The following is a 68684-nucleotide window of genomic DNA, read 5'->3' as shown; positions in this document are numbered from 1 at the left end:
TGTACCCTTGAAGTGGGAGTGAATTGAATATTCATGAGTGAGCGTGAATAAGTGCTCTGTCAGCCAGTAGTGTCACTGATAGATGAGGGGTGGGCTCGCACAGGGCTCCAATGGCTGCCGGAAGTCTCCGCAGAGAGCCGGGGCGGGGGGGGGGGGTGTCAGGGTACAAGAGGAGGCTTTCTCCGGAAAGCGGATGCAAGGGGTTAACTTCTACCCTTGCATATATTGAATGCTGCCTTTAGGGGGGTGATGTCACAGGCGGATAAAGAGCAAGTGTAGTTTAATTCGAAAACCAGCGCAGCCGATGCGGACTTGCAAGAGAAGGGGTTTGCAGTTCGCCACCGACTTGCTGACTGCTCAGTTTGGAGTGGGCAAGATTGGGGGATCACTCGAGATGAATAAAAAGAAGGGAAAAAGAAAAGCCAGCGGAGAAAGAGGGAGCAACGGGGTCAGGGAGAAATGAGAGCGAGGGAAAGAGGAAAAGCAAGGGAGCTCATGAGATTCACACAGCTGGACGTAAGTCTGGGGTCTCGCTTCTGACTCCTGTGTGCCAGCCAGTCCGTCCATGGTTCAGAGCCCGCTCTACCATCTCTGACAAGTTCTCATACCTGCTTCTCAATCTGCAGTGTCCTCCTCCATCTAACGCCACCAGCTACCACAGAGCTGAAGGCCGACACGCACAAACGGCACATTTCTGCCACCGGCGTGTTGATGTGATCATGTCATTCATGGGCCACTTTCTGGCCCCGGTGCAGCTTGGTCTGTACAAGTGCAAATGAGGGCTGTTCCAAATGTAAAATGTTCTGCTGAGGGGATTCATAGAGTCTCTGGCCAAAACAAAGCAATACAGAGAGAGAGAGAGAGAGAGAGAGAGAGAGAGAGAGAGAGAGAGAGAGAGAGGAGAGAGAGAGAGAGAGAGAGAGAGAGAGCTGTGCGCCATTACAGGCGCCGGCCTGGCCCTGACTGACTCTAGCCGGCACGCCTCGTTCACCAGTACAGGCAGATGGCCTCCTCCTCCGGCAGAGAGAGAGCAGGGAGCGGAGAGAGGGAGAGGGAGAGAGAGAGGGAGAGAGTAGGAGGAGAGAGGGAAGAGAGCGAGGAGAGAGGAGGAGGAGGCGAGGGAGAGAGAGAGAGAGAGAGAGAGAGAGAGAGAGAGAGAGAGAGAGAGAGAGAGAGAGAGAGAGAGAGAGAGAGAGAGAGAGAGAGCTGTGCGCCATTACAGGCGCCGGCCTGGCCCTGACTGACTCTAGCCGGCACGCCTCGTTCACCAGTACAGGCCAGATGGCCTCCTCCTCCAGCAGAGAGAGAGCAAGAGTGAGAGAGGGAGAGAGGGAGAGAGAGGGGAGAGGGAGAGAAAGAGAGAGGGAGAGAGAGGGCGAGAGAGAGAGAGAGAGAGAGAGAGAGAGAGAGAGAGAGAGAGAGAGAGAGAGAGAGAGAGAGAGAGAGAGAGAGAGAGAGAGAGAGAGAGAGAGAGAGTGCACTGGTGCTTAGCATGTCCTTGAGGTAAAGGGCTCAGTCAAAGTTATGGTCAACGCAGTGCAGATGGGTGTGGATTCTTCAAGGTGCTCTAATGTAAAGATTAATTGAATGTGGTTAAATCTGCAAAAACTGTCCATGCCTGGAGTCCGGGTAGCGTAGCGGTCTATTCCGTTGCCTACCAACTGGGATCGCCGGTTCGAATCCCCGTGTTACCTACGGCTTGATAGGGCCGTCCCTATAAACACAATTGGCCGGGTCTGCGGGTGGGAAGCCGGATGTGGGTATGTACCCTGGTCGCTGTACTAGCGCCTCCTCTGGTCGGTCGGGGTGCCGGGACTGGGGGTGGTGGTTGAATAGCAAGATTCTCCCACGCACTACGTCCCCCCTGGTGAAACTCCCCATTGCCAGGTGAAAAGGAGCTGCTGGCGACTCCACATGTATGGGAGGTGGCATGTGGTAGGCTGCATCCCCTCCCCCGGATCGGCAGAGGGGGTGGAGCAGCGACCGGGATGCCTCGGAAGAGTGGGGTGATTGGCCAAGTGCAACTGTGGAGAAAAAGGGGAAAATCCCCCCCCCCCCAACAAACAAAACTGTCCATGCCTTCTTTTTTTTTTTTTTACCTCGCCTTCAACTCCACCAAAACGAAATCTCCACCACAGAAGAAGACCAAATGTCTGCTTATCTCGTGGGCATTGCTTACCTTCTGGTGGTTTAATCAGTTGCATGTTTTCAATATTAAATTTTTTTTTTTTTTAGAAAAAATGGACCAAAAGTCTTCATGCATTACTCACACAGCAGTGTAAATTTAAGAAAGTAAGCAAGGCGTTCTTAGTGCTCAAAGTGCCAGATGAATTTGAGAGTCCTTAAGGGTCTGAGAAATAACGGATCCATTTGTGATGGGAAACGGCGGCGCTCGGCCGTGTTACGGATGGCAGCGGCCCAGTCCTTGTCTCCCACTGCTCTTTGTTTTCATTTCTCTCTTCTGGTGATAATGTATTGTCTACAGGGTGTGTAATGATCCTCAAGAGTAGCCCTGCCCACTAACAGGCACCGCTGTCAAGCACATCACCGTCGCCCATGCTCATTGATTTGTGTTGCCTTTAAAATGGACCGTTTCCTCCACGCCGGGTGCAGACCATAATTGGATCTTGCTTAAATGATTCAAATAAGGTGGTCTGTTGCACCCCCACCTCCACCCCACCAAGCCCCCCCCCCACCCCCCGTCACTGTCACCCTCACTTATTTCACTACAGATTCAGCAGACTTGATAAAACAGCGGGGGTGCCCCATTCCAGAGCGCTTAACCAGCCAGGCCGAGACAAAGAAGTGGTCAAGCGAGGCAACAAATCACACCAAATGGAGCATTTGCTCTTTGTGCAGCCTAGTTATGGAAAAGTGATAGCGGCATCCAGAATACTGAATAGGCGTAATAAATGCTGAAGAAGGGGGAATTCTTCTCCTAATTGGGTAGGGCAGAATGGAAACGCTCGCACTCTCCTTTTCTGTGAAATAGCCTAATAGCCTGTACACAGTTAGGGGAGCAGTGTGATTTCCCCCCTTGGTGCCATCCCATCCTGCCATTGCTTGACAGATAAACATGTTTTCTGTCAGCTAATTACACTACCTGTTCCTGCCCAGTCTGCAGTGACAGGCTCGCTGAGAACCCTCAGATCTGGCGGACTCGCGGCCGCCTGGACCCTCGCGTTATGCAGCGACTGTGAAAATATACGACACCTGAAGTGGAGCTCGGGAACTTCAGAGGAGGAAAGTAGGGGGATTAAGCACCTTCAAGCTCAATGGTAAGTTTTCAAATGAGCCAACAAAAGTTTGTTGGTCGAGAGAGAGAGCTATCAGCTGGGCCCTGATGGATCAACCAACACGACAGGTATGCGAGGAAATGTGACAGAATCTGTCCCTTGGCATCAGCGTCAAACTTAAAGGGAAAAAAATCTTAACGCAGCCGACAGCATTCATATCTCGACATAACATTTCTCCACTATTTTCACAGAAATAAAGATGCGCAAAATCACTACACAGCTCCATCTACCCTGTGGTGAGCTATGCCGTGAACGAACTGATGACCAGAGACGAGCGTCCGTTTCAATGCCAAACACTTACCATGTAGAGAATCAACATCACAATGACCCCCCCCCCCCAAAAAAGGTCACAACAGGTGACATTAATCTAAATCACAGTCCAACAGTAAGTCAGTCAGTAAATGGTCCCCTACTCGGTCTGAGTCAAACCCCCAAAAATCAACGCATCCCAACATGAACAGAACATTTGAATACATAAAAATATGACATAAATCATAAAAAATTCCCACCCCCATAATCCTTTGCACAGAACAAAGCGTTATACTGCAGCTCATCCCCTTTGGGTCACTCACTACATAGCCCACACCTGAGGGGTCTGTTGCCTCAGACAACCCCATCACCCAACACAACGTCCGTGAGGTTACCCGGTTGGCGGCGTTGATGAACTGATGATGTTCACAGGAGATGTTCCTGTGTGCACAGCGGCATGGGGTACTGTTCTAACCCTCGTCCCCAGCAACAGGAAATGTGGGGCTGGTAGGCAGGTAGCGCAATTCTGTCTCTGTGGAGCACTACCGCATGCCCCTGACCCAGCTTACGCACCTTGTACACCACCTCAGTGATCTGACCCAGTATTTTGCCAGGTCCTTGCCAGTCACTGTGCAGCTTGAGCGATATCCCTTTTGTGCGAACAGGACAAAACATCCCCAACTTGTCCCCTGGCACAAATGCATGTCCCCCACAGTGGGTGTCGTAGGCCCTCTTCTGAAGTACCCCCGAATTAGCCTGGGCCTGGCGGATATACTCGTTGCCCACCTGCAGCTGGTCCGTCAGCCGTCGACAGTAGTCCAGTTCTGTGTCTCCGGCAATCTCTGGCTTGGGTGGGGCCCCGAAAACCAGGTGTCCAGAGTTCCTGCCCAATTATGAGTGCTGTAGGCATGCACTGGCTGGACTGCTGCACAGCGGTCAGTGGGTAGCAGTCCTTGGTGGTGACAGCATTCAGGTACCTGTAGTCCACATAGAACCTCCAGTTACCATCCTTCTTCCTCACCAGGACAGCCAGCACTCCCCACGGGCTGTCTGGAGGCTTGATTACTCCCAGCAACAGCCATCTCCCGGATCTTTTCCTCTACCACGCAATGCTTGGCTAAGGCCAGATGATGGGGTCACAGATGGATGGGTGGGGACAAGCTGGTGTCTATGGCATACTGCACCAACCCCATCTGCATGTAGTCATCATCTCTGGTGACAAAGAGGTCGACATTGTTAGCCAACACCCTGCCTCCGCTGATCTACTGTATGAGGCAGCTTGGCTACCCACCAGGCTGGCTCAAAGAAACAGAGTTGGAGAACTCTGGCTTAACGCTTTATGATGGAAAGGTTTTAAATGATGGTGGTGGATTGGATACTGGTAAAGAAAAATCCTCTTTCGATGTTCCAAGCTCGTAGATTTCCTAGGCTTCAATGTACCTGCACCGTCCAAAATGAATGCAATATGGCTCCAGCATGGCTCCATTCCAATGCAGTGAAGCAAAACTTTGCTGTACCTCTCCAACCGTTTCCTTGAGCATGGTGCCACTTCCAAAAAGAGACGGGATGAATCTGATTCGACCCCAGAACAAAGAAAGAAAAGAAGGTCGAGTCCTGATTGGAGCACATATATGGATATTGACTCAGACCCAGGAACTCACAATCATTTTCAAGAATCAAGTGGCTTCCAGTTCCAGCCTCCACTGCCCCCTGGCTCACTCTCCTTTTGATAACCTCCCCCCTTACCCCAGGAAAAACCACCAGCTACTTCAGAACTTCAAGCTGCAGGCTGAAGAGAACACCCTCTTGGTGTCCCGCAACACCCCTGGACAGATGAGGGTGATGATGAATAAAGTGTCCACAAGGGCCTGACAAGCCTGTCCATCGAGTTTACAGTCCATGCAGAGGCCCCTGGTGTGGTCAAGTCCCCGGCCTTGGCGAGGGGCTGGACTTGGAAGCAGTGTCCCCCTCACTGGACTGGTCCCCCGTCTTTCCCTGGTGGCAGATGGGAATGAGGCTTAGATCCTGGTGTTGGCCAATCACAGGTTCTGTGACCAAGCTCATCACAGCAGTAGCAGCATTTGGTGGCCTGTGTTGGTTGTCGCTAGGGCTAAGGTGGTGATGATGGCACCTGGCGAACAGACTCCCTGTCATCATCCTCCAGCTTTCCACCCTCACGGTCTGCTGTTCTGACATGTGGGCAAAATGATGACGCCCTCAGTGGGGTGGTTTGGTTGTAGAGGATTGCCTTGGCTTGCTCTGCCTCCTGTAGTGCCTCACTCAGCGACCGGGGTGCAGCGAAGTGCACATGCTGGCATAGGCTATTCGGTGTGAGTGCCTGCAAGAAGGCATGCAGGGCAAGGTCCTCCAGGTCTTCTGCACTAAACTGTGGATAGCCGCATTGAACGTGCAGCCGCACATCTGCTGCAAGTCTAACCAGGCTTTCTCCTTCCTGCTAACAGCAGCTAGCCAGCTGCTCCTTGCTCTCGTCTGTGAGTGACACTGCTCGAACGTTCTCTCCAGCATTGTGATGAGGGCCTGGAAATTGCTCCGCTCCACTGGCATCAGGTCAAGCAGTACCTGGAAACGCTTTCCATTCCAGCACCAGAGTCAGGTGAATGGCAGCCTTCTCGCTTTCCCATCAGTTATACTTGTGCTGCAAGCCATGCCTTGGTGACATAGGGCTCCCATGGCATCTCACCACCATACCTTGGCAACGTAGCAGGGGTTTGATATCCAGCCATGGCTGACAGAGGATCAGGTGGAGGGGCTGTTGGTAGTATCACTGGGGCAGGGGTCACATTGCCCACATTTGGTCTGGTCAGCAGAAGTTGTTCAGCGGCTGTGGGTAATGACAGGCCCATCTGGATGCTGCTCTGGATGGCTGTTGGATGATCAATGGTGGCTGACAGCATTGCAGTGTCCCATCTGACCACTGGAGGATGACTGGTCTCAGGTCAGCACTTATCTCGTGCTGGAAACTCCCTCTCCATCAGTCGGAGTGCACTGGCGCCATCAGGCTGGACCAGCTGCACCATCGGCTGGTACATGTCCTATATGGCTTCTTCTATCTCATGAAGCTCTTGATCAATTCCCTCTATCCCACTTCTGCCACCAGAGACAAGCTTTCCCCCCCCCCCGGCATGTTCTGCTTTATTCTAACAGTGGCATTAGAGAGAGGCAGGAAAGGAAGGAGAGAGAGAGGAGGGATGACACACAGCAAAGGGCCTGGGCCGGACCCGATCCTAGGCTGCCATAGCAAGGACCCAGCCCCACGCGGCACGTGCTCCACCAGGTGAGCCACGAGGGCGCCCCACAAGCTCCCTTTTTAATGCCAAACCTGTGTCCCATACACTGCATGACCAACAGGAGTAGCTTTTATTTGACAACACTTACCATGCAGTCACAACAGGTGACGTTAGTCTAAGTCACAGTCCTACAATCAGTCAGTCAGTCAGTAAACAGTCTTCTACCGAGTCAAACCCCCAAACAAACAACACATCCCAACATGAACAGAACATTTGAACATGTCAAAACACAACATAAATCATAAAAAAAAATTCCCACCCCCATAATCCTTTGCGCAGAACAAAGCGTTATGCTGCGGCCCATCCCCTTGGGTCGCTACAATATAAATATACATGTGCTGTGGGGTCCCCGAAGTATTCTGTGGAAGTACCTTTGTCTGAATGGCCTGCAAGTGGTCATGAAAGATGCAAGGCCTCAGTTGAACACTGACTGCCTCCAGTCAGATGAATAATTGTACAAAGGGCTGCTAAATCATTGAGGCGGTGGCTCGGCTCTGTCCGGCCCGTGCTGGTCGGCCGCAACATGGCCAACAGATCAATGTGGGGTACACGAGCACGGGCCTCAGTTCTCCACCATCCTCGCTGAAGATGGAGCATCAGTATTTTACTGAGTGGACCGCGGAGGTGGTTTAAAGCCCAGGTGCCTTTGAACCAAGAAGAAGAAAAAGAAAAATCTTTGTTTTTTGGAAGCATTAAAAGTGATTGTGGGTAATAAAGTGGGCAGGCGTTTAAAATCAGTCCGAAGCTCTGGGATTCCTAGAAAATAAAAAAATAATCGTCGACTCAGTTGTAATTTGCCATTGCAGTTGTAAGAGGGTGCAACAGTGGACAAATTGTCCTCTTTTTCGTCCTCGGCCCATGATGTTAATCTTAAGCGGGGAGGGGGGGGAGGGAGGGGTGTCCACTTGTCTTGCGCTCTTGAGGAAATGACACAAATACGGGGCAAGGTCATTCCAAACCCATTTGGATATTAGCTGAGAGAGAGAGCGAGAGAGAGAGAGAGAGAGAGAGAGAGAGAGAGAGAGAGAGAGAGAGAGAGAGAGAGAGAGAGAGAGAGAGAGAGAGAGAGAGAGCATGTTTAAGTAAAACCCTCAAGAACATTATGATTTATTTAAGCGAGGAGAAAATATGAATAATGTATCGGCTATACAGAGCATGAAACTCTTTTGTACTAATTGTCAGGAAGGCTGGTATCCAGCGCGCGAGGGGTGGAGGGGCTGGAGGACCCAGAGATCACAGGGGCGCTGTGGCTCAAAGCCGCCGGTTCTCCAGCAACAGCCATTGACTTGCAAATGAGCTCAAGGAGGCTAATTAATGGGGGGCTAATGAAAGCAGTGTTAGGCTCAATTGAAGAAATAATCTGGGACCCCCATTTCACTTCTCTGCTCTTATTCTGACTCCATCTCTATCATTTCCTTGCCCTTGCTCCCACTCTCTCTCTCTCTCTCTCTCTCTCTCTCTCTCTCTCTCTCTCTCTCTCTCTCTCTCTCTCTCTCTCTCTCTCTCCTCCTGCAAGTTGAGTTGGCTTGAGCAATTGAAGTTGATTGCGAAACGCATCAATATGTGAACAAAGTTGGTGTGTTGTGTGTGTGGGGGGGTTGTTGGTAGAATTAGCATTTATTTGAAGAGCGACCCCCCTGCTATTTATTCTGTAGCTTTTGGCACATTTTTCTGGTTTTCTACTCCCAGGAGGAGACAGGGAGATGGAGCCGGGTGTTTAAGATGTGTGACGGAGCTCTAATGGCAACACTCTCACTTTTTTCGGCCTTCCCTTCCCTTTTTTGCGCTGGAGAGAGAAGCTTAGGAGAGTCGGGCAGCAGTGAACTGAAAATCCCTCCCCCCAAAATCTCTCTCTCTCTCTCTTTCTCTCTCTCTCATGCCACTTCTTTCTCTGTTTTTTGTCTCTTTTCTCTCCATCTCTGCTCTTCTCCCTCTCCTTGGTGTGGCGGTTAAAGGGGTGGAGGGCGCATGGCGAAGAGTAGTGAAGATCAGACGCGCTGCCCCAGATGCTGTGCCCTGCAGTTGTGTCTCCTCTCTTTGAAGCACTACGACTCCACTCACACCCCCACCCCCGCCTCCACCACCACCACCACCACAATCATCCCCCACCCCCCCAGTCATGCCACCGTCTGCAGGGTCCTGGTGCACCAGCTATGCCGTTGTTTGAAGATGGAGCGCTTCAAACCCTGCTGCTACAGGCACGTATATACCACCCGTCCCAAACCCTCGTGTATGAATTGATGCAAACAGTCATGTGCACATGGACGCATATTACACTCATGCATATGTAAAACTGTACAATCACTGTTTCTTTTTCTAAGCTCCTTCTTGTGACTCTGAAATCTGCTGCTGTCCTCACTCCCACCCACTCTCAACTCTAAGTGTAACCGGCTACAGTTATACTTGTCATTTCAATGAGCTACTAACTTACTAGCTCATTGTACTAGCTCATAGTAACTTAGTAGCTCATTGTACTAGCTCATAGTAACTTACTAGCTCATCGTACTAACTCATAGTAACTGACTAGCTCATTGCACTAGCTCATAGTAACTTACTAGCTCATAGTACTAGTTCATAGTAACTTACTAGCTCATTGTACTAGCTCATAGTAACTGACTAGCTCATTGTACTAGCTAATAATAACTTACTAGCTCATAGTAACTGACTAGCTCATTGTACTAGCTCATAGTAACTTACTAGCTAATTGTACTAGCTCATAGTAACTTACTAGGTCATTGTACTAGCTCATAGTAACTTACTAGCCCATTGTACTAGTTCATAGAAACTTACTAGCTCATTGTACTAGCTCATAGTAACTTACTAGCTCATTGTACTAGCTCATAGTAACTTAATAGCTCATTGTACTAGCTCATAGTAACTTACTAGTAGTAAGTAACCGATTGCACTGGGAAGCATTAAGTGACATCTCCACCTATGCATCCATTGGAGGAGAGAGAGGGGAGAGGCAATGCTGACCGAGATACGAGTGAATATAGACACAAGAGAGGCATGAATGGAAGTCATATAGTAGTTGGATTTTTAGGATCAAATCCAATCTCAAAACCACACTAAAATGAAAAGTGTAGCTTGACACAGTATCTTGTGCAGCATCTTTAACTTTTCAGTTGTGTAATCTTGTCATCTAGGACACTTGCTGGGTTTCTCTCTGGTGGTTCTTCCCTTCACAGCTTCTCCTGGCCTCGGGGTTGCTGTATCATTAGGCTGTGAGAGACCCTTGGTCTTTCTCTGCCCCATGCACCTACTCTTACATCCCCTAGGTATGTTGTACCCCGTCCACCCTCTGCTTCCCCACTCCCCCCTCCTCCTCATCCTCCCCATTAGGGACTAGGACTGAGATGAATGGTGAGGCAGAGCCGAGCCCCCAGACGGGCTGATTTATGGCGCCTCCTTTCGTTCCAGGCAGAGCAAGGGCCCCTGGGGGGCTGCCTGGGGTGCGCTGGGGACAGCCGCCGTCTCAGGCCTGACGGCCCCAGGCTTCGCTCTGCCGTGATGCCAAGTACCAAACGGCCACTCCAGAATGCTCCCCATCCGTCATGTGGGCAGCCAGGGATCTGCCTTAAAGAGTGGAAACACAGAGTGCAGGAACAATAAGAAGCCCCCCCACCCCACCTCCCCTTGCATCTCCCCTTGCACCTTCCCAAAGACATTAATGTGAGGGAAGATGGTACATGCTACCTCCATGCTTTTAATTTGTTTATTTAGCTTGTGGAACATAATGCGACACTTTCTTTAAGGTGCCTTGACAATATCATACAAATTTATTGATGCATCAATTCATTAACAAGGATAAGGTCTACACATATATTATTAAATGATAAATAATCCACTCTTTCCTGCTGCCACAGCTGCAGGCCTGGCAGTGTGACATTGCTGTAGGTCCTCCTGGCCCTGGACCTGGCTGCTGTAGGTCCTCCTGGCCCTGGACCTGACTGCTGAAGGTCCTCCTGCCCTGGATCTGGCTGCTGTAGGTCCTCCTGGCCCTGGACTTGGCTGCTGTAGGTCCTCCTGGCCCTGGATCTGGCTGCTGAAGGTCCTCCTGGCCCTGGGTCTGCCTGCCGTAGGTCCTCCTGGCCCCAGACCTGGCTCTGTGCTGGCTCCCTGGGTACCAGTTCACCAAGCAGGCCACTGCAAATGCAAACCGGTGGGGCGGAGCAGCCAGGGGATCAATCAGCCTAACATGAACATAAAAACAGGTCCAGTCAGGGTCTGGAAGGGAAGCAACTCGCTACGTTAGCGGAGGAGGATTGTAAATCACTACAACTGTTAAACTTACTTAGGTAAACGTGGGTCACACAAGCTGAAGGACTATTACAGAACAGCACTTATACTCAGAGTCGCAGTTTTACTTGAAAAAATATATTTGCTGTTACTGCAGTACTGAGTAAAATGATATCACTGCAATAAATATTCATAGTGATATATACTAACAGTACTAGATGTGTATATGGTATGTACTAACAGATAGCAGATAGGTACTAATAGATATGTACTAATACATACAGCGGCATATCAAGCCACTCTGCATGACTTGCCACAGCTGATACTCAGCTTGGCCGAGAAGAGCCGAAAAGGGACAATTTGCAAATAATCACCAATTATTTTCAAGGACCATGCAAAACAGGTAATTGGTCAGTTCTTCGGGGATGGGTTTTGAAAGGGGAGTGAGCAAAGGCCTAATGATTTTTTTTTGCTAAGACGTAACGGCTTGGGCATGTAAATTAGCTAACCTTTCACTGTTCTGCCTGGGTAATTCTCTGGTAGATTACTCTGCCCCGAGTTGAGGAATACCCACACAAAGTAACACTACATCTTACTGAAGTAATGTTTGCAGTCTCGTCACCCCTGGTCGTGAAGGAGGAAGGGGATGGGGGGACGGGGTCGAGCCAGGCAGCTGGGCTCGGGAGGTGGAGGAGCGGTAACAAGCCACGGTTTCTGGGTGGCGGTGCCGCCAGAAGCTACCGCAGACGAAGCCTCGGGCACACGAGGCAGAATGCACAGTTCAGATGGATTATGTAATACTGCAAAATGTACCGCGATGAAATATTTGCTCGCTTTGTCTTAGCAGAAATATCACACACCCCAAATCAGGCCCAGACCCTGTGGTAATGAAAACAAAAAACCAGAGAGTCCTGTAGGCAGACAGACATACCCCCCCCCCGCTCTTATTAGCTCTAACTGCTTCCTGCCACCGTGGTAATGTTCCCTGACTCTCAGCGGACCATTACCGAGCACGCACACCAAACTGACAATAGGCGAGCGGCAATACAAGAAGAATAAGCGGTGCTGTTCGCTGTGTTATTGGTGTTTTTGAAAGTGTTATTTCAATTAAAAAAACTGCTGATTAATTCAGGACACTTCCCAATTACAGATCAAACGGGCCTCGTGGGGACCACGAAGCCCAGAAGATGGCAGATGCTGCGCACACATTCAGGCATATTTCATATGGCTATGAAATATTGAGCTTGTGTGCGGTGCTGCGGTACCGCCGGGTGTCTGTGTTGTTGGGGCTCTATGTAAATCTGGCGATGACATCCCTGTCGGCAGCAGGAGACTGATATCTGGGACACACTGGGAGACACTGTGGGGAAAATGACGAAATGTGATGCTAAGACATACTGGAGGAGTCATCTCAGATTCAACTTTCCACAGCAGGCGGATAGTTGTGCTGCAGAAAGCTGTTTAACAGAATTGAAGTCTCTCTGTTATGGGGGGGGGGCTACGTGATTTTGGACAGTTTATATTGAATGGTACGCGACATGGACTCAAATCCAACGTACACACGTTGTTACATTTCCTGCCACTCTCTTCCGTTTTGCCTTCATGCTTACCAACGAAGCAGCAACGCAACTAGAATGACTTTTCTTCCGCTTCCGGTGTGGGAAGCTGGCGGCCTCACCCAGCGGCCTAACCCAGTATTGTCCATGCAGTGTCTTTGTCCACGTCTGAGTCTAAGTTTGTGTCGTCGTTTGAAGGCTGGGAGAGCTGGCCCTGGATAGGCGGGGAGACCTTGGGCTGCTGCGTCCTGTGGGCCCAGGGACCACGGCCCTGCCTGGAGGTTTGCCCGAAGAGGAAACACCGAGGGCGGTCTGACAGGACGCAGAAGCCGGGCAGGCTAAACTAACTGCTAGCCCATGCAGACTGGCAGGTCTGACGGTCATCCTGGCTGGCGTTCGTTCTCCTGGACAGTGATTTTTTTGTGTTTTGTTTAGTGTAGATCTCTTTGTTGGTTTTGGATATGTGTGTACTTGTAGTTCTTGGATGTATATTTTGTCTTTGTGTTGCACTGCTGTGCGCCGGGGAAACGATGTTTCGTTTCACTGCATCTGCACAAGTGCAGGAAATGACAAGTGAAGTGTGTGTGACTCTGATTTTAAGAATGGGCACACGGGTGGGGTTTCTTTCTTTTACCCCACGGTCAGTGGTCAACAATACAGCGCCCACAGCGCTCGGTCTTGACGCTGCCATCCCACACGGTGCAGCTTAGCGGGGGCGCCGCCGCGCAGCAGCTCCCCACAGTGCGGAACTCACGGCGCGCATTACCCACCTCCCCTCCCGTGCTATGGCCATGACTCATTTGAGCGTAAGAGCGAACAAACTGCTGTAACAGCTCTCTGGACGGTACTTTGGCTGGTCCAGAGGCGGTGGTGCTCTTCTCCCGGCGTGTCGCCTCCCAAATGAGCCTGCGGCACTTTGTAACCACCGCTTCGCGTCCCACAAGGCAGCGGACCAATAGTGCTGAAATCCGGCGTGACCACAGCACATAAATCATCTTTTAAGCACCGGGAGGAGCAGGTGCGGGCATAAACAGTGTCGACACTGCTTTCTCTGTGATGTAAATAATTTATCAAACCTCCGAACCCCGCCGCTGTTTATTCCGTCCTGAGTCAGTGCGCGTAATCCTCAGACGCCATTTTAGTGGAGGGCCTGTCAAGGCACGTGCATGCGCGCATGCGCACACACACGGACACGCGGTCAATGTTTTAGAGGCGGCCCTGTCTGTCGTCGTAATGAATCCCACTGTGATCACTCCGGCCGTTGTGGTCATCACTCTCTGACCAGCGCGCGTGCACACAGACACACACACAGACAGACAGACAGACACACACACACACACATACATAAACATACACACACACATATACAGAAACATACACACAACCCCCAATATTCACAGGCACATATACACACAGGCACCAACACATGCACATGCACATGCACATGCGCACACACACACACACACACACACACACACACAGGTCCTACAGACTGTCTGCTCATTCATCATGCGACTCCTCGTGGAGTTGCCTTTCAAGCCTGGGGAGGTTGCACGAGATGGAAGGACTTGGGAGGACAGGAGAGGAGGGGGGGAACGGGGGGAGACTCCGAGCATCCAGCAGACAGACAGAGAGGGATGTGTCTGTACAAGCAGGGGATGGTGTCAGTGTGATGAGCCCCGCAGTTGTGTGCTGCTCGGGGAGTGGGTGCGGAGGCAGGGCCGGGAGTGGAGGCCCCCGGGAGCGCAGGATCCGCTCTCCACCCTCCATAGACACCCCGGGAAACCCACCGCTCTCTCCTGGTACCCCTCATTTGTTGCACCAAAACCTTTAATCAGGTCTTACTGCACATTTGACACACAATTCTAACCTGCGACGCGCGTCCCAAGGAGGAGGTTTCCTCCTTCCGTGATCTGTTTCCGTTATGTTGATGAGCGCCTCCGCGCCTTCCAGCCGCGAGCTGGGTGTCAGCTTCCCCACGAGCGTTAAGTGCATATCTAAATAGTTGATGAGCGCTAAGCTGTTGGGGGAACGTGCCGCCGCCGGCGCCTCGCAGAAGAGCGCACACGCGTCGCCCTGTGGGACCGCTTTAAACAACCCGGCGTCCCATTGCTAGGCAACCTGGGAGAGGAGACGGGACCGAACGGTTACCAGAGGGACACGTTGCCATGTTTCCGTTCAAACGCAGCGCGCTTTGTGTGGATGAACAGGATGCACGAGAGGAGAACAGGTGGATGAACATTGTTTTTGTTTTTCAAAAGAGGGAGGGAGGGCTGTTGACGGCTCGGCGGGTTTCATTACTGTCCGGCTGAACGGTTTAGACTTCAGTCGCCGGCCCTCACGTAGCTTGTGATAGGCCAGCCCAGCATCACGCCAAAGCGTGTAATACATCCGCCGGTCCAACGTGTCAGTGTCACGGTTTGCCTCGCTCAGGCGGGAAAAAATACATGCGTGTATGAAGCTGCAGTGCCAGCAGGGGGCGATGATTAACTCAATGCCAGCACAGTCTCCCCACGGAGGAAAACAATCATACAGCATTTTTCAAAATCCCTCCCCTAACCCTAACCCTAAACCAACCCTAACCCTAACCCAACCCAAACCCTAACCCAACCCTAACCCCAACTCTAACCCAACCCTAACCCTAAACCAACCCAAACCCTAACCCTAAACCAACCCAAACCCTAACCCAACCCTAACCCCAACTCTAACCCAACCCTAACCCTAAACCAACCCAAACCCTAACCTGCCTTTACTGGCTCAACCTACACAAATTCGGGCCGATTTTGACCGGATTGCGTCGCTGCCGACCATCGTTCAGTGTCGGGCCCGAATATTAACGTCGGGAACGACAAATGCTCTTGTAGTGTGACATAATCCAAGACCAGCATCAGACGCCCCACGACCCCAACTCGACAAGTGTAGCATGTCAGAATTTTTTTTACATTTTCCATCTAGTTTGACACCCCTGACCGACGCTCAAAGACGTGTTCCTGACGCTGACCAATAGGACAACAGAATGCTCTCTGGCGCGCATAGGTGAACAAAGATGGCGAAGAGCGCTTCTTTCATGATTGACACTTCTTGACCGACCCGCCTCCCCGACGACCTTTTCTTCCGGATTTCCCCCCCTCTTTCTCCCCAATTGTACTTGGCCAATTACCCCACTCTTACGAGCCGTCCCGGTCGCTGTCCCACCCCTCTGTCGATCCGGGGAGGGCTGCACACTACCACATGCCTCCCCCCATACATGTGGAGCCGCCAGCTGCTTCTTTTCATCTAACAGTGAGGAGTTTCGCCGGGGGGACGTAACGCATGGAAGGATCACGCTATCCCCCCCCCCCCCCCGAACAGGCGCCCGGACCGACCAGATGAGGGTGCTAGTGCAACGACCAGGACACATAGCCACATCCGGCTTCCCACCCGCAGACAGGGTCAACTGTGTCTATAGGGACGCCCTACCAAGCCGGGGGCAACACGGGGATTCGAACCGGCATTCCACGTGTTGGTAGGCAACGGAATAGACCGCTACGCTACCCGGACGCCAGGCATTTTCCGTCTAGTTTGACACCCCTGGCCGACGCTCAAAGACGTGTTCCTGACGCTGACCAATAGGATAACATAATGCTCTCTGGCGCGCATGGGTGAACAAAGATGGCGAAGAGCGCTTCTTCCATGATTGACACTTCTTGACCCGCCTCCCCGACGACCTATGGACTCGCGTACCGTCTTGATGACAGCAGATGACGTGATGACGACAGTTTACGACGATGGGTCGGAATCGTACTGTAGTGTGGCCAGGCTGGCGGCCAAGACAGGGCACGAATCTATAGCAGCAGTCTGACGCGGTGCCATCGTGAAAGACAAGAAACTATCGTGCAGTCCGATCCGGGCGTAACTGGCTCATCTATTTGTCGCTGTGGAATGATGGTACTCAAAGTCTACACTCTCGCTGCGCGCGCGCGCACACACTCTCGCGCGCGCGCACACACACAAACACACGCGCACGGGCCAGAGTGTGTGTTGTTGCAGTGTGCGTTTCATTCTTCTCCAGAGAACTGCGAGTTGATGTCCGCGCCGTGGCGGTGCCGGGATGGAGTAGCTGGCTTGTCCAGAATTGATGTCTCTTGAAGGCGTTTTGTTGTTGCTCACCCCTGGACCCCGGGGACCATTAAGCTGAAAATAATTGGCTCTGAATCTCCTCCTTTCATCGATCCTTTAGAGTCAGTGAACTCTCCGAGACACAGTGCAAGTGTATACAGAGAGAAATGTACACACCCACACACAGATTCTCTTGTCTACATGTACACACACACACATACACACACACACACACACATACACACAACTATGTACAAAGATAGAAAGATAGAAAAGGACAGGGAAAAGGATGTGAAGGAGATCATGTGATGGAAAAGAGAAAGACGGGCTGGAAGATCAGATGCGGCCCGAGGATGGTAGTCTCGGTTCTTCAGCTGAGGTGGAATCAGATACATTTCTTCATCTCTAAACGGAGATGGTTTATTTGGAACAGAGCTGGCTAGTGGCCTAACACTTCCGGCCTCTCGCCCATCCTTCATGACGGTCACACCACTTCCACCCACCGTCCGTCCCTCATGACGGTCACACCACCTCCCACTGTCTAAACCATGGCCTGCTGACCACAGGCCAGCGGGCTGCCAACAGAGGGCGCCCACGCTATTCCACACACATGCCAGACAACTATACAAGGAACAAAAATGTCAGTTTGTAACAATCTGTTTAAAATGGGATTCAGTTTTGAAATCTTATTGTGGGGAAAAGTATCTGCCAATTTGGCGAAGTACAAGCGTTTGTTCTTAATTAGGAATCAGGAACACTTTGTCATTTCACCCCCAGCCCTCACATATCCCAAAACTACAAGAACACACATACTAACTAACACATATATCTAAACTAACACATTTATCCAAACTACAAAAAAAAAATCACTGTCCAGAGATCGAAGGCCAGCTAGGGTGACTGTTGGAACTGCCGGTCTGCATGGGCAAGCAGTTAGCTTAGCCTGCCCCACTTCCGCGTCCTGTCAGACCGCCCTTGGTCTTTCCTCCTCAGGTGCAGCTCCGGGCAGGGCCGTGGTCCTTGGGCCCACTGGACGCAGCAGACCAAGCTCCCTCTGCTGACCCAGTTAGACTTGTTTTAAGGATGCCAAGAACAAAAAATATCTGCATCTTATGTTAAAAAAAAGGGACATTATTAACCATTATTTTACTTGGCTTGTGAGAGACAGTTGACCTGTAGTGGAAACAACTGGAATGACCTCACCTACCTGACTAATTTTAACAACTTGTTTTGGAGAAGAACCAGGTGTTCAACAGGCCGACCTGTTCAGATGGAGGTTGTGGTTTGTGGCGCGCTGCGGCATGTACAGTGTGAAAAGGGTTCAAAGAACAGGCTGGGGTTTCTCATAGAGGCCATTCATCTTCAATTACCTCCCTAAATCTCCATATAGTCAGCCCCAGATTTAATTAAATCTGTATCCATCTGTCTTCCCCGTTTCTGCAGTTGCTGGAGGAGTCCACGGCGCCGCTCGGCGCTCCTGTCATCAACACGGGCAGATGAAGGCTGCGCTCACCGAAGAACTGATAGCCACGCACAACACAATGGGGGGTGTTCATCTTCGCTATCGCTCACTCCCTCTCTGGCCTTTACCATGTAGAGTAGTTCATCATTTGAATACGGAATATATCTACGTACCCTGTCCATCCTTTACGTGACATCAAGGTAATTAGGCATCCTCACGTTCGTATTTCAGAGATGACGTGAATTATAATCTTCTGTCCCCACAATTGGAAATAGGTCAGGGATAATTGAATTTGTTTATCATATTTTTTCCCATTAAGAGTAATCAGATAAGTAGTGGGCTATGGCCAAGTGACAGAGTCCTCCACCACTGATGAACCATCACATTAATTGAAGTTAATGGGCAGAGGGGAGAGCAACGGGGCGAGAAGGAGCGAAGGAGGGAGGGTGCATGGATGAATGCATCGGCCGAGTGGCCAAGGCCGTGTTAGTCCTGCTCACATCCTCGCCGGCCAAAAAGGGAGGCCTGTATAGGAGGAAGTGCGAGTGGAGTAATTGAAACAACAAAAAAACCTAGATAAAATCCCTACATGAAATGTTCACAAACAACTGTTTACAAGCTCCTTGGTGGGGAAGAGCAGCTGAGATCTGATCACGTTCTCAAAATTAATACTCATACAGGGCATGAGTGAGTGAGCAGAAATAAAGTCAATTCAATTCCCACATCAGTCAAACAATGAAATATGCTCGCCCGTGTACATCGATATGAATTCGCATGTAAAGGACTTTCAATCTCAACTATAAACTCGGCCGGATCTAATGAACCATGGGAGACCTGGGAAATTCCCAGCAGCACTACTTAAAACTAGCTGCCAAAGCCAGGTGTAGGAACAGCTTGACGGAGATCTCTGGAGGTAGCAACACGTACAACAATCGATAGGCCAGGCTTGGCGGATCAGGGGAGTGGGGCAGGGTGGGTGTTGTTGGGGGGGGGGTGCGAGCTTCACAACCCATCTCCTCTGAAAGCATTAGAGTGTGTCACTTCCTCTCTAGCCGTTGTCTCGTGTCCTCTGAGTGAGGGGCATGCTGAAGATGAAGCCCGTGGTGACAGCCAGACAAACGGTGATTAACCACGGAGAGAGGACGGCCTTCGTGCAGCCTGCCTGTAGAGAGCACTGGCTACACTTTTCTATTCTATTTTCTATTCTCTTCATCGGGTTTTGGTAGGTCTGCGACTTCCCCCCAGGCCCTGTGTGTATGTGTGTGTGTCTGTGTGTGTGCAGGAAGTAAAGTGTGTGATGTTCATGTCTGCGGGGACGGGTATGTATGGCTTATTTGTGCTTATTTGTTTCTGTATGGATCAGTATATACTTGCGGGGACCTTGCAGCAGCAGAGCAGCACAGAGGGTGGTGGATTTGCTGTCGGTGACATCAGGGCCAGCGGGCCCCCAGCAGCCATGTCACTCCTGTCAACCCCGGGTGACCTCGCCTAAGTAATTACCCCTGTCACTCTGTCAAGCTAACGTCTCTACCCAAACCATATCAGTGCCATAACGATGGATAGGCTGATGCTATTAATCACTCGCTGCCCTCTGGTCAAGACGCCTTCCCGGTTCTCCTTCATATCACCTCCCTGGCTTTGTAAGCCTCTGTGTTCAGCATGGTCAGAGGAGTCACAATAGTTTACATTTGCATAATTTCCACTAATTGTATTCTGGGATGACTGTATGGGAGATGGTAACGGCTGTTTGAAAGCGATTTTAATGTAGAGACACCAGATAATGGCTGTGCCCTCTCACCCTGTGTTGTGTCCGAGCCTCATTAGGGTGATCAGGGAATGCCAGTCACAGAGGGCCCCAGCTGGGGTGAGAGGGCAGGGAAAAGCAGCTATTTATCCAAGGATTCCTGTCTTGGAAATATTTCATTATGGTTTCCAAGTCTCCCTAAAACACATTTTGCACTAATGATATTTAGAAACAATTTGCGAAGGAAAGCAGTTTTGTTTTCAACACGCAAGTTTGCTCTTGCTTTCGTCCTCCGCCGTCCTCCTCTTTCTCTTGCTCACCCTCCGTCTTTCACATCTACCAAGCCTGATGTTAACAGCGTGGTATTAATAGTGTGCTCTGCAGCATCTTTCTGCTTGTCTATCCCTTGTCTATGCCCCAGACTTAAAATATATTCCTTAATTAATGAATTCATATCTCTAGCATTCCCGCTCATTTTCATTTGCAAGACATGTAGGAAGATATACGATGCCAGATTCCAGACCTGGGTCAGGTGCAGCTACGCCTACCTCCAGTGCTGACACACAGCACTGTGTGTTGTATTCTAGGAACTGTAGAATTCAGATTTAAGAAAACAGTGGGCAGACTTCAGGGCCCGTGGTTTTAGAGGCTGGGGCCGTAAATGCGAAAACCCACAGGCCCAACTGGAAAACCTGCTGCCGGCAAACTAATGTGAAATGAATCCAGCGTGAACAGGGTTTATGATACAAAGCATCAGTTTACAATTCCGAAATTGCAACGCAAGAGCTAATTTCCTTTGGTGAAATGATGACTTCATTTTATTTTATAAATAATCCATTTTAAATGGAATTGGAACATTTTCCATGAATGGCACACCTGGTCAGTTCTCCCGGCACATTAGTGTGCTGCATTATTCAAGTCAGTTTTATTGGTGTAGCCCATTAACACAAATCACATATTTGCCTCACAGGTGGCTTTACAGTAACACAACATCCTTTCCTTAGACCCTTGTATTGGATAAGGAACAACTCCCTACAAGAAAACCTTTAACAGTGAGAAAAAATAGGAAGAAAAAATAGGAAGAAACCTCAGTGAGAACAACAGAGGAGGGATCTCTCTCCCAAGACAGACAATGTGCAATGGATGTTGTGTTTACACAATTCACACAATACAACCCTGAAAGAGGATAACACAATTATAATGGAATTATAGAATATATGAAGAATATGATGTGGAGGATGCCAAGCAGTGTCCAGATGCCACCGGAACAGCCCAGAACCCGAGCCACATGACCACCATCAGCATGTAGACCTGACAGGAGGACAGACGACACATGCACACGGGGGAGACTCACATCACACCATTCACATACGTGGGGGGAAGAGACTAGGAAAAACAGTCACACCTCGGAATGAGAGAAGGATATAACATTGAAACAGGACATGGATTCATAAGATATATGAAAAAGAATGATGAGGAGGATGTCAAGCAGTGTCCAGTTGGCGACCACCATCACCATGGAGACCTGGGAGGAAGACAGAATACACAAGCACATAGGGGAGACTCACGTCACACCATTCACATACAAAGAATCAGACATCATTCAGAGAGACAGAGAGAAGAGACACGTGAGAGAAGAGAACAGTTTGCAATAGTCAATAACCTATACTCTATAATCTCATCGGTAGAACAGTGGTTGGTAAATTCATTGAGGCAGGAACTGACCCGCAATACAGTACAGGTTGTGAAGCACTCAACTTAAAGGCAACTAATTGTAGGTTAAAGCTAAAACACGAGTTTAAAGACTCAACAGACTGATTGTTTGACGGCAGCAGGAAGGTTATTCCAGAAGAACGGGGCCCGAGGGGCACAAGCGCGTACCACGTAAGACTGAGTCCTTACCGCAGCGGCCTGAGTCTGGCTGGGCCCTTTGCTGCATGTCACCGCTCCCCCCTTTCATGTCTGCCTGTCTCTCAACTATCGCTATCAAATAAAGGTGGAAAATGGCAAAAAAAAAAAAAACTCTTAAAAGAACGGGGCCCGATAGGAAAAGGCCCTGCCACCAGCTGACTTCTTTTTTAACTTTGGGTACATACAGGAGCCCTGTATTTTACAGCAGCGAGCTTGAGATGGAATATAATAAATAATAATAAATTTTACTTGTATAGCACTTTTCGAAACAGAGGTAAAAGTGATTCATAGAACAGGATAAAAAAGTTAAAATGACATTTCAGTTAAAATGAAAAAAAAAACATTGTAAAGAGAATAAAATAAAAAGCAAGAACAAATACCACCATAAAATAAGAGCAAATGGGAAGACTGCAATTTGTTAATTGAAACAATTGCCAAAATAAGAGTAAAAATAAAAACAGTATAAATAAATAAAAACAGATATCAAACATTTGTAAAAGCTTTCATAATAAGAAAAGTTTTAAGACGAAGCTAGAGTCTTGATTAGTCTTAGTTGGACAGGAAGAGAGTGCCATAGTGTGGGGATCTAACAGCAAAAGCCCGATCACCCTTTGTGACAAATCGAGACCTGGGAATAACCAGCAACGCTCCAGCTGCAGATCTTAATGGTCGAGAGGGCGTATACCAGGTCATTATGGAAATGTATTTAGGAGCAAGACCGTTTAAGGCCTTAAAAGTGAGCAATACAATTTTAAAATCAATTCGAAATAAAACAGGGAGCCAGTGTAGGGAGGCAAGCACAGGAGTGTTATGGTCATGCCTCTTTGTCTCGGTAATGAGCCGAGCAGCAGCGTTTTGTACCAACTGCAGACGGTGGAGGGAGTCCTTGCTGATACCTGAGTAAAGTGCGTTGCAATATTCAAGCCGAGAATAAATAAGAGCATGTACAACTTTTTGTAGATCAGCATTTGATAAAAATGACCTAATTTTGGAGATTACATTGAGCTGGAGAAAGGATGACTGAACAACATGTTTGATTTGATAATAAAAACTGAAGTTAGCATCGAATATTACCGCAAGATTCATAGCAGCCTGCTTAACACTACCTGACAGACCACCAAGATTAGTACCAAGAGGGCTGATGGAATTTAGGGGACTGAACAGAATGACCTCAGACTTATCATCATTAAATTTAAGAACATTTTCAGACATCCAGGATTTAACGTCAGAGAGGCAAGTTCTGAGGTTTTCTAGGCCGCTAGGATCTGTGAATTTTAGTGGCATGTATAACTAAGTATCGTCACCATAAAAATGGTAAAATACATCATGATTTTGAATAACCAGGCCAAGAACCAGCATGTCTATAGAAAAGAGAAGGAGGCCAAGAACTGAGCCTTGAGGGATACCACAACTCAAATGAGCCATCAAGGAAGTAGTTACCCAGAACAACAGAAAAAGTTCTGTTGGAGAGGTAAGAGTTTAATAAACTAATGCCCCTTTTCCACTGAGATGTATGTAGGAATGGTGCAGGATATGTATGAGGGCAGTGTGACAGTGGTGAGGTGTGCGGTTGAAATGACAGATGGGTTCAAGGTGGAGGAGGGATTACATCAAGGATCGGCTCTGAGCCCTTTCTTGTTGGAATGGTGACATACAGGTTGATGGACGAGATCAGACAGGAGTCTCCGTGGATTATGATGTTCGTTGATGACATTGTGACCTGTAGCGACAGTAGGGTGCAGGTTGAGGCGAGCCTGGAGAAGTGGAGGTACCCACTGGAGAGAAGAGGAATGAAAGTCAGTAGGACTAAGATGGAATACATATGCATGATAGGGAGGGAGGACAGCGGAATTAGGGTGACGTAGGCATATGAGTTTAAATACTTTGGGTCAACTGTTCAAAGTCTCGGGGAGTGCAGAAGAGAGGTGAAGAAGAGAGTGCAGGCAGGGTGGAGTGGGTGGACAAGAGTGTCAGGAGTGATTTGTGGCAGAAGGGGTCCAGCAAGAGTTAAACGGAAGGTTCACAAGATGGTAGTGAGACCAGCTATGTTATGTGGTTTGGAGACAGTTTCAAGATTCAAGATTCAAGAGTTTTATTTGTCACATACACACGAGTACAAGTTTCGAGTGCAGTGAAATGAAAATGGCACTGATGAAAAGACAGGAGGAGGAGCTGGAGGTGGCAGACTTGAAGATGCTAAGATTTTCATTGGCAGTGACGAAGAAGGACAGGATTAGGAATGATATATATAGAAGGACAGCTCAGGTTGGACAGCTTGGAGACAAAGACAGTTTGGAGACAAAGCAAGAGAGGTAAAATTGAGATGGTTCGGACAAGTGTGGAGGAGAGATGCCGGGTATATTTTGGGAGAAGGATGCGGAATATGGAGCTGCCAGGGAAGAGGAAGAGAGGAAGGCCAAAGAGGAGGTTTATGGGTGTGGTGAGGGAGGATATGCAGGTGGCTGGCATGACAGAGGAAGATGAAGAGGACAGGAAGAGATGGGAACGGATGATCCGCTGTGGCGACCCTAACGGCAGCAGTCAAAAGTAGTAGTAGAATATTTAGGCATGAAAATAAACAAAAGCCCAGAATATCAGAAATAAAACTAACTGAATTGGGGGGCTATAAATTAAGATGCAGAGTAATGGGGGAGGGCCAGTTATTAAGAAATGTAGAATCTCAAAGGAGATAAAATTACCAAAGGTAGCAGGATGGCACTTAAGACCTAACTTATAAAAATCAGTTAGGCCATCCCCTCTTTCAGAGGGCCTGGGAATATAAAAATGTGTAAAATCAGGGGGCCTAGCCTCAATCAGGGGAACAATGTCCCCTGGGGGCCGCCATGTCTCAGTAATCATAAAAAAGTACGGGTTATTAGAAACAATTAGGTCATTAATGATAAAGCACTTATTACCAAGAGCTCTCACATTCAAGAGGCCAAAATTGTTTGGTGTCAAAGCAGAGTGAAAAGCAACAGGAGTACAGCAAATAGGAAGTCAACTGCAGATATTTGCTCCAGATATAAGGTTGTTATTGTTTCTACTATAAAATATGTGTGAATGAGAGGCCTGGTTTCTAATAATAGTCTGTATGGGGAAAACTCCTGGCGAGAGGGTTAAGATGAGGATAGATGAGGTCCGCGGGCGGAACAGTATTGTGGGGTGCCACCATAGGCAGAAATGGAGGTTCCGGGAGGGAAATGTGGGATGTAAACAGTCAGTCACATAAAGAAGACTGTATGGCGTGCTGCAGGTTGGCTGCTAGCATCTGGCTAACCAGACTGTTGGAGTGGACTCCCGAGTTCTGAAAAGGAACGATCTCAAAACAGATTAAAATTGTAAATAAAACCTATATTGTGAGCTCTGCGGGCGGAGATTAGCCTTGTGTAGAGGCTGAGGCTACTGCTGAAACACCCCACTCCACGGGCTGGTGTCGGAGTAGGACCAAAAATAAAAACAGTCTTTCCACAAGTATTTAAAAAGCTGAAAATGTCATTAAAATCCTTTTTGGTCAATTACAGTAAAACTGACCAATCATATCTTCCTTTTTAAATTGGTAGGCTTTGTTATCGCTAACTTTATGACAAGTTCCGCCATCTGCGGTTGAACACATTGATTGATTGGAGTTGATCGACAAAGGAACACCCAAACCAGAGCTTAATTATGTAAGTTATTTAAAATCTAATGGGCTGCCATACCAACTGATTTTGTACTGGCTGCCGCTGCCACTGTTTTGTATATATATATGTTGAGATTTATTCGGGGAAATTGGTCAATATGCAGAAATTACTAGTCAATATGGAAATTTACCATTCATCCGTCACAAGCTGAGCTGGGTTCTATATGGATGACCAACAGTTGTGCCCGACAGCCATTTCAAGCCATTTCTTGTCCGCCGTCATGAGTTGTCTGCACATAAGAACTGTTTGTTATGGGGGATTCGTGTAGTTATTCCCAACCTGGTGAGGAAGGAGTGCTTGTCATGCTGCATGACGCACATCTTGGCATTGTACACATGAAACGCCTGGCAAAAAGTTATGCATGGTGGCCAGGTATGGATGCAGAGATAGAGGAAACGATCATAACCTGCGAAACCTGCCAGAGGTCATGTTACGTGCCACCTACAGCACAGCTGCATCCTTGAGAGTGGACGACTAAGAAATGGGTCCCACCTACACATTGACTTTGCTGGTCCATTCCAAGGAAAGACATTCATCATCGTAGTGGACTCACACTCTAAGTAGTTAGATGATGAGTTCAATGTCGCCCTCTGCAGTCGTCAGCACAATAAAGCTCCTCTTTGCAACTCAGGGGTTGCCAGATGCCATCGTCTCTGACAATGGTGCCTCCTTCACCCCTGCAGAGTTCCAGCAGTTTGCCTGGCAAACTGCTGGCATCAGGCATGTGACCACAGCGCCATAACATCCCAGTTCGAATGGCCAAGCTGAACACATGGTCCAGACAACCAACGAGACCTTATCCAGGATCACTGTCGGTGACTGGCAGACACGTCTGGCTAGATTTCTGCAGTCCCAGCATGTCACCCCTAATTCATCAACAGGTTAAAGCCCTGCCGAACTTCTCATGAACCGATGCCTGACCACAGCCCTAGATCGCCTTCATCCTGAGTATGAGAGTGAGATGTACCACAAGCAGGAGGTGAGCGCGGAAAAGCATCAGATGACAGTGTGTACATGAAGAGTTATACTGGGGCTCACAAATGGGTCCGGGGTGAAATTGTCACTGCCCACTTTCATACAGAGTGCAGACACCAGACGGGCAGTTGAATCGCCGCCATTTGGATCGGTTGCATGGCTGGGTAACTTCAGGCACCGATACGGCCTTAAAAGAGTCTAATGATCATGGTGGCCTGCCACCTGAAGATTCACCACCTAAATCAGCCATGCCTGCAAGGCCAAGAACACCACAGGATGCCGATACCACCAGGCCTGGTGAAAGTCCTGAGCCTGTGGATGTGCCTGAACCCACCACCCCTTTACAGCGCCCTGCAAGAGAGTGCCACCCACCATGGCACTTAGCAGATTTTGTGAACTGGGGAAAGTGTATCGGGTTTTCATGTTAATGCGCACGTAGTTATACTCTTGCGCTGATCGCGGAGCAGGAAGTAGGTTGCAGAGTGTAATACAGCCAACGTAACTGCCACCTGCTCAAGTTATGTACGGTGTTTGCCCTAATATGTTCAGTAAAAGTTCGTTAACAAATAACGTCTCCCCAGTCTTTTGACGGATCTTGCAACTTATTAACAATATTGCTTGTTTGTGGTGGTGGGTTCCCATAATGCTATAAACCCTGTTCCCTGTCCACAGTTCTGAAGTGTCTGTCACTAATGATTGCTTGGCTGTGTGTTCGCAGTCATGATGTGTAGGCTTATGTGAAATTTTGTTGGTTTTGTGTGGTGGGAAGGGGTGGCTGTCGTGCATTTTGTGTCTGACATTCTTGCGTAAGAAGTGGGGTTGTTGTGAAGCATCTAGTATGCTGGTGTAGTGTTCTGTGCCTGTCATGTCTCACTCTCAACCTTCACCGCTGGCAAACAGAAATGCGAACAGGAGAGCTGAGCACGTAAGTCTCTACCTGCTAGTACATAGCCTCTCCGACAGCAAAGCCTATGTAGCGCCCCCTCGTGGCGACAAACGGTAACTAGGTACACCTTGGACCTTGGTTGAACTATAAGGACTCGGAGGAGGTCAGACTCCTAGACGTGCGGTACGCAGGCCCATCAGTGTGTGGATATTCCCTGATGCCCACGAACCAGCCCCCAGGTATGCGTTAGATAGTGCCACTGCCTAGTGGATACCTCTGGAGAGGAATAGGCTACAGAAGTAAACCCCTACACAACATCAACGTCTATGGTGGTGTTATGTTTTTTTGTTTTTTTTGTTTTTCTTGCCCTTTTGTATGTGTTTAAGTGGGAGAGTAGTGCTGGCATCGTGTGTGGCTGCTGCTTCTCCCTCTCATAGCCTCCCTTCCCATCCACCCCTGTATGTCTGTGTTATGTTTATCTGTTGTCTTGTTTCACCCCGTTTATTGTAAAGCGACCCTGAGTGTTAGAAAAGCGCTATACGAGTTTAATTTATTACTATTATTATTATTATTATTACATGATCTAACTGTAGCAGTATCTAAACAATACCCCCAAACATAATGGCGTTAAGTTAATTGTTTATTTACTTGAAGTTTGTTTAGATTTAAGTCAGTTTGATGGTTAACTTTTGTTTGTGCCTACAGTAAAATGAATGAGTCGTTACCGTTTTATTTTATTTTACGGAAATGTGATTTATTTACAGAAAAACTCTGCTAAAGGACAATAACAGTATGCCGTGGGATAAGACGAGTATGGCCCGCTAGCTAAACAGCCCCTACAATCACGATGAAGAGGATTTCTCTTCATCATGATTGTAGGTGCCGAATCCAGTTCAAATCATAAATCAACAGGCAGTTTCAACCATGACTGAAAAGTTACTACATGGGCTAAATTCTTACCCTTCCTTCTCTTCTGGAAAAATCCATAAAGATTGAGTTGTTTTTTTTTCCTGCAAGCTCCGCCATTTCTCCTCTACTCGTCACTCCCCCCTTTAACTTGTGTCACGTGACTCAGCGCCGACTATCTGACCCTCACACACACGCGCGCGCGCACACACACACACACACACACACACACACACACACACACAGAGGCTGTTATGTTATGAAGACTATCGGACATTTACACACGTTACGTTTGTTGTCGGGCTTCACATGGGCTTACATTTAAAATTATATTCGGGGCCGGGCTACACTCAAAACGTTCAGGGCTTAAGCCCCGGCAAAATGGCCTGGCGACGCCGATGCCCGGGGGCACCAGCCAATTTGCTGTGCTGGGGCTTGGGGGGGGGGGGCAAAATGATTAAGACAACGACTATAACTTTAAAATATTTAAAATGTATTTTAAAATATCTGTCACATTTTCTGTGCAACTTTCAGCTCCACGGAGGTGTGGAGGGCGGCGAAGGGAGAGAGAGAGAGAGAGAGAGAGAGAGAGGCTAGTGCGGTTCCCGTTTAGGTGTAATACCCACTCCGACCACAAATGTGGGCTGCAAGGGCAGGGTGGCGCTGTTCGTCCGGTCTCAACGGGACAGACAGGCAGACAGAGATTCCTTCCATTTTAGTTAGATAATACTAGTAGTGAACTTTATTGCTTATGGAAAATAGGTTCAAAGGCAATTTTACTAATCCACCGTCCTGTGTGGACCAAGCACAATAAGTACTTTTCTGTTTTACAAAGGCAAGAAGGAAAATCAAGTCAACAATGTTGTGTATGCCGTTTCTGACCAGGAAAATGAAAAAATGCCTTTTCATTTGAGAATTTGAAATGAAAATTAAATCACTATTCCGTTTCCTTCCTTTAATGTCTTTTTCTTAAAACAACAAAATAACCATAGCTTCTAATTGCCTACACATTGCAACACAATGTCTCAATGTGCTATTCCCTATACCTTCACACCACCTCACCTGGTGCTCTATGACAGTTGTTATTGGCCTTATTTGGTATATACTAGGTATGGTGATGTTTTTAGACGTACTCTGTAATTGTTTTGCAGTTAGGCCTCACACAGCCCATTTATGATGGAAATAATGATATTTATTGCCTGCCGCCCAGTGACTGCTGGGACAGGCTCCAGCATCCCTGCGACCCTGACAGGAGGATACGCGGTTTGGGTAATGGATGGATAATTATATTTAGCCTGATGTGTTGCATTGGGATGTGAGTTGCATTCAGCTTTGAGCAACAGTGCAAGGGCTAGTATGGCATTTGTAGGCCCATGTCTACCTATGGTGTAAGGTCTTTTGGTTGGGGGCTTACATTTTTTCTGTAGTATATGTTCAGCATGTATAAATTCACGTAAATCTCTGTTCTTTATATCCATAGTATATTTCACCTTTTTACATGTTAAGTAGGAGGAGGAGGGCACTTCAAGTGTAGTCACCCTCGGGCACCACCCTGTGTTAATCCAGGCATGCCTGCTGGAGATCTGCATGTGCGCTCCTCTAGTAGTTAGACATGGAATTAAAGCATGGTTTGGCAACCTAAAATTACAACTGAAAAGCAGGATAGCCAGCAAGCACAAAACACCTACGAATGTAACAGGTAAGAAAGAATATGAGCCCATACAGAGCCTGTATGAGCAGGCGGACATGAAACAAGCAACAAAAATCCTTGCGGACTCTCAACATACCTCTTCTCTGAATACGAACCTCTGCTAAACTCCGTGTGCCAAAGTGCAAATCAAACTGCTTGAAACGGTTTCAGCCTCTCTCAAGCTGCTGAACACTAATGCAACATCTTAGTGTTAGTGTAATAAATACACAACCACTTTGACATTAGCATTTTTGCACTTTAACTCAGTGAGTAAGCCAGTGCATTCTTAGTGTGGTCCCAAGCCCAGATAAATGGGGAGGGTTGCATCAAAATGGGCATCTGGCGTAAAACCTTTGCCATATCAAATATGCAGATCATAAATCAGATTTCCACACCGGATCGCTTGAGGCCCGGGTTACCAATGATCACCGCCGGTTCTTTTGGCCAGCAGGGTGCTGTTGGAAACTATGCTACTGTTGGGCGTAGGAGAAGGAGAGGGGGCAGGCATGTCCAGAGGCAGCGGGAGAAGAGGAGTAGGAGTGTGGAGGTGAGAGTCAGAACTTTGAATGTTGGCACTATGGCTGGTAAAGGGAGAGAGCTGGCTGATATCATGGAGGAAAGAAAGGTAGATATACTGTGTGTGCAAGAGACCAGGTGGAAGGGGAGTAAGGCCAGGAGCATTAGAGGTGGGATCAAACTCTTCCACCATGGTGCGGATGGCAGGAGAAATGGGGTAGGGGTAATTCTGAAGGAAGAGTTTGCCAAGAGTGTGCTGGAGGTGAAGAGAGTGTCAAACAGCATGATGAATATCAAACTGGATATCGAGGGTGTGATGATGAATATTATCAGCGCATATGTTCCGCAAGTTGGGTGTGAGATGGAAGAGAAAGAAGAATTCTGGAGTGAGCTGGATGAAGTGGCAGAGAGGGTACCCAAGGAGGAGAGAGTGGTGATTGGAGTGGACTTCAATGGGCATGTTGGTGAGGGAAACAGAGGTGATGAAGAGGTGATGGGCAGGTATGGTGTCAAGGAGAGGAATGTGGAAGGACAGCTGGCAGTGGATTTTGCAAAAAGGATGGAAATGGCTGTGGTGAATACATATTTCAAGAAGAGGGAGGAACACGGGGTGATGTATAAGAGTGGAGGAAAGGGCACACAGGTAGACTATATTTTATGCAGGAGGTGCGATCTGAAAGGGACTGGAGACTGCAAGGTGGTGACAAAGGAGAATATAGCTAGGCAGCATCAGATGTTGGTCTGTAGGATGTCTTTGGAGTTCCTGAAGGGGAAGAGAGTGAAGGCAGAGCGAAGGATCAAATGGTGGAATTTGAAGAAGGAAGACTGTTGTGTGGGGTTCGGGGAGGAATTAAGACAGGTACTGGTTGGTAGTGAAGAGTTGCCGGATGGCTGGGAAAGCACTGTAGAAACAGTGAGGGAGGCAGCTAGGAAAGCACTTGGTGTGTCATCTGTAAAGAGGAAGGAAGACGAGCAGATTTGGTGGTGGAATAAGGATGTACAGGAACAGGTGGGTAAAGAAGAAGTAGGATTGTCAGAGATATGAAGTAGAAAGGAATAGAAGGAGATGCAGCGTAAGGTGTAGAGGTGGCAAAGGAAAAGGCGTATGGTAAATTGTATGAGAGGTTGAACCCCAAGGAATGAGAAAAGGACTTGTATCGATTGACTAGACAGAGGGACTGAGCTAGGAAGGATGTGCAGTAGGTTAGTTCTATAAAGGACAGAGATGAAAATGTGCTGACAAACAAGAAGAGTGTGTTGAGAAGGTGGAAAGAGTACTTTGAGTGGCTGATGAATGAAGAAAACGAGAAAGAGATAAGGCTGGTTGATTTGAGGATCGTGAATCACGAAGTATGGTGGATTAGCAAGAACGAAGTGATGGCAGCTAAGAAGAGGATGAAGACTGGAAAGGCGGTTGGTTCAAGATGACATACGTTTGGAGGCATGGAGATGTTTAGGAGAGATGGCAGTGGAGTTTTTAACTAGATTGTTTAACACAATCTTGGAACGTGAGAGGATGCCTGAAGAGTAGAGAAGAAGTTTTTAACTAGCTTGTTTAACACAATCTTGGAACGTGAGAGGATGCCCGAGGAGTGGAGAGGAAGTTTTTAACTACTGGATTGTTTAACATAATCTTGGAAAGTGAGAGGATGACCGAGGAGTGGAGAAGAACTAGGCGGCACGGTGGCTTGCACTGTTGCCTCGCAGCAAGAAGGTCCGGGGTTCGAACCCCAGGCTGTCCCAGGTCCTTTCTGTGTGGAGTTTGCATGTTGTTCCCGTGTCTGCGTTGGTTTCCTCCCGGTGCTAACACGGGGATTCGAACCGGCGATCCCCGTGTTGATAGGCAACTGAATAGACCGCTACACTACCCAGACGCCCAATACTTTTTTAACGACCTGTAGCATTCTGTTCTATAGCCCCCTTTCCTTTGCTCATATCAACGTCGGCTGGACAAAGCTTGCTAAATGCATGAAATTCGTCCTTGGCACTTTTCTTAATGAAGGCATGTTCTTTACACCACTCAGGGTTGTAGACAGTTTTTCGTTTCGGTATTTTGACTGACTTAACTAACTAGGTAAACTGGACGAGATAAATTCAACGATAAGCTGGTACCAACATTAAGGACACTGTCACTACACTACACGTTTTATGATTGGCCAGCATTTACACATTAAACCAGTGAAACACAAGATCATTGATTTGACAAGTATACATCAGCCAATAAGCTGCAAAACAAAAATATTGACATTGAAAACAACTGCGATCATAAATACTCACTTTCAGAGTGCCCGCATGCACCATTAGCCAATAAAAACGCAACTTCTTTCACAGTAGCCAATAAGATGCAGTATAACAAATAGAAGTTCAGTTTTATGCGGGAAAAATATTGTGGCTGTTCTGTGAAAACTGGCAGTCATTGGCTGGCGTTAAGATTCATAGATAAGGATAAATGAACATAGTAACTATACACAATCTTAACTTTCATTGGTTGCCCTGTATTTGTCTTTTTATAGCTCTGGTGCCACACTAATACAGCTGAGCTGTAAAGAGGCAACATGAGCAAGAGGAATATGTAGGTATGCCACCCATGCACACACTCACCAAACTGATTTATTAAAAGCGAGTAGGGGGCAATGGGGGCTGGGAAATCGATGGCTGTTACCCCAGCCTCAGTCAGCGGAGAGTTAAAACACTGTTAAACCCCAGCCGAGCGGACGCTCTCCCTAACCAACCAGCCTCACTCGCATTGATTTTTTATTTAGCTCCCAGCAGTGATACGTCTTCCCATGCAGACAGAACACACCGAGCCTCCACAGTCTGTCAGCACATAAATCAGAAGCCATTGAGCCCAGGCAGAGAGCACTCTGTTAACAGAATTAAACTCTTACTTAGTCCAGTTTCCAGAGAGCCGAGCTCAGAGCCACAAGACAAGGCCCGGCAGAAATTCCAATGCCGCTCACTGCAAGGCTAACGCACCACCTTGAAAACGAGTTTGCATTAATTTCTCTTGCTTTCTCTTTCTTTTTCTCAGTCTCGCGCTCCCCTGCTGGGCATGTTTGAGTTTAGGAAAAAGTAAGAGTACGGCTGTTGGCAGCATAACGACGGTCATCCACAATGAGGATTGCAATAACATTAGCCAAACCCACAAGACTGCTAGCCATCACTCCAGCCATCCATCCACTACTACTACTACTATGACTACTAGGGCTGTGTATTGGCGAGAATCTGGCGATACGATACGTATCACGATACAGGGGTTACGATTCAATATATCGCGATATATTGTGACACTGTACGAAAGGGCCATTACGATTTCATAGGCTTATGTTCTTTGTGCTTAGGCTACTTCCTGTCTCAGTTTACGTTGTTGCGTTGGAGTGGAAGAGTCAGATGGCTGAAGATAGATTACAACACTGTTATCTAGCGGTCGTGGGGTTACACACAACACAAAATGTTTGTCACGAACCTTTACATGTAAATTAAAATTGACATAGTGGTTTTGAGAATCGATACAGTATCACAAAAGATAATATCGCGATACTCGAGTGTATCGATATCTTCTTACACCCCTAACCACTACTACTACTTTCGGCTGCTCCCATTAGGGGTCGCCACAGCGGATCATCTGTTTCCATCTCTTCCTGTCCTCTGCATCTTCCTCTGTGAAACCAACCACCTGCATGTCCTCCCTCACCACATCCATAAACCTCCTCTTTGGCCTTCCTCTTTTCCTCTTCCCTGGCAGCTCCATATTCAGCATCCTTCTCCCAATATACCCAGCATCTCTCCTCCACACATGTCCAAACCATCCCAATCTTGTCTCTCTTGCTTTGTCTCCTAACCATCCAACTTGAGCTGTCCCTTTAATATACTCGTTCCTAATCCTGTCCTTCTTCATCACTCCCAATAAACTCCCATCACTCCATCCATAATGCTGCAAAACCACACCACTTCTTATTAAGCATGTCAAGCTAACAGCCATGGTCCGCAACGCAACTGTGTCAAACCTCATCTTCACTGGATCACACATGGACCAGAGGGCACATGTCACATATCTTTAAAGTCCTGGTTCCTCAGGTTGACGGTTGGAAAAGGAGATGGGAAAGACTAGAATTAATTTCAACCTTGACCTCAGCAGCTGGGTAAATGTGGTTAGATGGCATTTTGCTTTGTTTCTTGTTGCCGTTTGTGTTGTCTGTGAGCATATTTCTCTTGTATGTTCCAATAACGACTCTTGACATTGAAAAGATGTAAATAAAGAGGTACAATCGTTGTGTGAAGCGTTTTGAAAAAGATTAAAAATAACCCTTCAAAAAGACATATATGTATATTATTAGCACTATTATTGATTTGTTTGTTAATTAATGACGGTCCTCTGTTTATTTTACATATTGCTTTACAAGTCATAAAACAAATATTTGTGTGTGTGTGTGTGTGTGTTTGGAGGGGGATGGCCTTGGACTTATGTGGAATGCTCTGAGGCCCGCTATATTATAATCGTTGGTAACCTCACACAGTTTAATAAAAGTGCAAATTTAATGAAGTCTAATCTTTTCCAAAAAAAAAACTTCCAACGGTAGCAGGTAGTTTGTGATTTTTAACAACAACATAGCAAAATATATATGAAATATATGTGAAACCCCAAAATATATAGGAAAAAAAGAAAAGACAAAACATTGACGCGAAACTTGTCTCACCTTTTAAAACCGAACACATCCATCCATCCATCATCCAAGCCGCTTACCCTGCTCTCAGGGTCGCGGGGATGCTGGAGCCTATCCCAGCAGTCATTGGGCGGCAGGCGGGGAGACACCCTGGACAGGCCGCCAGTCCGTCACAGGGCCGGCAATTCCACATTTGGCTTCTAAAATCAGCCGTGGCAGTTGCCACGTGGCCTGAATGCTATGAGTAGCAGCAACTTCTAGGGTCATACGACGCAATTTAAACCAACATTCGCGTGTATAGGCGGGTTTTTAAACGCGGGAAAACCCGTTAAAAATAGGCAATTGACTCCCTTCACAGTGCCAGCAGACCCGGGTGTGACCGCCAGCAGACGAGTTAGCCTTTCTTTCTTTTTCCCTTCTGTGGCGTCATCTTTGACGTCATGACTTTCGTGATGTCACGAACGCGCCGGAAAACAGGGACGTAAACAGCAGAAAGCAGCACGGAAGCCAGAGAGACGGTGGTTAACGTTACTCTTTTATATCTTGTACTTCAGTCTCTCTTTCAAACCATACAAACTCAATACTAGTCTGGTCAGTTAAGGGCAAATATGGGGTCAAGGCTGCAAAAAGTCATTCACATTTGAGCCAATGTTTTTCTGTTAATTTAGGGTCCAATAAAGAAAAAAATGCAAGGAGCCCAAAATTTTAGGTGGGGGAAGTCTCTGAAATGGCCACGCCCACTTTTTAGGCCTGGAAATCAGTATCTCGGCTCCTGAATGTCGCAGAGAGCTGATCATGGGCTCAAAAGAAGCAGAAGCACCACATTTATATAAGCATTATGAACAAACATATACCCCAAAACCTTTACTTTTTCAGGTATTTACAAAAAACTAATTTTCACTGGTCACATACATGGCCACGCCCACTTTTTAGCCCTGGGACTATATCTCAGGCTCAGCTCTCGGAGGTTGCCCCGAGTTGATATTGGGCTCAAAAGATGTGGAAATAACTATTTATATTAGTGCTCTGAACAAATATACTGTATGCCCTAAAACCTTCACGTTTTGAGCTATTCATGAACATGTTCTTTTTCCATTGAATTGATCAGCAGCATGCAATCAACTTTAGCCAAATCTGTGCAAGAAGGCTATACAGTTTGTTTGAGTAAAAGTGTTACATCTACTCATGGAGTGCTAGTATTAAAGTTGACTCTTTGTTATAAGAGGAGGAACCCAGTAACCACCAAAGAAACAAAGCAAACCATGTGAGGTCCAAAAAAATCTTTATTTTAACCTCACACATCCCATCAGACTGGATTCAAACACTTGCTGAGGCACTTGCAATAAATGAGACATTTCATCCCTCTGCCAGCACAAGAACATGAGGTACACTTATTAGATCTGCAACTACACACCCCTGTTACTTGAGACAATGTATCTCTTGTGGAAACTGTGCTCCACTTGACGAAGAGTTCCTCTCCTTCGGTAGTCCAACCCCATTCAATGACAGGGGGACAAGGGAGTTGTAGCAGGCTGTTTCCCCACAGCCATCCTGCCTGGAATGTAGCTCTCAACAGATGCTGTAGAAGCGCATCCTGACTTGGGGGTAGGTCTCTCAGCTCATCATTAACTGAGTGCTTGAACAGCTGGAATCTGAGCTCATCTATACTGACACAGTTGTACAGTCCAGTCTTGTTGTACCAGCTCATTACCCAGGGCTCAATAACTTCCATGCTTTCCTTAACTGTCTCGATACTAGGGCAGCAACTTAGTCCTCTCAAAGCAGCAGTGAGTTCTGTGGACTTACTGTGGTTTATCCAGGCTTTGTATTGAGCAGTCTTTGAGTGGCCAAAGAAGGCGCTCACAGAATCACAGCCACTAAAAGAATGGAACACAGGCATGGCATCGGCCACATCTCCACCAAGCTTCTTGTGTGCTTCTGTGATTGAGTAGAATTGGCGTTTGCCAGGAACTGCAAAGTCAACTATAAGTTGCAAGTCATTACATACTGATAGGAACTGTGTAGTGAACCCTAGTAGGATGACTACCACATCGGAGTCGACTGTTCTAACTGTAACTGACTTGATCCCCTTGTTTAGCATGTGCATCACATGGCAAACGATGCGGTTGTCAGCCTCCTCAAGCATATCTATGCTGTCATAAAGCTGGATCTCGAAGCTTTCGCCGAAGTTTGCAAGCACCTTTCTGCCGTAGGTGATGCTGAACTCCTTGTCCCAGTTCCACGCTTGTGCCTTAGCAATCCTGGCGAACATTAGATTCAGGGCTACTTTGTTGTCTACATTAGACAGAAAAGCTTCAAAGAATTGCTTAGATTCTGGCATGGTGTCATTCTCACTGAAAGCCATCTGTGAACTACCTGCTGATCCCCGGTTCTTCCTAGTCGCAGTCTTGATACTCATATTCTGGTAGAGGTCAGCCACAATGTCAATACGATTGGCTTTCTTCTCATGACCGATCCTGGCAATGCTGTTCAACACTTTGATTACAAAGTCTTGGAATGTCATGCCTTTGGTGAGAGACTTTGCCATGATTCGTACTTGCACAGACAAATCTATCACAAGTCCTTCTGAGGATGTAGATTGAACTTGTACACCGATGTCCTTAAGAATTTGAGACTTTTGGCTATGATAAATATCTCCATCCTTTGTTGACAAGGCGTCGGGTAAACCTGAAATTGAAATGAATAGTTAAGCTAAGTGTAACTCTTGGGCTTACTGTCAAATCAATTAACTTGAATGTGAAATTGAATCAATGAATATCACTGTATTAAAAATCTGGTAAGACTTAAGTAACATCTAAAATATTTGAATAACTGACTTTATATCAATTAGTTTCACCTGTGAATTCACCACCAAATAACTTCCTTGTCTCTTCTTCTCTTGATCTGCAGGCCTCCTTCAGCTTTGCAAAGGTTCCTTTGGGTGGCTTGATTGCAGGGCTAGCGAGTTGGACTTTTGCACATGAACTTGGGAGTTTCAGGGCATTTCGTGAGATGGTTGCATTGACATCCTTCTTACTTAATACAATTCGCTCCTGCACAAACTGGTCATGCTGAGTTTTGCCGACTGTAAAGACAAAACTGGAGTCTTTACTTATGACATCTGGGAAGGGAATGGATGAGTTCAACCTCATGAACTGAGCTTCATCGAACGGGTTGGTAAGGATACCCTGGTACACCTTGAGTGTGTGGCTTGAAAATGTTTCCTTGAAGGAATCCAGCATTTCTTTGTGCCCGTGTGATGGATCTTGACCTTCGACCTCATCTAGGTAGCGCTGGATTTCGGGTAGCGCAAGTTCGAGTTTCCTGAAGAACTCTTGATCTTCCCGATTGATGATATCGACATATCCAGTGTCAGACTTGATGACCTTTATGTTATGTTCCTGCTTTTGATCACATGCAATCTTTGAGAATGGGTTGTCTCTGGTGTTTACTGTGAAAGAGCCTGAAAGAAATTCCTTGAACAAGTATGGGTGTCTCCATTTGAGCTCTTTGAGATCCTGAAGAAACACTGATGCCCATCTGGCATAGTGTGTATGATCAAGTGCAAAGAAAAGAGGAATGAGCTGCTCAAGTGCACTGATCATCATGATGAAGTTTGCCTCTCGAAAGGATCTTATGAAGATAAGAACCTTCTTGATTGTGTCAACAACATTGTTCCAGTAGTGAAACATGGGGCTGTTTTCATTGGCCACCCAGTTACTCCAAGTCAAACTGTTGTCCTCTAGACGTTTTGCCTGAAATGCTTCATCTCTCTTCTTGGCCAGCACCACAGCCAGGAGTTGAATACAGTATCTAGCCTTCTTTATGGAATTCACATCGCAGACAGCAGTTGTCAGACCTGTGATATTCAGATTAGCTGAGGTTAAGATGGTATCAAGGCCAGTTCCTTTTATCAACTGCCCAACACAGACAAGAGAAACCTTCTCAAGGTGCAGCCCACCCATGAACGCGAAGTATGAATGAGAAAACTCTTCCCCCATGGCCCACTGTATCATCTTCTTGATGGCATAAAGGGGCTGATCGGATCCACCCACTGCAACCTGGCCTGGGTTAAGATATCTTGTGTATGATACTGCTATTCTCATGACATGGAGCTGAAGGTGTTCAGTGTTGCTAGCATGGTCAATCACTGGCAGGATGCAGTTGATTGTTTTGGGAACATCTGTCTGGTCACGTTCCTTTGAAGCATGGTGACAGGTCCAAGTAACAGGCTGTAATGCATCAGATCCAATGTTCTTCATAGCCACCATCAAAAACTCTTCTTCCTCTTCCATGCTTTTCTGAAACACGACTTTTAGCTCTGCGTCAACTTCTTCAACATTGATGGTCTGTAGAGGGCGACGAGACTCCTTAAAGACCTTCTGCTCCATTACGCTCAGATATTCCTCCAACACTGTTTCCAAGCCCGGTGTGTTAGGGTTAATGTCCCTGGAAAATCTTCTCTCCCTTGAGAGGCCTTCCCCTGCTACACGGGGAAACTGTAGACAAGTCATTGCCGTAGCATTGCAGTTCTTAGATGCTGTAGGCGATGAACTCTGCTCATTTATGTTGTCATCTGTAAATGTGGTAAATAACCCTTGTCTCAAGGCGTGGGGTAGCACCTTTCCCTGTGATCTTAGGAAGAGCTCTCTCATTGACAGGGAGATTTCGTCAATGCAGATAAGGGTGGAACAGTAGGAATGTGTCAGACCTAGTTCAAATGTTGTCTGTAACACATTCTTGCTTCTCGTCATTGCATAGAGCTTCAGGGTCAGATATCGATTCACAGGCTCTTCCACTGACCTGTGCCTCTTTTGGATGACAGAGCTTGACTGCTGTGAATCTTTCTTTGTATTTGGTCTGATCCTGGTGTTGAAACTTACGGTCTGGCACAGTTGTTCGAGATGCATCGGAAGATCTTCATATCGTGCGGTTCCATCACAAAGCAGTGACATCAGCATCTTCAGTTTGAAATTGCTCTTCATCCGTAGTCCTTCTGTAGACAAGTCTGAAAGTCGGGTGCTTTCACTCTCTCTTCGATTCTTTATTACTTCAGCCCGAACAGGTTTTGTGACTTTGCAAAGTGAATCTAAAAAGTCACTGTCACTGATTACATTGTCCAAACTACCCTTCTTAATAACCCTGTAATGTGCCCCTGTCTCTTTCTGCACTACATTTATGTCCAGACAGCTGTTCGAGAGTTTCTCAGCAAATCGTGTAGAGTGAGATTTGGGCCGGTCGAAGCCCAAATCTTCAACTTTCTGCAGATAAATATTCTCGAGTTTGTGAAGATCAAAAACATTTTCTGAGCTGTCATCAATGAAGTTCCCTACTTCCTCCATGGCGATATATTCAGCATACTGGATCATGTCTGGGGAGTTCTGTGATGAAGTTCTTTCTTGCTTTATCCTGCAGCTCGCTGAACTGTATCTAGTAAGAAGAAATAATCAAATTATTAAAATATATATATATGGCCCGACTATAGCTCAACTTAAGAATTGAACTTAAAAGGGTATGTTGTGCTGGCTCACCTGTTACGGTATCTTGAGTGGCACTTCCTGTGATAGAATAACTCCCGTGATCTAACATCAGTTTCAAGTAATCTGAGTATTTTGCCATCATTCAGGACTTTGGCCATCATCTCTAGATTGTCTGTGAAATCCTTCACATGTTTTGCTGACTTTTCTTTTCCCGCAGCAGCTAACAATGGTTCTGATTTGTCCTTCTTCCGAGGGTTCTCAATGGCTGGCTCTTCACAATAGAAGCAAAGTTCGGCTCCAAACGCAAGACTAGGCCCAGCCTTTGCTCGTGTGTTTGCCCCAATAGTCTGGTGATCTGCAAGGTCCAGTTCTCTTTTCCGTTTACGATCCTTCGCACAATTGAAATGGCTGTTATTATAGCGATCATAGCAACTCTTGTGGATTTTATATCCATCCTGTAAAGTTTCTGCATTGACAGCTGACAGTCTCTGTGAAAGATTGATATCCGCATCATTGGTGATCAGTCCGGATTCCTCAAACAGTTTTACTTGGTGAAGCAGCTTAGGAGCTGTGACAGCAGTTATGTCCCTTCCACCAGATTCCTGTCATGAATTTAGAAATGAAATGTTGGACTCATTGCTGTCATAAACATTACATTACTGAAGGAATACGCATGAAAGCTAACACTGTTGGACTCATTGATGTCATAAACATTATACTACTGAAGCACACACGTGAAAACTAACCTTGCAGACAATGCACAGGGTCTTGTTCCCTAGTTCCATAGTTAGGATGGGGGATCATCTGATCATGGAAAATCAGAACTAATTTAAACTTGATTTTTCTGTACACAAGTTTGTAACAGAGTGATGTTTCACTGGTATGGCACAATACATCCACCCTCCCACAAAAATAGCATGCAATAAACAATGTTATTTATTCTTCTGCATAGATACAAAATATAGTCCAATAAAAGTGTGTCCAAATATAGCATAATAAAAGTGTTGTTACTACAAATACTTTCACCCTTTCATACCAGCCAACTAAAAATGCCCAAAATTAACCAACATGTGTAGAGCAAGCAGACACACAAACACCAACTGTCCAAAAGTAGGTAATGCCTTAGCCAAATACTACAACTGTGCAACTGTGCTGTCGAGTGTATCGAGCAAGTCATGCTTGCAAGGCTAGTTAGGCCTACACATATGAGCTAAGGTGAAAATAATGTTTTACAAGGTAAACATACAAAAATAAAACAACACTGTTCCTTACCATCCATCCACGAGGTCAGGAACAAATTAACTCACTGATATGAAGGCCAGATGAGGCATGCATGTCATATTTTGGCAAATGTTTACAGTAAACTAGCTTTACTGAAACATGTGCACTTCTGCTTCCTTTCCTGTAGAATCAACCACTTGATAAACAAACAGCGCCAATTTGTAATTGTGGTCAGATGCGGCATTACATCCCAAGTGATAAGAAGAACCACAGACAACTAAGATATTTTCTAAACTCATGATTCGTGTGTGTATTGTGCTTCATGCTTTATAACATAGGCAGCGAATGAGATTCATGTCAAATATAGCTTTTTACAACCTTCAGGAGCTGATACGTGAAACGTGACCAGTAAGAATTAGTTTTCTTAAAATATCTGAAAAAGTAAAGGTTTTGGGGTATATGTTTGTTCATAATGCTTATATAAATGTGGTGCTTCTGCTTCTTTTGAGCCCATGATCAGCTCTCTGCGACATTCAGGAGCCGAGATACTGATTTCCAGGCCTAAAAAGTGGGCGTGGCCATTTCAGAGACTTCCCCCACCTAAAATTTTGGGCTCCTTGCATTTTTTTCTTTATTGGACTCTAAATTAACAGAAAAACATAGGCTCAAATGTGAATGACTTTTTGCAGCCATTTTGCCTTAACTGACTAGACTATACAGACTGAACGATGTTCCAGCGTTGCTTGAAAGAAGATCCTGTACCCACAAACAACATATGTTTTCCTCTGTTGCCGGCGCGATTCTATGATGTCATCGCGCAAATTAGCGCGTCCACCCGTGTGTCGCGCGTTCACATCAATGCCGATCGGAGGTGGAGCCGGTAAATACCTTATTAAAATTTTTTTTTTATTGAACATTGTTCATATTCATGTACAGATTCTTGAAGAAAGTTCCTTATAAAAGAAACATGGCAAATATACATTTCATCCAAAAATCCATGGATATAGCCAAAGTGCCAAAGGGAACAGTATGTAAACATTTCTATACAGTATATCAGGAAGTACATAGAGATTGAATGTCACATGACAAATATAGGGTAATGTATTTTGAAAATAAGGGTACAAACAATAATAAATTAAATACATGACATACACTAATTGAAAATAATAAAACATAGTCAATCATACAAGGGGGAATTAATAAGGATATCAGTCTTCTAATTCAGTGGGAAAATGTCTTAACACCTCATAAATCTTTAGAGCTTTTGTATCGGTCATTAGTTTTAAAGATTTCAAGTATAATCTAAATTCATTTAAAAAAACAACAAATTTGGCGGATGAGTTAAAGTATCTATTTTTATGAATAAAGAATTTGGCTAAGCAGAGGATTACATTACAACAGAGTTCATCGTTTTTGTTTTGCAAAATCATACCAAATGTTATATTGTCTCTAGAAATCGAAGTTGGAAAGGACAAAATCCTTTGCTTTATCCATTTGTGAACGTCAAGCCAGAACACAAGTACCACACCACATGAGAAAAATACATGGTCCGTAGTTTCTATGTCATTTTCACAAAATGAACATATATTATTGTCAAAACCAAACCGTGATCTAAGTAGTTCTTTGGAGGGATATATGTTATTCATAATTTTGAAGTGTGTTTCCTTCGCTTTGGGGGGGATAGGAAATGTTAGATACATTTTTCTCAATTAAATAATTGAATTTTTATCAAATTTGTGTAAAAGGGCATTTTTGTTTTGTCTTTCAGGGAATAAGTTTTCAGTGAGACAGTTTCTAATAAAATGATTATCACATTTTTTGTCCAAGATTAAAAACCCTTGAATTGACAGTGGGGCCAATCGTGGCTGTATAGGTTGGTGAGTCATTATATTTGTTATCAGAGATACAAATTCTTTGGGGAGTACTTTATATAATTTAGTAAAGTCTGATTTGGAAGGCTTGAAAGTATGTTTTGTCTGGAATTGTTCATAATTTAATAAATTACCACTAGGATCCATTAGATCAACTATTGACCATATATTTTCCTCATGCCAATCTTTAAAGAATAAAGACTTGTTCCGATATAATATATATCTATTATTCCAAAGTACAGTGGTGTGGGGTGAAAAGTTATGTACATATAACATTCTCCAATACAACAGTATCTGTTTATGGAACTCTGATAATGAAACAGGAAGTTTATCAATATTATAGTTAGATCTGAGTATAAATTTCAATCCTCCAATTTTATTGAATAAATGATTTGGAATACAGTACCAGAAGGAGTTACTATGTTTGATCCAAGATTTTAGCCAATTTATTTTTAAAGTTCCATTAAGGCAATCAAAATCAATAACTTTTAGTCCTCCATCCTTTACTTCTTTAACCATATGGCTTTTCTTTATATAGTGTGCACTGTTTTGCCAAATGAAATTTAGATTAATCTGATTGATTGATTTAATTATTTTTTTTGGAATGGCGTGAGAATAGGCTGGGTAAATACACCTTGATAAGCATTCCATCTTAGTTAAATAAATTCTGCCAAGAATTGATAGGTCTCTTTGGAGCCAGATATTTAGCTTTGATTTACATTCCTTTAACTTATTTTCTACATTCAAAGACTGTCTTCGTTTTTGGTCTTTTGAAAGGAAAATTCCCATGTATTTGATTTCTGATTTAATAGGAATATTACAGATTTCTTTTAGTGGGGTGTCATGTCCAGCCAAGAGTTCACATTTTTTTAAATTTAGTGTTAATCCTGAAGCTTTAGAGAATTTTCAACTTTTTCAATAGTTGTTGGAATTTGGTGTCTATCTTTTAAGAAAATTGTCGTGTCATCTGCTAGTTGGCTGATGATAATATCTGTACCTAATACATTTAGTTGTTTAATGTCATCACAATTTTTGAGGTAAATTGCTAACATTTCTGTAACTAGTATGAATAAATATGGAGAAACCAGACAACTCTGAGGAATCCCTACATTAACCTTAAAACTGGGGGTAGTGCCAGCAGGTAGTATGACACAGCTGGTAATATTCTGATACAGTCCACTGACAAAATTCCTAAAATTAACTCCAAATCCAAAATGTTCAAGTACAAAGATGATAAATGGATGCTCCACAGAGTCAAACGCTTTATAAAAATATAAAAACAGGAGAAACCCATCATCTTCAATTTGGTTTCTGTATTCAATAATGTCCATTACCAGCCTTATATTGTTGTGGATTGATCTTCCTTTTAGAAAACCTGATTGTGTTTCTGCAATAAGATTCGAAATCCCTGTTTGAAGACGAGTAGTGAAAATGTAGGTTAGGAGTTTGTAGTCTGAGTTTCTAAGAGTGATGGGCCTTCTATTATCTATAATTCTGGGGTCTTTTCCAGGTTTTGGAAAAAAGACTGCTGTTGGTAAAGCATGTGCAGCAAAATTATCAGATGGGATTTCAACAACGTCAAACTTTGTGCGTCATCTGAAAAGCCACAAAGAGAAGTAAGTTTGTTTGCTAGCCTACAGGTACAGTAGCGTGTGAGTGGTCAGACACACACAGACCCAATCTGCCCGTTTGGAATACGCCAGCCAGGCTATCTCGCCCGAACATCGTCCCAATCTCATCTCGAAAATACAATTGAACGCACTGTTCTGTTTCAGAACACCTAACAGCGATTATGTTGGCCCAGTGGGCAAACGATGTCTGGGCGATGTAGCAGTCACCGGAATGAATTAGCATACCCCCTGTTCCCTGTTACCCCCTGATAATTAGCTAATCAAACTGTTTCAGTGCATGGTTTCACGTATCATACTATAATACAATATGATATAGTTTTAAATATGCGTAATATAATGCGGTTCTCGAGAAAATCAGACCATTCCGAGCGGGCACTGAACTAGTGGTATTCAATCGTGATTATGTTTACACTGTTTTAAATTGAGCATTTAGACTTGATGCTCCGAATTATGTGCTACCGACGACTCCTGCCGAGGGACTACAGATGCAAATTAGCTTATAGCTAATTCTGGTGCAATATATTTATTGTGCATTGTCCCTGTCAAATAAACAAATAAATAAAAAATATTAAAGTATCTCCATGATTCAAATTAATCTAGTTATATACTGTCTTTGGAAAGATTTTTCTCCATTGCATTATAAACATTTATAAATACATTTACTTGTTTCATGAAACCAAAATTAATACCTATAATTTCCTATAATACAACACTTTTTGTATGGCACAATGGCAATTGAAATAATGCTCAGAGCATGACATACAGTGCACTGCACCCAATATGAAACATAGCCTACTAAGCATAGGCTTAGATTAGAGCCATGGGGTAGTAGGTTATTTCACAAAGCTGGCTAACTAAGTAAGCCTCACTTCTGCGCAGAGTGAACCCCGGAACAGCTCTTTTTACTTCAATCCATGTTCCAGATCTGAAAGGTTTCCAGGGTTTACTTTGCGCAGATGTCAGGCATACTCAGTTAGCCAGCTTTGTGAAATACTCCCTTGTGTCTAGTCCAGTGGTTCTAAAACCTCCATGGCTGTGACCAAAAACGCACCCCTATATATTTTAATGTACGCTTATTAAGTACACATCGTCACGTACATCGGTACTTAATAAGCGTACATAAGTAGGGTGCGCCTTTCGTCACACACAGCCCATGTATTTATTGAATTACACCAACAGCACCCCTGATTCCACTAATCTAGGGAGTCAAATAATTAAAGGTAGGGAAGGCGATTTTTTTCAGAAGCACTTTTTGTTATATTTTTTGCAATTCTCTTTACATCCCGACAGCAATCAATAAATAAAATGCTCTGACACTAAATTAAAAAAATAAAAAGAGTAATCTGTGGAAGTCGCAGGACCGTTATAAACCCATCCAATCATTTTAAGGTGTCCGGTTAAAATGATTGGATGGCCTACCTGCCTGTCAACCTATCTCCAGCAGTAGGCTAGCCAGGCAGTGCGTGTTTGCGTGTTTTGGAGGAGTGGCTTTGGAGGGAGGCAATAAAGTCCTAGCCAACTTGATATTTTGCAAGTGCAATGAATTGTAGGTCGAACTAGACAAGCAGAGAGAGTGTTTGTTTATTGTGTATTGTAATGATCAATATGTTTTATTTTCTTATTAAGAGTTGTGCGCTCATTTGTGATTTAGAGTGTGCCTTTTATTATTTCTTAAATGTAAAACAAAATCCAACTGTTGTCCAAATTTGAACACAATAAAATAACAATTATTTCTAACATTATCTGTGGTTTATTTATGTACTATTGTAATGAAACAATTTAATATTACCTGAATTTAAAAAAAATGTGTGAAATTGGTATAAAACACCCTACATTTGAGACTTGATGACTTGACACCTGAAATTAGGGACTTGTGACTTGACTTGACCTGAGCTCGGTGACTTGGGACTTGACTTGAGACTTGCCCTTCATGACTTGGGACTTGACTTGAGACTCGAAGGTTAAGACTTGAGACTTACTTAGGACTTGCATAACAGTGACTTGGTCACAACTCTGGCGTCCGCTCCCTCCGCCATCTTGCCACTTCTCCAGCCGGTAAATACCTGTGACTATTCAGCCCAGTCTCACAGCAGTTCGTGAAATAGTCATGACATTGATTCACGTACGAATTTTCCAATTTTTTTTCCCAAGACACTCAGCACGACTTTCAAACGTGCTGAGGATCATGGGTAGGCCAACATAGCCTTCCGCTATGGAAACTACCCCTAACCCTAACGGTTAATCACGACATTTTGTCCTTGTTTTTATTTCTTTATTTTAATTTTATCAGTCCGCTGGGTGGGCCGGACAGGATCCGTCGCATATCGACCTGTAGATTTTAAAGACATCTTTAACGTTTCTCAACGCAAAAGTGTCCTTGATACCTCAACAATAAGACAGGCTAGTGTTACGCCCATCTGTTTTCATTATTTCTCCTTCGATTCTGAGAAATCATGCTTGTTTTGGTCAGTTTCAGTAGCGGAAGGCTACGTTAGCCTACCCATGATCCTCAGCGAGTTTGAAAGTCGTGCTGAGTGTCACGAAAAAACCGAAAAATTCGTGTCCAAGCACACGAATCAATAGATTAAATGTCGTGACTAGTGCACGAACTGCCGTGAGACTGGGTAGGACTATTGCAGAGCCATTTGACCCGGGAGTGAATGCCGATTGTACCCTTTTACACTGACAACCAAAGGCGGATGTTAGCGGGTTTTTTGGCCAGTGTGAAATATAATCCTCTCTCCAATTAAAAAAGGGCTAAAACAACTCGTAATATAGGAGCAACCCAAAAACGACTGCTCGCCGGAGCGTGGACCGGAGAGAAAGCTTTCATTGTTTGGTCCTGGTATTCTGAAATCACAAAATATATACTCCCTTAATGATCCTTATTTCCTCGAACCCGGGCCACTCCGTGAGGTCACAAGTTGTATATTGGCAGACTGTGAGCCGGAGCGCGCGCGCTCCTGTCACACCTACAATCACTAATGGAAGTCTTGGCATCAGCGTGCACCTGTCACAGCTGTCAGCACGGCGGCTCCTTCCCGCCCTTCAGAGCAAGGGCACCGTTAGCGACACGTCAAGTCCAGGATGGAACAAGAAGGACACTCTGGCACAAGAAAGAAGGGGAAAGGGACTCGCGAGTCATTTGCATACGCCTGTGATCCTAATATATACAGGTTGCCAACCTCGGGGGTTGGAGTTCACCCCTGTTGCCAGGGCAACAGGGCTGTTCTCCCCATCACTAGCTCGTTAAAGAGCTGCGGAAAAGGTCTGCCAACTGTCCTCACCGCTCCCCGGCCATGTCTGGATGTGACCTCTTAGAGTAATGAGGATCACATTGAAGCAAGTACATGTGCATGCATGCATGCACACGCGTGCACACACACACACACACACACACACAAGCAACAATGCTAAAATATGCAAACCTGGAAGAATCCAACGACATGCCCACGCACATGCATGAAAACACACTAGAAGTCACGCACGCGCGCGCGCACACACACACACACACACACACACCTGCACTGAAAAAACACTTCCATTACAGTTTACAATATTTTGATACTAACTGAAAAGGTCTTTTTCAAGAACACAACTCTGGCTCCACTAAAAAAATAAAATAAAACTTAGAGTGAATATTGCACTTCTCCATGGCTCCCCCAGCCTCAATTAGCATCTTTTTGTGCAGCTGAGCGTTTCCTCTGGTGGACTGAGGTAAATAAGGAGATGGAAATGAGGTCCAGGAGTCTAATCCAGCCAGGGTGCAGGTCTCAGAGTAATCCCCCCAGAGCTGCTTGGCCTGGGGCATGCAGAGGGGTAATCCAGCCCCCCGGGACCTAATCCACCAGCCTGCTCTCAAACACACACGCACGCACGCGCGCACACACGCACACACACACGCCTACATAAACCGACACAAAAACACACCCTCACAAACTTATCACACACACACACACACACACACACACACACACACACACACACACACACACACACACACACCAGAATACACTATGTCACTTGCATATGTGGAACAGAGAGAGAAGGAGCGGCGAAAAACACAAATCACCAACATGCTTCAAATGCAATATTTAGATTATATTACCGGTGAAAAATGCAGATGATTTCATTTGACACTTTAATGTAGAAAGTGACTCAAATTCGAAGTCAATCAAGCCGGGGGAGGAAAATATAGTCCACTTTCCAGGGCCTTGAGTTAACGGGTCGTTGGAAGGTTTGGTTGTTCAGTATTCACAGGAATGGCGCAACCCATGGTTGGATGGGTTAGAGGAATTGTTGATATTATATTGTATTTATTGTATATAATTCTATTGTCCAGGGCTCAGACTTAGGTGAAAAACCAGCTGAGGAGTTAGTACTCAACTGCAGTATAAAACGAGTTTTCAAAGGTTTTGAATCACAGCAACTATGAGAGGTCCTTGATCATAATTGTGTACAAAAAGTATTATGCTGACAGGCCCAGTGGTATTGTAAGATCAGCAGCGGACAGACACACACACACGGACAGAAAAACCAGTGTTTTTCCTGCCATTATAAAACTTTTCTGCAGTCCCTAAGTCGATAGAACAGGAAATATGGAAAAATATAAAGTTTTATTAAGCAGCACTCAAGCTAAAAAAAACAAATTCTACCTAATAAAACCACTTTGCCTGTCAGTCTGTGGATGCACAGCCTCCTAGGTGGGCCCTCGCACGAATGCGACCAAGTCTAATATGAACTTTCATTTTCCAAAAAGAAAAGGTTTGCTACGCGACCATTTTGGTGTAACCCTGTCTTTATTTTCATAATATAATAAAGCTGGGTAAACCGTTTACACGCACCCATGCGTGACTCCCATGGCTGACTCAGATCGGGCAGTGACAAGAATATGTAATGCCTCCTGTTTTGAGTACAACCTAGAGGAAGTTGTCCTTTATAAGTTATCACTTTTTTTTTGCATTCTCAAAATTCTTTTAATAACTTCTGATCATGTTGCTACCCGAGCCGAGTCAACCGTAGATGTTAGTCGCGCATGCGCACGTACTCGCATGGTTGACTTCGAGCAGGCAGCGACAGGGAGCAGTAGTGGTCGAGCGGGCTAGAAAGTGAATGAAGAGAAGGAGCGGCGGTAGCGAGAACCAGGGTTTGAATTACACAATGTCTTTCAGGGGAGCCCTGTTTTCTGGTGCGCTACTACTGTTAGGGTTTGTGGAAGACCCCAAGCGCACGACACCAGACAGAGATGGGGTTAGCCGAAAACTGGCGTACTTTATTCCTTACGCGTACAAATAATCAAACACAGGGAGGCAATGAGCGACAAGAAAAACGGAAAGTCCAAGGGGAAAAACTCGCGGGTAATCAAAAAACGGGAACACGGTAGGATACTAAATATGGTACCGTAGCGAATTCGGGGGGCAGTCTGGGAGACCGTCGCCATGGCCGGGACGCGAAACTGTGTCTCCCGCTCCGCAAGCGACAACGTTAACCAGTCGACTAAAGGGTCCGACCCGTTAGTCAAGGACCAACGTGTCTTCTTATCCATGAACGTTACACTACCCCCCTCCTTCGGGGAGCTCCTTCACGCCTCAGGGCGCCTACGCTTCCGATGGTCTTACGGTCGCTCCATCCCACTTCTGACACCAATGTAGCGAATTCGGGGGACAACGCAACCACAGGAACTGCCGCGGCCGGGACGCGAACCCGTATCGCCCGCACCGCTGGAGGCATCGCTAACCGCTCGACTAAAGGGTCAGACCCGCGAGCCAGCGGCCAGCGTGTCTTCTTATCCATGCACGTTACACTACCCCCCCCCCTCCTTCGGGAAGCGCGTCCCCGCGCTTAAGCGTATCAGCTCCTTCACGCCTCAGGGCGCATACGCTTCCGATGGCTCCATCCCACTTGTGACACCAATATTAGTCCATGGGCCAGACGATATTTCGGTACACTCAAGGTGGCAAAGCTTACTTATAATTTTTGAAAGGATCCATGTCTGTAGATGATATTTTGGTATGATAACCATTCCTGAGTGGCAGCTGTATCACAGTTATCAGCTCATGAAGTTAACCACCCCCTAAAGTAAATTGCATTTTAGACGCTGGTGCATATCCTGGTTTAGCCTCATGGTCAGGACATTTTTCAATGTTCTATAATATTGTCTTTGGTATCATTTTAAAGGGGACCTTCTTAGCTTTCATTCAAGCCCTGTTGTGGATATTTCTCACAAATATAGAGGTCACTTGAGCTCTTCAACCCGTCAATAACACACATCTTTCTGCAATTTTCGCCTAAACTATATACTTTCTTTTATCCCTGTGGCATCTAGGAATATCAGGGACACAAAACACAAAAACTGGAATACTCACAGGATTGTAAAGATTCAGAAAATGTATAATATACCCATACTATTTCATTGTGTGAGGTGATTGTGAGCCTTAAATGAGAACTAGACCAAAGCCAGATAGGTCACAAACTGGTCTCTATACATTTGTTTAAATACACAATCAAAATAGATGATAAAAAGGAATACCATAGTGAGGTAATGAACTATTTTAATATTTTAAACAACATTGACATTTACATATACTTAGTCAATGATACATGTAATCCCATATCATTAGTGGGTATATGTAATGGTAATGGGTAGGGTAATGGGTATATGTGAATATGGTTACATTATTGTTATCAAGCTCTGGGTAACCATGTCCAGAATCAACATCCTGTGCATCAATAGACTACTACCACAGTAATACCATCAGAATCATCACACTGTCATTCATCAAACTGCTCGTTTCTCTCATCATCTGACTCCCCAAGTTCAAAGTCCAGTTCTGGACCATCCTGCTGTTTTTGGTTACTGCAGGTCTGTAACCTGCACATGTCTGTGCATGGAAGTCCATTTGACAGGCACATGCAGCTTGGCATTTTGCATGAATGCACACACTTGCATGTTAGCATTTCCAAGACCACATCTGGTGCAGGTGGGGAGCGCATCCAGTAAATGGCCAGCTTGCCTTCATCGTCTGTCCATCCATACTCAGTAGGGCTTGGCACCACAGGGTTAGCCTGCAGACAGCACTTCCATATTGCTGCCTGATAGTTGGCTCGTTGAACATGCATAAAGAGACAGTCTCTACATGGTGGCAGCTGGCTGGACTCAACCTCTCCCCTTTTGGTGCAGAAGAGCTGGTAACGCAGTTTGTTCACCTCAGCAGTGCTGCTATTAGCAACATACATCCGACAGGTGAACTGCTCAATTTTCTGGAACAGCTCATCACTCACATTCCATGTCTGTCCCAGTTGACTAAAAGTCTCTTGGCAGGAAGTGTTCTTTCTCACTATCTTCAGGGCATTCAGCTTCCCTCGACCAGCAAATGCACTGACAGTGTCGCAGCCTGTGAAGGCATGTAAGCCAATTAGGCTGTCACAGATGCTGTCTCCAAGTGAACTTGCCAGTTTGGTGATGTCGACAAACCGTGTGCGGTTCTGAGTCCCACACTTCTGGTAGATGGGACAGGTGATGTCCTTCTGGAAGCCAAGACAAAGCACCATGACATGAGCCCGCATTTGCTGCATGCAATGCATGCAGGAGCAGACGAGTGTCAGCTTCTTCATGTGTGGAGTGCAGTTCTGCTGCTTCCTCACACCCATCTTCTGTCAACTTGTAGCAGGTTTCCTCACAGGTCATGTACAACAACTTGCCATGCAGCATAGCTCTGTATCGTGGGAGTTTCCACTCTTCCACCAGAAACTTGATGAGACTGGTCTTGTTGGAGGAACTGCACAGAAATTTTCTCCACTGCTGGACGTGGTGTCCCCCTGCAAGATTCTTGTACTGGAGAGTGATGTCTCCACCCCGGTTCAGTCGTTCAGCATCTTTGATCGAAGTCTGGTGATAGACATCAAAAACAACATCAATCCTCGCACTCTGTGCTCCCTCATGGAGGACCTGGGTCAAGGCTGACTCTGCCACCTGTGCAAAGGTTTTGTTGTTGCCATTCATTTTTTGGACCAGGCACATCCAATCAATGATGGAAGTAGATGGGATTGGGATGTCTTCTGCAGGAGATACATTCTTTTCAAGCTCTCTGGCAAGTGCAGCCTTGTTTGTTTTTCGTAAGGACCCATCAGCATTTGCCAGTGCCCATGGTAGTGGGCCCAATGGGTAGGCAAGGACATCCTTCAGATTCACCTTCCTGCTTTCAGCCACCAGGATCATGTGACTGAAAAGGTTTCTATCTGCCTTCAGAATCACATCCTGTGCTTTCTTTCCATGAGCTTGTTTTGTGCTGACATTGGAGAATGTTTTCAGACTTTGCTTGGTCATCTTGTCGTGGAATTTCACAGGTGGTGGGTCTGCATCTAACCTTGTTTGCTGGAATGCTTGGTAGGCCTCTTCTCCTTTCTCAAGAGCTCTCAAGAGATCTATGGTCACATCAGGTGGAGCCATGTTGCCAGTGGAGAGGCTAACAAAATTAATCTCATCAGGGGACATAGGATTGAGCCAGTTATTCTCCATAAGGTCCATGAAAGACTGGACATCTGCTTCATCTCTCTTGATCCTTGGACTCTGTAGATCTGGATGAGACCATTTGCACCTGCCTTGACCTGTCAGGTCTCTCAGCTGTCTGAGGTACATGCTTCTATACTCAGCTGTGAGATAATATTTGGTCACAGCTCCTGGCTTCAAGCTGAATCCCTTTGTCCCTCCAGCTGTTTGGGTGTCTTTGTTCACCGTTTCTTCTATAGCTTGGTCAACAGGGATTCGGCCAAAGGGATTGGTGGAGCCCAGTTGGACTGAGAAGCCTCCTTCCATGAATTCTGTGTACACATCTGGGTGTGTGATGGGCAGCTCAGACATCTGGGCGTAGTAGTAGGGGAGGTAGCGTGCATAATTCATCCTGTCATAAGCAAAGCACCATGGGATCATTGCTCGAATGCTAGCCAAGTGTAGCATCCAGTCTCCCTCTCTGGATGCTCGGATGAGCCCCAACAAGATTTCAACCATGTCCAAATAGGACATCCAGAAGTTCGAGAGGCTGCCGTTTCCACCTCTAAGGAACTCACGGTAGACTTCAAATAGATCCATGATGCGTGTACAAGAGCTGTTCTCGAGGACCTCCTTCAAAGCATGTTGTGAGACTTCTTTCCCAAGGCTGTCAATGGTCTTCAGTGTCTCATTCAGGTGAACCATGTCATTCCTGTGAGTTTCTTCCAACCAGGACAGGAAACCATTCAAGGTCAGTCGCATGAGAGCCTCATACAGGAGCTTGTGTAGTCGCACTGCCCTGTTGTACTTGCCGCCATCCATAACACCAGCAATTGAGCCTTCTGCAACCATGCCAGACTCAATGCAGAGGTCTTTGAGTCCAGCATCTTGGAAACGCTTTCCTATTATTGCCAGCAGTGTGCAGATGGTGTGGAATACCCCAAGCCTAACGATGATATCATGGAACTTGTCATGGTGTTTCCATGTGATCTCGACAGCCTTCGCATACAGGGCTTGGTCAAAGACACAGACAATCTTCCTCAGGCCTAAGCACTGCATGATGCTCAGTGACTGGTTAAGCACCTCGTTGACAGTAGACATTTGTGTCGCTGGAGCATTGATGGTAGGCAGATAGCCTATATTGTCGGGGATGACCGTCATCTCTCCTCGAGTCAGGATGTTGAAGCCTGTCCAGCTGCTGACTGACTGTTCTTCTTGTTGTGACATGCGTGCTAGGACCCAAAGAAGGTTTTTCTCTCTGGCAAGCTTAGTATTGGCTGCAGTATCGGCATCTGACTTTTTGCTTTGTGGTGGCCCTACCCGTTGTCCAGCATTGTAAGTTGGTAACATTGGTGGGGGTCCATCAATGCTTCTCTTCTTTGTTTTGGGAACAGTGGGCATGGGTTGGACAGGAAGTGGGTTGACTGGCTTTGCTTGTACAGCAATCCCATTGACTCTGTGAGATGTTCCCTCACCACTGACAGTTTCTTCAAGACGGTCGATATTGTCCCAGGCTAAAGTTGTGAATATGCCAGGATGGATGTTAGCTGGAAGGGCAATGCCACTCCTTGGTGATGAGAGTTTCTGGAGACACAGGGCAGTGTTGATCTCTTCCATCTGTGAATAGGACACACTGTGACCAAGTCGGTTGAGGATGTTTATCAACTCTACATTTCCTGTCAACGATTTGACACTGAATGGCAGAACAATGGGCTTGGAAGGCTTGGTATTTCCACATGTCACTGCATATACTATGTCATGGCCAAATGACTGCAGGAGACACTGCACTCTCTGGGATGCATGATCAGGATCATTTGAGCCTGTGAGTAGAGAGTACAGGAAGATAATGAGCGACTCTGGAATGGTAGGACATTCTGCTTCTGGTTTGACTTCAGGCGGCCAGGTTTGAGGAACATCTTGACTTTTAATGTCTGCTCTCAATTTGATGGCTGCTTTGGCTATAACATCTTGTGCACTGACACTTTTCAGGGTCTGCAGCTCCCTTTTGAGAGACTGATTTTCTTTGGCAAGTTCCCTCATGGACAAGTTATCGGGATAGAGGAGGAATTTTCCTTTCTCATCAGGGAATATCTGCAAGGCTCCAGCAAACTCACTCTCCAGGTTTCGCCTTATGTGCTTCTTGGTTGATTCCTTGACTTGGGCAATGCCTTGGGAGTTCATTGAAGCTACCAGTCTAGAAGAGAGATCAGTCATTGTCATCACTTGAGGATTGCCAAAAAGCTCCATCCTGATGAAGAGGAACAGGTCATTGTATGCCTTATTCACAGCAGCTTCATACTGGGCTGCAGCATCATCATCTTCATTGCTGGCAACCTCTCCTTTGGAAACCTCTTCTTTGGTGTAAAGTCTATAGCATGACCTGTGGTAGTGCCCTTCAGCTGCTACAAGGTCTCTACTCATAATGGCAAGTATTCTGCTGTCCCTTTTCTTTGTGGCTGCACTCCTGATCTTTGCATCAGCTCGCAGTTCTCGACACTGCACCAGTACTTCTCTCGTATTCTGTCTCTTGGAATATTTGCTGTTTTTCTGACAAAATATGCACTCTGCATCATAAGTCCTAGATGTACTTGGAGCATGTCGAGCTACTCTCTTAGATTGTTTCTCTTCAGCAGAGACACAACTTTTCTTTTCTTTTGCAAGGAGGCCATCAAGAATTTGCTTCATAGTGAAGATACTGCGACACTTTCTGTGGTAGTAGATTGCTGGAATCTGTCCCTCAGGAATGTCTTTTGCCAGTTTCAAAACTGGTGCATGATTTCGTATCTGAGCTGCCCTGAGCAGAGTTCTCCATGAGTCGACACTTTGTAGTGAAACCAGCTTATCTGTATCATCAGAACAGTGGATAATGCACTCCACCCGTGGGCGCTTTGGTATTGGGTAAAAACTTGCTTGTTCACCAGTGGCCATATTCAGTCAGTTTTCACCTGCCACATACAAACAAATACATGTAACTTAGGTGTATGAACACTACTGAAACAAAGTTTACTTTGCTTCACCAGCGTCATATTACCATTATTTATCTTACATAGCCACAAATAGATACATTACCTAGTTGCTATGCAACAGCTGTATTTTGTCCACATGAGGCTGCTAAAATCAACACAAGATGAAAGTTCCTCGTAGCCACTTTAACTAATCATATTAACATATACATTAAAAGAACATGCTAACATTATGGGAAATTAGCTTACAATCTTCTCCAGAGTGAGACAAGAAGATAGATACCAGTTTCCTCTATATGTGTTTAGTAGAAAGCTATCTGGCTGCACGTTAGCCTAGCTTAGCACAATGAATGGAAGTACACAGTACTGGTTATCCTTGGTTGTTGGCCAACTAAGAACTGTCCCAGAGTTTAAGCTAGGCTAATCAGTACCAGGGGTGTTGAAATGCTATATTTGTAAAAATCTGGGCAAATACACAATCGTGAGAGGCACAGAAACAGGTTTCCTGAAAGAAAAATGAAATAGCTGCTCATTTGGAAAGGTTATCATGTATTATTTTACTTCTGTTAGTGTACCAAATAAAATGGCACCAGTGAAGTTGTGTCACCTTGGGTGATATCGATATCTGGTCTGACCCATGGACTAACTGGCTTTGGTCTAGTTAGTTTCTTAGTAATAATGCCCTTCTAATTTAAGGTTCACAATCACCTCACACAATGAAATAGTATGGGTATATTATACATTTCCTGAATCTTTACAGTCCTGTGAGTATTCCAGTTTTTTTGTTTTGTGTCCCTGATATTCCTAGATGCCACAGGGCTAAAAGAAAGTATATAGTTTAGGCGAAAATTGCAGAAAGATGTGTGTTATTGACGGGTTGAAGAGCTCAAGTGACCTCTATATTTGTGAGAAATATCCACAACAGGGCTTGAATGAAAGCTAAGAAGGTCCCCTTTAAAATGATACCAAAGACAATATTATAGAACATTGAAAAATGTCCTGACCATGAGGCTAAACCAGGATATGCACCAGCGTCTAAAATGCAATTTACTTTAGGGGGTGGTTAACTTCATGAGCTGATAACTGTGATACAGCTGCCACTCAGGAATGGTTATCATACCAAAATATAATCTACAGACACGGATCCTTTCAAAAATTATAAGTAAGTTTTGCCACCTTGAGTGTACCGAAATAGGAAATTTTGGGGTCTGGCCCATATAGCGAATTCCGAGGGGCAGTCCGAGATTCTGTCGCCACAGCCGGGACGCGAACCCATATATCCTACACCGCAAGCGACAACGTTAACCAGTCGACTAAAGGGTCCGACGCGTTAGACAAGGACCAACGTGTCTACTTACACGTTACACTACTAAAACATAAACCAAGGGCTGGGGTGAGTTCGGAGAGAAAAGGACCGTGAGGGAAGAGTAGCTCTACTTAATGAGTACATGCGGGTGCTGTATGATGGAAAAAGATAATGAAATGCGCTGAGATTGACATGTGGGTTGTGCGTACATCAGTGTGCGCCTGTCAATAAAGTTTCTCTTTCTGCGTTGATTCCGGTAAGAGCAGAACTGACGCCCCACTGTGTATTTATTCCTCCGTAAAGTTAGCATTTATGTCGGTCTAGCACTGGGTATGCACGCCAGACTCGCTGAACAATTCAACTCTGACACCACATAACAAAACAGTTCAATAGTAAATAGGACTAGGGCCAGTCCTCACAAACGCGCAGCTTCAGCAAGCAATTCCCTGATTCTTACCTTAAATCGGAGGCGACCACAGGACAACCTGTTAGCTAGCCAACTCAGTGGAGAGGCGTTGACGTGGTGACGTACGTAAAACGGGACACGCGTCCCAGTTGGGAGCCATCTTGTTTATTACGTAAGGTGAATCGAGGTACGGGTACTGTGTAGGGACAGAACAGACTGAAGCTACGGAACGCAAACACGATATGTTACAGTGATATGAGAGCGCCCCCGTGTTCATTATGGTGGAGACAAATGTACGGAAACTGGAATGTAATGAGTGAATAATCACAACATTGCCATAGTTTTACAATTGTTGTTAATTTCAGGAACCTTAATGTACAGAAAAATTAAAACCTATATAACCCGTGACACAAACATGGACGATGTTTCAGAGCTCCTCCCAAATTCCTCAAAGTAGGACTCATGGGGGGGGGCAGAGCCCCCCTTAATTCGAACCCAGGCGAGAACAAACGTTTATAAAAGGTTTTGAATCACCTCAACCAAGAGAGGTTCTTTGCATCTTCTGTGGAAAGAGGGCGGCGCGGACTGGCGTTTGCAGCGGCCTCCCCCAGTGCCGACTATGCAGCGTCTTTGTCACGTCTAAGTTTGTATCATCTTATGAAGTTTTTATTTTGATCGTCGGTTTCGCTCGGCTAGTGTTATGTTTGGATGTGTGTTGTGCAAGCAGTGTATGTATAAGTAAGTAAGTAAGGCACGGAGCAATTATCAATCGTTTCTTATTCTCTTCTTCCCTTCTCTTCTCTTCTGACTTACGTTACACGCAGCAGGGCATTCATAACATTGGTGCCATGCATATGTAGCCCGTGGAATTAGATACCACACAGGACACAATTACTTCCGGGGTTCTTGTAGCTTTAATTTCATTGTTTGAACCTTCGAATGCAGATCGTTTTACTGAGTGCATACATTCCTGTGTCTTTCGAGCAAACAGCTCATAAATGTTCACAGATGTGGCAAGTTTAACAGAAAAGATTTTAAAAAGGGAAATAATAAATACAAAATACGGTGCAAAATACGGCAGTGGACTATGTACGTTAAACAGGGTTTAACAAAGACATGTGGAACTTCCTGAAGATCGCGCAACTTCTCACTCTGTCAGTTACCTTTAAACAGAATTAAAATGCATATAAAACCTTTACATCCCAAATACAATGGCATGGTGTGCTTTATTCACGCCAACATTACCTTGTCATGCCTGCAATGGCGAACAGCGGTCGACGGCTCGCGCCCAAAATCACCGAACATCAACTCCAGTAGCGTCTAAATCAAACCATCTTGTCAAATTACCGACATACAATATTGTTTGGAATAATATTACAGGTATATTTCACAAGATATTTACCCTTACTTACTACGGAGTCAGAGCACTGTCACCGCAATCTTCAGGCGCTCCACACAAGAAAAAAAAAAAGAATACCCAAGATGCACTTGGATAACTTGCACGGAGTTACAATAAAAGTCCGCCACTGCCACTTACTGATCAAAACATGCAATGACAACCAAAACTATAAAAATACACTCACAATCTGCCTCACAATTTAAATACATCAAATGACATTTTACCTGGCTTGACAGTGTAACAATTACATATATTAACAGTTAAACTATACTAAATTTAAGTGGAAAATCTTTTAACATATTTAACAGATTTACCACCCGGCTACATACTCCCCTGCAAATATAGTCAACGTCCTCGGTCACTACGAAACATGAACTGACTCAAATACTCCCTGCAAGGCCTTTTCAAAGAGAGCAGCACCCAGGCTTGTCAAAACCTTAGAGACCATGTCTGTGCTGACTGAGACTGCATTACAGGCTGACTTTGGCAGATGAAATGGGTTTGAATGAGATCCAGCCATTTCCCGCTTGCTTTTCCTAATGGCAGGTTTAGGTGCATAGGTTCTACGTCCTGCTCCACCAGCATCCTCTGTTAGTGCGGGCCTGTCCCTGTTTTCAATAATGGGCAAGTCACTGTCGCTAACGTTTGGATGCACATCATTAACACATTCTGTTTCTGTGCCACAATTTCTCATATCTGAATAACCTTCCTCAGGTCCTTCACCGTCACTCTCATCTGTGGGTGCTGTCACAGGTAAACTAACACTTTCTGCTGCAAGAGGCAGGTTAGGTACTTGCACAAGCCGGCGAGGGATGACTTCCTCAACAATAACAAAATCAGCCTCAGGTGACTCAGGCTCATCCTCAGCTACAGGCTGTGTAGTGGTCTGTAACCTAGTTCTAGTTCTTGGTTTGGGAACTGGTTTCGCACAAGGTCGCAACTCTGACCTATGAACTCTTTTAATGGGACCTCCCTCAAAAGGTTCAACAGTGTGTGTGGTACCCTGGATGTCAACTACCTTGTAGACTGTTGAGGTCCATGTGTCCTGAATCTTATGTCTACCTGGGGGTCTGTGACGTAGGAAAACCAACTGACCAATGTCCACAGGAGGACAATACACCTTCTCATTTTGCAGTGAGATCCTCTCAGCTGCCTTCTGCTCTGAGTACTCTCTGGCTCTCTCATGTGCCTGTCGGAGTCTCTCCTGATGAACAGACAACCAATCCTGTTTCCTGTCTGACACACACTGACGCCCTAATAAAGCATCTACTGGGAGATGTGGCTGTACCCCGAAAAGCAAATAATAAGGCGAGTACCCTGTGGTGGAATGAGGAGTGACATTATAGGCATATACTACTTCAGACAGATGCTCTGGCCAACGCTTTTTTTTCTCTGGTGGGAGTGTCCTTAACAAGTCATGGACTGTGCGATTGTATCTTTCACACTGACCGTTTCCCTGTGGCCTGTAGGGAGTTGTCCGTGTCTTTTTAACCCCATAGAGTTTGCACAGCTCTGCTATAATTTCACTCTCGAAATTTCGACCTTGGTCTGAGTGCAGTCTCTCTGGGACCCCATATTTCATGAACCACTCCCTGAGCAAAACTTTAGCTGTAGTGTCAGCCTTCTGGTCTTTGGTAGCATACGCTTGTGTGAACTTTGTAAACACATCGGTCACAACAAGGACATTTTCACGGCCATCTGAAGCTGCCTCCAACACTGTAAAATCAACAGCCACCACTTCTAGAGGTCGGGAGGCCAGGAATGCCTGAACTGGAGCATGGATTTTTGGCTGAGGCATCTTGGTCAAAATGCACCACTCGCAGTTTTTAACCCAGCTTTCAACATCCTCGCATAGCCCTACCCAAAAACACCTCCCTCTTAGCAAGTTTACAGTGCGCTCTATGCCCTGATGTCCCATGTTGTTATGTACATTTTCTAGAACTTGGTCCCTCAAACAACTAGGCACGAGTAACTGCCACACTTCTCCATGACGTGGGTCTGTGATAACCCTGTACAACAACCCTTCTTGTTGCTGTATGCATCTCCATTGTTTCAACAATCTTTTCACTTGACTAGACAGGGCTGCTCTCTCTCTGGGACATGGCCTCCTCCCTCGATCCCAAAATGCCCTAAACTCTTTTAGGGTGGGGTCACCGGCCTGAAAACCTACCAGCTCCTCTCTGGTATAACCTGGCAGTGTGGGGGTGTTGCCCTGTTTAGTACCTGTCTCACCAGACCTCGACTCCCCAGCACGGATCTGTCTCACTTTGTAACACTCCAGACCTCTAGAGACAAGACCAGGATCCAGAACTGTTCCTCGCTCAATCAGGTTACACACAGTGATACAGTCGTCAAAATCCGAGTCAGAGTCTGTTTCAGGCTCCCCTGCAAACTCCTGCCTAGAGAGAGCATCTGCGGCGGCATTACTGCAACCAGGACGGTACTTAACCTCGAAATCAAAAACAGACAGTTGCGCTACCCACCTCTGCTCTATAGCACCTAACTTGGCTGTCTTGAGGTGGCAGAGGGGATTGTTATCAGTCAGGACAACAAACTTTGAACCAAGCAAGTAACCCCTGAATTTTTCAGCAACTGCCCATTTTAAGGCAAGCAACTCCAACTTCATGCTACTATAATTTCGGTCATTCTTCTCAGCCTGGCGTAGTCTGCGGCTAGCATATGCTAGGACACGTCTGGTGTCACCTTGCTGCTGACACAATACAGCGCCTAATCCATGCTGACTAGCATCTGTCTCAACTACAAATGGTTGTGTGAAATCGGCAAAACCCAAAATGGGAGCAGAGGTAAGTTTTTCCTTTAACTGCTCAAAGGAAGAGTCACACTCTGGTGTCCACATATTACAAAACTGGTGACCTACTTTCCCTGTTTTTTTCACACCTGAACATTTGTTGACTAGGTCATGCAGTGGCCCGGCAATCTGTGAGAAGCCTCGAATGAATCTCCTGTAGTAACTACAGAAACCCAAGAACGACTGCAGCTCTTTGGCAGTGGTTGGGACCTTCCAGTTCTTAACAGCAGAGACCTTGGAGGGGTCAGTTCCTATACCTTCTGCTGACACCTGATGACCCAAAAACTTTACTGACTGTTGTAGAAAAGCACACTTCTGCAACTTCACCTTAAGGCCCGTCTCTGCCAGTCACTTAAACACAGTCTCAAGTCTCTCCAAATGCTGCTCAAATGTCTCTGAAAAAACCAAGATGTCATCTAGGTAGACCAGGAGTATCTGAAAAATGAGATCATTCATAGTAACTTGCATAAGTCTCTGAAATGTAGCTGGACCGTTACAAACACCAAAAGGCATTCTCACGTACTCATACAGACCAAACGGTGTAGTAAATGCAGTCTTAGTCCGATCTCTCTCATGCATAGCTACCTGATGGTATCCGCTCGCCAGATCTATGGTCGAAAAGAACTTTGCCCCTCTCAGCGCATCAAAACTCTCATCAATTCTCGGGAGCGGGAATGCATCACGTCTTGTCTTCGAGTTGAGTTTCCTGTAATCGACACATAGCCTCAGACTACCATCTGCCTTTCTCACTAGTACTATGGGCGAAGCATAAGCACTAGAGCTTTCTTGAATGACCCCTTTTTTAAGCAGCTTGCCAATATGTTCCCTGACTTCACTGTACTGTGTGGGTGGGATTCGTCTGTATGGCTGTGTTACAGGTATGTCATCTGTCAGATGGATCTCATGTTGTACTTTGTCAGTGTGGCCTAGATCTTCATCTTCTGTTGCAAACACAAAAGAGTACTTCTCCAGTAACAAAGTCAGCTGTGCTTGCTGTTCTGGGCTACCACAAAAATTGAGCTTGCCGAGAATTTCCTGCACATCTGTCGGTGTTTCGGGGTGTTCACTGATACTCACTTGTTCAGTGTCTGCTGAGATTCTCTGGAACTGTACCTCACAAAGCTAATCACTTTTCACACAGTCTACCTGAGTCAAAACCCCTAGCCTAGTCCGTGGCCCTAGCCAGATATCTTCATCAGACATGTTCATGACTCGGACTGGAAAAATGTGATTGCCCGATGAAACCAAAGTAGGCACAACAACCAAACCTCCAGGAACGGGGACACCCACAGACTCCAGCAACAAAAAAGAACCATCCTCACTCACGGTCCTGAGTCCCCTAGCCATAACTGTAGCAGCAGATGAAGCAGGTATATGGACTACATCCTTACCAGCTACCCTAGCGAAAGAGAGTCTGTCTGTTGCATGTACTGCATGAAGATGATTAAAAGCCTCTCTCCAGTTTGAGTCAAACCTCTCCTGCAGTGTGGTGTCAAACTCAGTGTGTACTAGCTCTCTGCATTTTTTGACAATGTTCATCCCTATTAGACCTGGAACAGAGGAAGAGTGTTCAGAATCTTTAACTATCAGAAAACCTCGCTCTGGGATAGTCAGACCCATGGCTTCTACATCAAGCTCCACATAGCCCATATAGGGTATGTCTAATCCATTAGCTGCAGTGATCTTTAACCACTCAAATGCCGGGTGAATGTCTTCGCCTTTCACTGACAGGTGTTCCCTGAAAAAACTCTCAGAAATTGTACTGACCTGGCTACCAGTGTCAAGTAAGCAGGACACTGTAACACCTCGTAGTTTCACCTCAACAGTTTTACATTCTCCGACTGCACGCTCTAAAATCCTGCTTCTGTCTGGAGTCTCTTTTGGTGAGCCAGCTTCCTCCCCTCGAGTTGTGTGGCTCATGACAACTGAGGGTGTGAGTTTTCCTGCACTACATAAGAACTAGGTGTTGCGTCCCCTTGACCCCCTCTGGCCTGTGAGCATTTTCTTGCAATGTGACCTATGCCTCTACATTTGAAACAGATAGGGTGACCATCTGGTGTGAACTTTGGCTGGGGTCTAGGTCGTGGCTTGGGCTCTAGGAATGTCTGTTGAGTGCTGCGCTTACTCAGTTCACCTACAGCAAAGGCTAGATCAGCGAGTGTTTTGCCTAACTCTGCTAGCTGTTTTTCTTGATGGGCTACTGCTCTCCGAACATCATTTAATGCAATACCTTGGTCATTGTTTGTTTTAATAATAGAGCACTGGGTTTCCGGAACCTCTGATGTAACTTGGTTGCTCTTTATGACCCTGGGACGATGAGACCTGCTGTCCTCCATCTCCCACAGGAGGGCCTCGTTCCTCACATCTAGAAGACTGCTCTCTGGTTTGTCCCTAACCATTTTCCTGAGTTCACGCCTGAGTGCTGCTTCTCTTAAACCCTCAATAAACCGGTCTCTGAGCACAGTTTTCTCATTAGGTATTACATCTGTGGACTGTTTCACTACAGAGCTCAAAATCTGGGATAGTGCATGGGAGTAGTCACGGAGGTCTTCTCCATCAGTTTGGTTACGGTTGTAAAAGGTCTGCAAAAGCTGTGTGGAACTGCGCTTTTCCCCAAATGCATTGCTCAGGTAAGAGTATAAATCACTGGGCCCCACTGACTGACCCCTCATGCATAGTCGCACCTCTTCCAATGCAGGGCCATGCAATAGAGATAGTATATAGTCATATTGTTCTTCTGTTGTTTGCTCTCTGTATCTTAAAACCCTTTCAACCTCTTCAATAAACTCTTCGACAGATCTCCTGTCTGTACCACACTCCCCACTAAATGCTTTGATCTGGCGTTCTCTTGGAAAGTAGATGTATGAACGTGTGGGTGCACTGTTATCACTTGCTCTCTGAGCCCTTGCTTCACCATTTAACCTGGTGAGCTCATCTCGCAGTCTGGCAAGATATGCATGGTGGTCTGCATTTCTTTTGTAGCACCTTCACCTATACCCATTATGCCACCTGAGGTGTGGCCATTATCATTACGTGAACTCCCTTCATCACCAGAATCACTAGACATAATGATATATTAATCTTTACTTAGTCCAGTATAAATGAGGATATTTAGTTCAAAACCTGGTTCAAGGATACTACAAGGACAGTCTTTAACTTGGAGCCTTGCTGGATCTTGGTCTTTGTAGCTGAAGTTAGCGCTGGAGTCCTCTGCGCTGGTACGGCTGAGTCGTGTGAAACAGGAAGCACCAGAACCTCTTAGATGCCCTCACGTCGTCTCTCGCTGGTCACCACCTCCACAGCAGGATGGCTTCAGACTCAACACCAACGGACGTCACCAGCAATCTTCACCACTGCCGTATTTTTTTTAAGTAAAAATAAGCCACTCTGTTGCCAATTTAAAAAAAAATGTTTTAGCTACACCCCACTCCTGGTACCAAAATTATGTAGCCCGTGGAATTAGATACCACACAGGGCACAATTACTTCCGGGGTTCTTGTAGCTTTAATTTTATTGTTTGAACCTTCGAATGCAGATCGTTTTACTGAGTGCATACATTCCTGTGTCTTTCGAGCAAACAGCTCATAAATGTTCACAGATGTGGCAAGTTTAACAGAAAAGATTTTAAAAAGGGAAATAATAAATACAAAATACGGTGCAAAATACGGCAGTGGACTATGTACGTTAAACAGGGTTTAACAAAGACATGTGGAACTTCCTGAAGATCGCGCAACTTCTCACTCTGTCAGTTACCTTTAAACAGAATTAAAATGCATATAAAACCTTTACATCCCAAATACAATGGCATGGTGTGGCTTTATTCACGCCAACATTACCTTGTCATGCCTGCAATGGCGAACAGCGGTCGACGGCTCGCGCCCAAAATCACCGAACATCAACTCCAGTAGCGTCTAAATCAAACCATCTTGTCAAATTACCGACATACAATATTGTTTGGAATAATGTTACAGGTATATTTCACAAGATATTTACCCTTACTTACTACGGAGTCAGAGCACTGTCACCGCAATCTTCAGGCGCTCCACACAAGAAAAAAAAAAGAATACCCAAGATGCACTTGGATAACTTGCACGGAGTTACAATAAAAGTCCGCCACTGCCACTTACTGGTCAAAACATGCAATGACAACCAAAACTATAAAAATACACTCACAATCTGCCTCACAATTTAAATACATCAAATGACATTTTACCTGGCTTGACAGTGTAACAATTACATATATTAACAGTTAAACTATACTAAATTTAAGTGGGAAATCTTTTAACATATTTAACAGATTTACCACCCGGCTACACATAGACCATAGAACATACGCCATGCATATGCATAGAACACAACAGCTATGAGAGCTGGCGCTGGATCTGCAGACAGAGCTTGGTCTGCTGCGTCCTGTGGGTTCGAGGAGGGGGAAAGCAGGGCAGGGTAACTGCTAGCCCAGGGCACTACCCGAGAGGAAACTCCGAGGTGGTCTGGGGTGGCCTCGCCTAGCGCCGACTGTGCAGTGCTTTTGTCTGTGTCTGCGTTTGTGTCATCGTGTGGAGTGCGGGGAAGGTGTGTCGAATGTGTCCGGCTGGAGAGCTGGCGTTGGATCGGCTGAGGGAGCCTGGTCTGTCACATCCGATGGGCCCAGGGACCACGGCCCTGCCTGGCGCTGTGCCTGAAGAGGAAACACCGAGGGCGGTCTGACAGGACGCAGAAGCGGGGCTGGCTAAGCTAACTGCTAGCCCATGCAGACCGGCAGTTCCGCATCCTGGCTGGCGTTCGTTCTCTGGACGGTGGAGTTTTTGGACAGTGTTGTACTGGGTGGACCGTGTTGTTGGCTGTTTTTGTTTTGTTCTCTCTGTTTTTGTACGTTTTTGGTGGTGTTGTTTTTGGATATGTGTTTTTGTCTTTTGTGTCGCGCTGTTGTGGACTGGGGGAAACAGAATTTTGTGTCATTTGTGTACTTACTAGTACATAAGATGAAATGACAAATAAATTGTTCCTGTTTCTTGATCATACAATCATAACTGCACAAACAATATTAGGCTGATAGGCCCAGTAGTATGCGAGATTAGCCGCAGACACACACACACACACACACACACACACACACACAAGGACACGTGCAACCAAACGCATAGTGTATCCATCCGCCTGGCGGGGATAATTAATTTATTATTTCAGCATTCTCAATACTGGACTGGCTGCATATGAACAAGTGCTCTTATTTCTAGGTCAGTCTGTGTTCCAGACATTTTGTAATATTCCTTTACTTTTACCGGTTCACAAATAAATCTCTCAGTTCAGACGGATGCCTTGCTTAAGCGGCGGATGACTTCCTTCTGATTGACTGTAAACTCCGAGTAACCCGATGCAGGTGAGGAGTATTGAAAAACAGCTTTGGACCGGCAAGAGGGATCTAGCTAAAAGGGGTTCTGGACTAATCCAACCTCGATTTACCCGAGGTCAGATTGGTATGAAGATATACAATTTTTTTGCCGGGACTAAAACACCCAGGAGTTGTCAGGGTTTTCCTGTTATCAGAGTTTGACTTAGGTGGGTTTGAACTCCTCCTGCTGTACCTGGATTATTCCCTCCAGAATGTGGAGTTTTTTAGATCCGTTGAAGTGCTCTCAGGCCAGCAAGCAGGAGGAGGAGGAGGAGGAGGCCATAGCTGATGATAAACTAGCATTAACTGTGTCTATCATCTGGCCAGGGAGCAGGCATCTGTTGGAAGGCAGCGCACGATCTCCACCTGGGTCTCCCAGGGCCGGGATTCTGTCAGCTGTTTAATTGCTGAATATTAATACAATTTGAGCGGGGCAGATTTACACCATCCTAAACATCAACACCTATCCACTTCTGCCCGGATGCAGAGCAACAAGCCTACGAGAGCGTACACACCACACACGTACTCATTCACACAC

The 68684-nt window shown here is 45.8% G+C and overlaps 2 protein-coding genes across 2 annotated transcripts in view; both read right to left on the bottom strand.

The window, feature by feature from the left end:
* adgrd2 (adhesion G protein-coupled receptor D2) overlaps nucleotides 1-5086 on the bottom strand; it is an 89879-nt gene extending 84793 nt beyond the window's left edge. Inside the window, exons 1-3 of the mRNA XM_056278983.1 lie at nucleotides 5063-5086; nucleotides 4106-4391; nucleotides 3104-3232 (exon numbers count right to left, since the gene is read on the bottom strand). Coding sequence (XP_056134958.1) covers nucleotides 3104-3232; nucleotides 4106-4391; nucleotides 5063-5086 — 439 coding nt within the window. The remainder of the gene's footprint in view (nucleotides 1-3103; nucleotides 3233-4105; nucleotides 4392-5062) is intronic.
* A 5242-nt stretch (nucleotides 5087-10328) lies between these two features.
* On the bottom strand, nucleotides 10329-42065 carry LOC130111703 (uncharacterized). The gene is made up of 7 exons (XM_056278972.1): nucleotides 41933-42065; nucleotides 41407-41464; nucleotides 40712-41262; nucleotides 40295-40610; nucleotides 14519-14760; nucleotides 10769-11046; nucleotides 10329-10429 (listed from the first exon to the last, which is right to left on the bottom strand). The coding sequence occupies exons 2-7, from the start codon at nucleotides 41443-41445 to the stop codon at nucleotides 10329-10331; spliced, it is 1527 nt and encodes a 508-aa protein (XP_056134947.1). The 5' UTR covers nucleotides 41446-41464; nucleotides 41933-42065.
* Between the last annotated feature and the right edge of the window lie 26619 nt (nucleotides 42066-68684).

The sequence above is a fragment of the Lampris incognitus genome, chromosome 1 (genome assembly GCF_029633865.1).
Source record: "Lampris incognitus isolate fLamInc1 chromosome 1, fLamInc1.hap2, whole genome shotgun sequence".
In the NCBI taxonomy this organism is placed as follows: Eukaryota; Metazoa; Chordata; class Actinopteri; order Lampriformes; family Lampridae; genus Lampris; species Lampris incognitus.
The sequence above is the reverse complement of the archived record's forward strand: the minus strand, read 5'-3'. Positions and strand labels throughout refer to the sequence as shown.

Bases quoted from the DNA above. Each gene is read 5' to 3' on its own strand.
- LOC130111703 (XM_056278972.1), bottom strand. From the start codon at position 41,445: ATGGAACTAGGGAACAAGACCCTGTGCATTGTCTGCAAG. The intron at 41,263-41,406 runs GTTAGTTTTCAC...AATTCATGACAG, and splicing joins CCCTGTGCATTGTCTGCAAG to GAATCTGGTGGAAGGGACAT. The intron at 40,611-40,711 runs GTGAGCCAGCAC...TCTTCTTACTAG, and splicing joins CACTCAAGATACCGTAACAG to ATACAGTTCAGCGAGCTGCA.